Source organism: Erpetoichthys calabaricus, chromosome 3 (genome assembly GCF_900747795.2).
Source record: "Erpetoichthys calabaricus chromosome 3, fErpCal1.3, whole genome shotgun sequence".
NCBI classification, from domain to species: Eukaryota; Metazoa; Chordata; class Cladistia; order Polypteriformes; family Polypteridae; genus Erpetoichthys; species Erpetoichthys calabaricus.
The window spans coordinates 258,437,196-258,509,284 of NC_041396.2; the positions used below are offsets into that span (position 1 = coordinate 258,437,196).

Below are 72,089 nucleotides of genomic sequence, written 5' to 3' on the forward strand. Positions count from 1 at the left end.
GAAGACTGTGTTAAGTTAAAAGAACACACCGTATCTCACTTACATTTTACAAGCACAAAGTTCATCAATAAGTCATTATTATTAACTTTACATATTTCCTATAAAGGGTATGTAATACTCTTAAAAGCCTGTACAGCAGCTGTCCTTCTGTCTCACTTCCTTGTCTCGCGGGACTTCAAAGTGTCTACCCGAGATGATCACGTTTCGACCCCAAATTTTTTTATATAATATATATATATATAATATATATATTTATTTTGGTCATTTGTATACACAATATTAACTTGGAATCTAAACCACAGCAGATGACAGCCAGGCTCTGTTTGACAATTTTCCATGTTACCTTATTTTATACTCTACTCTCTTCCTGTAAATATTACCATTCTCATAAAAATGAATCAAAAGGCTGTCTTAAATTCTCTATTACATCAATGCAATGTTTTTCTGAGTGACTGCCCTTCTTACTACAGAAGGCTATGTTTACAGTGCATGCTCTAAAGGAAACAGTAATGTTTCCCATTTGGGGACAATCCACTCATTCTACCCTTCTGGGAAGATGTAATGATGTTTGGCAAGGATCTTCCACATGGTGGACTGACTCTTTATTGGACCTTGCTGAATGCTCAGTTAATCAACAAGGCCCAAAACCTCCCACTCCCAGTGCTTCTGTTAAGTGCAAATCAGAATGAGTGAGTAATGAGCACCAGAAGGGTTGGAGGCCAAATGAATGTTCACAGAATTTTATGATTCCTAAGACATCTCTTCCAGCATCTTGAACAGTGTTCACCAGGACTCTGCAATCTTAAATCTGCTTCCACTTCCTTTCTCTTCATCTCATGCAGATAGGATGCAGTATTTCTTAGGCCAGAAAAAAATGTTGACATCCTTAAGATAGTACTATGACACATTTTAATGGTCTTAGTTTGTCCTTTAATTGGTATGAAAGGTGTCTTCTAGTGCAATCACTTTGTGTTATCCAAATGTAGGCTCCCACTACTCTCTATTAAGGGTGAAATCTATCTGGGTCCAAAATCAGATGTCCAAGACTATAAAGAATCTTGGCATACCAATGTATCCCATCATGTCTACCCTGATCCCAGTTTGTCTCAATTCTTCCCATAGTATGATTGCCTGAATGGTACATACTAGACACAAACCTGTAGTAGTGATGGTAAAGGAAACGAATGGGTCCAAAAGCCCAGTGAGCTAGTGAATGGTCTTCAATTAAGGCATAGCAGGACACCCACATACCATCCACTAATAAGGTGCCATGCTCTGTGAGTGGGGCATACACCCCTACCACATGGTCCATTGAAACAGTTGTCACCTGGATAGGCTGAAGCTTTCCTTCTTGTATAGTTAGCACAAAGTGACCTGCCTGGACCTGGCTTGCAAATGAAGCCTGATACAGACTGGTATCTGTAGTCCAGTTGGGAGACATAAAAATGAGGTGTGAAGGTGTCAGTCTAATTTTAGCCTTCTTGGTTTCAAGTACAACATATTGGGCCTTTCTGCTGGTGTCCCGGTCCAAAAACAGCAAAACCTGGCTAGGCACAATCTTTCCTGAGTTGTCCACTGACAGCACTCGTTCTCCTGGTTGTAGAGATGAAAGACTAACCTGTCGACCGTCAGACAAGGAAATCTGAGCTGTGCCAGGGAAACAACCGCCCTTTCTCACAGTAACAGCATGATCTGTAAAAAAAATTGAGCACAAATTAGATTTTTAGAAATTAATGGAATCCCAGTAGCTATTTTGCTAGAAATGTTCTAAATACCAGATACATATATATTCTGAACCAGCTGTCACCTGACATGAAAACTAAAACACATAATTTTAATATTCTGACTGTAAAGAATGCAAACAGAAGTAGTCGTCTATCAACAGAACCTCTTGTACAACTGCACCTCAGGTTTGCATGAGCACTCAGGCCATTTAAATGCAATGGTATCCCTGCAGACATTTTACCAGTTAGTTGTAATCCTCCTATCTTAGCCATCATTGATCCATATTCTGTATTTAGTGTTGTCCATTGTGTAGATTTAAAAGAGGGTTATAAGTATGATGAGGTCTGATTGATAAACGTATTGCACATGTACCATTTTGTGTAGGAAAAATGTAATCGTGCAAAGTACATCAGTGGTCAAACTAACTTCTATTTAGTCCCTGACTTGTCACCCACAATAGATTAATCCCTGTTGTGCAGTGGAAAAAATTGAATTTTGAATAAAGCTTGGGAAAAGTGGTTGACATCTTTGAAAGGATGAATCAAACATAAGTGACATAGACAATGAGCACAGGCAACAGTATTCTGGTGGTGGGAGCATTTCATAAGGTTGCCATGGGGTTTGAGTATATATAGTGTAAAAAAAGCTTTGAGTGAGACATCTTGATATCTTACTGCTTCTAGAGGGTGTATATGAATGACTTCTGTTCTTGCCACTTTCTATTACATGTTCTCCCTGTAACTCTGTGGGATTTTCTCAGTGTACTGTAGTTTCCCTTCCACATCCCAATGGCATGTGTGGTTCATAGATTAACTGATGACTCTCAATTAGTGGATGTTTGTGTGTGGAGCCTTGTCTGAGAAGGTTCTGGCCTATGTTACGTACTGCTGGAATAGTTTCTGACTTAGACAAGCAAGTTTCAGTAAACATATGGATGGCTAAAAAAAATATCCAATAAATTTTAAGGTTTGGCTTTGATTATATCCAAGTAACAAAAAATCTGCAAAGTCTTTACTATAGTAGGTATTCTGTCACAATGATGGAATTCTGTGATCATATCTAGTCCTCTCCTTCAGTTATATAGCATTTGCAAAGTCTAATTTAGTACAGTGTTGGCAGTTTGCCCATGTTTCATTAAGTGCTATTAGCAGTAAATTTTTATTTAAGGAAGGTTTCAGCAGAATAATTTTGATTCATATAACTGAAATATTTCTGTCTAATTTGATAATCATTTAAAAGCACTTTTACAACACTCTCTTACAACGTGGAACACATCATTAATGCTGTTACTGGGATTTTAACAAAAAATGTTATAGTGCTAATGTGTACAATTGAATTTACATTAAAACACAGGCATAAATTCTTTTTTTCTTATCTGGTATCCCTTTTTTAATTTAACATTCCCTTTCTTCTGCACATTTTTTCCATTCATCTTTCTAATTTTCAGCAGAGCCTTTTATCATTAGGGACTCCAGCTGCAACACTTTCTTTAGCCACTCTTGATGGAAAGCCATTGACTCCCTTTCACTTTCTCAGTCCCCCTTCTCAATCTGCCTAGGGTTCTCCATGGTGAGAATCAGTGATATGTCTGGTTAACACATTAACAAGGGGTCACAAATAATACAGCTGGTCCCAGCTCAATTGCTTGTTGTTCATCGCAGCATCCTTAATCTTTAATTTAGAATCACTTCCATGTTTCTTCTGATTGGTCTCAAGGTACTTCTCTCTATTCAGTTGCTTTGGGCTTCACATTTAAACGTGACCTGTAAAGTGAATCTAGCAGGGCTGTTCCTAGGGTTGAATTGAGAAAGAGGTGGGGTGAAGGTGTTAATGGTATACTCTTAAAAATGAAGGTGCCAAGGTGATTCTTTACAACAATGCCATAAGGGAACCATTCACATAAAGGTTCCATCAAGAACCCTTTTTTACTTAGATCTTTTAACAGATTACTTAAGTAGCCACAAATAGATGATAACATATTTTTGAAATACCAATAGGTTCAGTATTTTAAAAGGACAATAACACAGGCTAATTTCAGGTTTTCTTGAACTGTTGCTAAGTAGCCTACTATACATTAAAGATTTATATTTTGTCCACATATTAGGAACCTTTTGAAAGCCCAAAGAGCAAGTTTCATATGCAAAAAACCCTTCCCAAAATGAAGTAGTTCTTTATCAAGCAATGGTTCTACGAGAAACCAAACAACCCAGTCATGTGCCATTGCAGAAACACTATTTTTAAGAGTGTGGGTTGGCATTTTTCCTACCTATATAAATACAATTGTGAGCTGTTTGTCTGCCTATCATGCAACAATTGCTGAACTGATGATGCTGCAATTGGTTCAACTTAAAATATAGTCTATATGGCATATCAGGGAGAGGGGTTTCAATGGGGGTGTTGAGAGGGCAACACAAAAACCAGTCCTGGGACTACAATTCCCATCAGACAGCAAGAAAGCACGGAGGCTAATGGGAGGACATTGCTTTCAGCATGCAGAAGGTTTTGTAGTGGCCAAAGTTGGATCCCATCTAAGACCACAGGTACAGTGTTTTCTTCTCAACTAGCCTGGATTACAATTTCACTGATGTGGTGGATTACAGCTTTTGTTTAAGAGTACATCTTTTTGTCTCCTCCTGGGGTTGTGTTTAGCCCTGTTGAATTTCCAAAGACAGTTTATTCCACATTTATTTATACCCGTCAAACACTAGGTATTGCAGCTACTTTATTATTATATGGATGGTTTCCTTGTCCAATTTTTTGTTTAATTGATAACTTTAATAAAGATTTGATCTAAAAAAAGATTTTCTACTTGTTTTAGTCTGTTTATGTAATTGTTCTCTTCTGTAGTAATTTGTCCCAGTCCACATATTTCTACTTTGTTTTTTAATTATGTGCCAAAATATAGGTATTACAATAAAACAGATATCACCAAGCAATCAGACACTAAGATTTAAGAGTTATGTGTTACATATGGCAAAATATATAATGCCACCAATAATATATATACTAAATCATAAATATTCTGTTTGTATAGAATTCCTGCCATAGAGCTACTATACGCCAATTCCCAGCTGAAACTGAAATTTATAAAGCAAAGTAGCTTGCTCTAGGCTGACATCTGTGGGTTCCCAGCTGTTCTGCTTTTGTTGCCAGTTTACACTGCACATTTCCGGCTCAGCACGCTTAGCATTTTACTGTTTTCACAAGGATGTGTGTCTGCACATTTGGGCTGGGTGTGGGCTACAGGTATGAGTGATACAATGACAGGAAGTTTGAAGTTTATTGTACACGTTGGCCAAGTTTAAAATGATTTTACTTAAAAAATTTGAGCTGATTCATTTTTTGTTGCTCCCTCATTACATAGATAAACACATCTGTCTTTGAAATGCATACATAGAATAAATGTTAAAAGACTGGTTCCCTGATTGCTTATTTGGAGATGGGGCTCATTTTATGCATTATTCTCTGAAAGACACCAGGAAAAGTTTTTAACTTGATGCTATAAGGTGGATGGTAAAAGAGGATATGCCTCTGAAATTGAGATGAGCAACTTCATCTGTTGATGTTGTGACTGTGTAAGATGTATATCTCTGTTGCTTGGATTGCACTGATAAGGTGTAGTGTTTTGGAGTGAAAACCTCACAAGAAAGCCAATATATTCAATTAAGATCAGTTATTTGATTCTGCCATGAACTCTTCCTGTTTCAAACACCATTAAAATTTAATTCAGTCATCTGAAAAATGTGTCCAGTGTGAGTCTTAGTGCTAAATGAAGAAGTGCTTTTGTCATGTCTTTGTTACCATTTAGTTTAATTAAATTTAAACTGCAGATGCACCTACTGATTTAAATGGTGTTAAGTCTCAAATGAAGATTCAACTCTTCTTTGCTGCTTTCAGAGGCTGGTATTTTCAATTGAACTCCAATTGGCATGGATTCTCATACCATGAAATAGACAGGTGTGGCTATTCAGTTGTTCAGAAGACAGAGTTTGGCATTAACCAGGCATTAAGTTCTCCCTTGACAGTATTTTTTTTAATCTAGGGTGCAGTGAAATCTAAATGAAAAAATAGTCAAAAACAGGTATTGGGTTTAAACCAGGAACTCAAAAATACCAGTCGTCTGAACTTTAAAAAGTCAACAGCAAAAACTGTATATGAAAAAAACAAAGCCAAAATCCTGTCTACTTAAAAATACTTCCTTAAATAACTATTCGTAAGAGTTTTGTTTAACCTCCTTAGCATTAGGACCAAGCGTTACTCGGTCTACAAAAACCATGCTAAAAGCATTAGTCCTGAGTGTCACTTGGGTAACTGTACAGATGAGTCTTGCGCAAGCATTAGAACTGAGAATCACTCGGGCTGTAAAAGTGCTGTCAGTGCTTCCGTTCTTTGGAGAAGTTACGTCTGAGTGTAGGTTTTCACTAATTCTCAAATATCTGCACTTTACCAACAATGAAGATGAGAATACCCATTAAGCACCCAAACTGGAGAAAATTTGTGAGATGTATCAGCCGATTGTAGTAAAATTACAGAGCATTTACATTCCGAACTGCGATGTAAGCATCAATGCAAGTCTCGTGGCTTATAAGGGCAGACTGTCATGAATACAGTACATCTCGTCAAAAAGAGCAAGATTTGGCATAAAGCTTATCAAACTTTGTGAATCTAAAACAGGATACATTTGGAATATTGTTCCATACACAGGGAAAGAGTTAATGTTTGATCAGAAATACAAGCAGTACGGCTTTGTTATGTCATTGGTGCCGACTTTGATATATGATCTGCTCGAGTGCTTGTGCTGAAATGGTAGGACAAGAAAGATGTTTGTCTTCTTAGCACTTTGCATAATGCAGCTACAGTCACTGTGCAGGCAAAAGGCAATGAGCAGGTTATGAAGCCTTGTGCTGTGGTCGAGTACATTAGCACGATGGCTGGCGCAGATCATGCAGATCAAAAATTGATTTTCTATCCCGTTATGCGGAGGCAACAAAGGAAATACTACAAAAAGATATTCCATCATCTGGTGGAACAGTGCATTTGGAATTCATTTGTGTTACACAAACAAAAAGCTGGCAAGACTGTATCTCATGCAGACTTTACATGCCAACTTGTAGAACAAATTGCTGCACATCCACCTTTAACACTACCACTAAAGAGATACGGTTGACCCAACACATCGCAGATCAGTGCTGAGCATCTTATTGGTAGACATTTTAATGATTATATATTTCCAACAGAGAAAAAAACAGAATCCAACTCGTACATGTGCAGTGTGCTGTTCAAAAACTGATAAATCTGAAAAGAAAATCCAAAAAGAAACACACTGTTGTTGTCCTAACTGTGACGTTGGATTGTGTCTTTCACTGTGCTTTAAGATTTACCACACGAAGGACTCATTCTGAGATTATATAATGTTTTGGCATCATTAATAGTATTATTATTACTGTAATTATTATTTTTGTTATTATTGTTCATTTAATATTACTATTTTTATTTATCATTACTATTTGTATGATTATTATATTTTAGAGATTTAATAAAAATGTAATTTTTCATGCCAAAAAAACCCAAAACGTTTTACATGGTTTTTTTTTTTGGATATTAATAAATATCCATAAACACTAAAGTCATCATGACAGCCTGTTAAAGAAGTTTGGCAACTGTGATGTAACACATATTGCTATCTAATCTTAATTTGATTATATTGGAAAATTCCTTTCATCCATCCATTCATTTTCCAACCCGCTGAATCCAAACACAGGGTCACGGGGGTCTGCTGGAGCCAATCCCAGCCAACACAGGGCACAAGGCAGGAACCAATCCTGGGCAGGGTGCCAACCCACCACAGAAAATTCCTTTCATTCATTTCCCAAATGCTCTTATTCCATCAGAGAATCAAAGTGAGTTAAAGACAGAATTAAAGCAGCAATTAGCTTAAGGTAGGAGCCAACCTGAAAAATACATCCTCTAAGTCACTGAGGGACAATTTAGAGCCACCAATCATCCTGATACACACATACAGTATTTAGGAAGGTATATTTATTTGTCATAAGATGGTGTCAGTTTACCATTTTGTATCTTGCTTTTCAAGTGTTCCTTGTTTTTGATTTGCTTTGTACGTTATGCCTAGTTTTCAATGACAGCAATATGCTGCTTAACACTCTTTGGTTGCGATGAACTAGCCTTGTTTAAAATGGCAGAGAAAACAGAATGTTGGTCTGTGTTTTTTTTATATATAGTGCTTCTTTATTTAGTATGTATCCTGAATATCTTCATATAACACACACGCCACAAATGTCAATGGAAGAGGGAGATGCACCATGTTCAGAAATTGAAGATAACTGATTTCTAAGAGCTTAATCTCAGCAACAATGCAAACAAATGGCAGGATCAAATTTTACTTGGTCAAAGAGTACAGTTTATGCCACTGGAGGTTTAATGGAATATATTGCCTTGACTGAATGTATGTTGCACTCTCTCTCCAAAGTCAATCATCTAACTGCAGCACATATCTGGCATTTATGACTTCTGTTGCTGTACCAGTGATGTGGCATTGACATCTGGTTTAAAAACTGTTAATTAATTTTGTCTGGTTCCTTGTGAATCTGTTCAGACTCCCCAGCAAGAAGAACTTCAAGAACCAAGCTTTTAAAGTTTCATAGGAGTCTGCACTGGATTTCACCTCATAGTAACCTGTATGCTGAATAAAGTACATTTCATTCATTACTGTTGAGTTGTTAATGTTGTACTGTAGTTATGAAATATGTTTACAACATAGTGTTTACTGTATGTGTTGCGCAGTTTGTGCATTGCATGTCTTATATGTCTTACGTATTTGGTTGCTTTACAGAGGGCAATTACTGTACAAATAAGAATTATATTGCCGTTGACATACAGTAAATAAATAGCTGACTGAGGATTTTTTATTTGTAGTGATATTGTCTAATATGTTTTAATTAAGACTGGAGCCTATCCCGAAAACTCCAGATGCAAGTCAGTAACCAACCCTGAACTTTGTACCATTCTACTGCAGGGCACACTCACCCATGCACCCACAGCAGGGTGAAACCTCCAGTGGCATTACACAACATTTTAATGTTGTGTAACAAATATCTTTTTGTGATGTGTGAGAAAATCATAGTGCTCAGAAAACCCACATATATGTGGTAAGAACATGCAAACTGCACTGATAATAACTAAGCTGGGAACTGAACTTAGAATTCTGGAGCTGTGAAGCAACAGTACTGTAATAAACAGTACGCTTTCTGATTAACTGAATGTTAGTCGTAAATGAATGATTAACTTTGATTATTACTTGTGTTGAATGGTTGTTAAACCCATAACCTGAAACCGGAGTTCAGTTTCCCCATGGCAGTGTAGGGTGAAATTCATGCAGAAAATGTAAGTGAAGGAAAAATCCTTATTCTGATAACTGTACTATTAGTCTGCTGTTGGAAAACAGGATTTGTAAATAGATACTCTGAAAAAGTACAGTCTGGTGACTATAAGGTTAAGGACAAATCACATTTTAAGCATTGTCTATGAAATAAAAAACTGTCAGCGACCTGTAACATATAATAAACATCATTTTAAAGGGTTTAGCAAAAAAAAAAAACAAAATCATTTTGCAGTTGAGAAATTACATTTCGGGCGGCACGGTGGCGCAGTGGTAGCACTGCTGCCTCGCAGTTAGGAGAGCTGGGTTCGCTTCCCGGGTCCTCCCTGCGTGGAGTTTGCATGTTCTCCCTGTGTCTGCGTGGGTTTCCTCCGGGCGCTCCGGTTTCCTCCCACAGTCCAAAGACATGCAGGTTAGGTGGATTGGCGATTCTAAATTGGCCCTAGTGTGTGCTTGGTGTGTGGGTGTGTTTGTGTGTGTCCTGCGGTGGGTTGGCACCCTGCCCGGGATTGGTTCCCTGCCTTGTGCCCTGTGTTGGCTGGGATTGGCTCCAGCAGACCCCCGTGACCCTGTGTTCGGATTCAGTGGGTTGGAAAATGGATGGATGGAAGTTACATTTCACAAAAATTTTGGTTTTGGCTTTGAATGCACTTTTATTTTTAGATTCACCTCTTATTTGCCTACTAACATCAAATTGTTTACATTTGACAAAAATTTACGCAACTCTTTCTTTTTTACGTCAGTACAAGAAGCATCCGGCTCTTTCTGTATTTTGCCTTCTATCAGGTTCAGTTTCCTTTCAGAAAGATCTTGTCTAATGGGTTCTTGTTTCATTTGAGCTGTTCTTGCAGCAGTACACTGCTCTTCATGCAGACTTTTATCTATTTATATTAGTTTAACTTACTGTGTGACCCTGAAAAAATAAACTATAAATAGCAATATACTTTTCTGAACTTTTAGGTTGCCTTAAATAAAGGCATGAAATAATAACAACAACAATAATAATAATAATGTTCTCCACTGACAAAAACTACCTATTACAGAAATCAATAATTTGAACCAGACTCCAGCTTCTTTACAACTTACGCCACACCAGAATTTTACCAAAAGGGGCTTATTTGAACCTTGTTTTCTCTGTCCTCTATGTATTGCCAAAGAAAATTTTTCATTTAAGTTGGCACCCTTGTGCTTCTAATGCTAAAATGATATCTTCAGTCAGTAATATCTCAATTCTGATATTAAAAATTTATTTTCAGGATAATTTAATAACAGCTTAATTTAAAATAATGTTTCAATAAATATCTGCTATATTGGGGAATATATTTATCAAAAAATATATGTAAGTACTAGTACAAATAGGAGACCTTTCATTTTATATAAATATTTTCCATTTACCCAAATCACCAATAAATTCCATCCATCCATCCTCCAACCCGCTATATCCTAACTACAGGGTCACGGGGGTCTGCTGGAGCCAATCCCAGCCAACACAGGGAGCAAACCCTGGGCAGGGCACCAGCCCACCGCAGGGCACACACACACCAAGCACAATTTAGGATCGCCAATGCACCTAACCTGCATGTCTTTGGACTGTGGGAGGAAACCCACGCAGACACAGAGAGACCATGCAAAAATGCAGGTTGGACCCGGGAAGTGAACCCAGATCTCCTTACTGCAAGGCAGCAGCGCTACCCACTGCGCCACCGTGCCGCCCCATCACCCATAAATTTAATTTTATATTTATACTATAATCCTGAATTTTAATATTATGGGATGGCTACTGACTCTTGCTTTCTCCTCTTTACTATACATGTTGTGGAATTTTCTATTGATATCCCTAATTCATCCTATATTTTTGTGTCCTGGATCTTTCTGCTCCCTCTCTCTCTCTCACTTAATGATGGCTTTTCTCCTTGTGCATCACTACAGCTAAGCTGGTATTGACGTCTAACTGGAAATTCACAGATTTCTCATTTTCTAATTTTTCTGAAGTCTTCCTTCTATAATACAGTGGTTGTGGAACTTTGTTTACTGGAGATTAATGGCTTATCCTATTGTAATATCTGGAAGTGTCTATCTACTGTACTACTGGTTAGGAACTGGGTTGCTATTGGTCAGCAGCATAGGGCTCTTTAATCTTTTCCCTTTTCCTCAAGCTTTTTCTTTCTGGTCCAGTGGTTGTGCTGGTGTCCTCTTTTGTTGTTTTCCTGACAGTTTCCTTTCTCCCCTTTTCTCTTGACTTATCTATTTATCTAATCAATTTTAAAAATTGGTTGTAATGTTCATTTCCTCTATTTTATTTCATGGAAAAGCTGAATTACCTGACTTGACAGAACAGTGGACATGTGATTTTGATTCATAATACACCCAGTCAAATCCTGCCTCTACTGCCAGTTGTGCCAGGGTCCCATATTTACTTGAATCACGATCTGATGTAGTGATGTCAACTGCCCGTCCCTCATAGTGCAATGAATCTGGTGCATGATTTCCATCTTCGTCCCAGCCTTCTGTCACCCGCAACTTCACTCCAGGCCACTGGTTCATGACTGCTATGGCGAGTGAATTCAGGCAGTCTTTACAGCGCTGTGCAAAAAGAAGTAAAATAAATTAAGAAGAAATAATAGAGTTATGGTGTTTAACCAGGTAATAAAAGAAAGTAACAAAGATTTAAAGAAATCTTTTAGGCATACTAATACAGTAGCAGGACCCAAATGCTACTGTGTCACAAAGGTTATATATACATTATAATATGATACAAGCCCGATAGCTTGTACACTGTTTCCTGGTGTTGATGAACCAGTAGCAAATGGCAAATGATGCAGACCTTAGACACTGGCATCTCTAGTATGTAACATTTAGCACCATGGAGCTTGCCTCTAAGTATTTAACTTGTGGTTACTATTAATGAATTCTCTTCTTAGTCCTATCTACATCAAGTCTCAAAGGTCAATGGTTTTTGGGAATATCATTTCTCTAAGGGCTCAGGGTGGATCACCAAAGCTGAGGTGCATGCCAAGGCTGGACAATGTGCTATTGCTGTTCCCTTTTGGGTAGTATTGAATCTATCCTGGCCATTAACTGCTAACTACATATCATATAAAGTCAGGGAAAAGCCAAGCAAAATGACACCTTTTATTGGCTAACTAGAAAGATTACAATATGCAAGCTTTCGAGGCAACTCAGGCCCCTTCTTCAGGCAAGATGTAAAGTCAGTAAATGGTGCCCTGCAATTCACAGTGGTAACTATAGGAGGTTAAATAAATATTTAACTTCCTATCTGTTGCAGTGTGTGGTAATGTTAAACCATTAAAGTGAAAAATTAAGGCAGATGAACAGTGCAGCAAATAGTGTAGAGTTATAGGGAAAAAAAGACATATACCCAAAAAAAAAAGACAAAACTAATGGTAGGTTTTCTAGCAGCATCTCCTATTTCTTCTTGTGCTTCACCAACTGTATTCACCTACTTTATTTGTGCAGGACCTACTAGATTGGTTGTTCCAGCTGCAGGTTCGTTACTGGTTTGGATGACACTCAGTATTAGACTGAGATTTGCTTTTGTACTGAAGAGATAAATAAAACATAATAGTTACAGATGACTACATGTGTATGCAATCATACTTACGCATTCCAGTGTTAGCTATTACTTGTCACTGTGTTGGTATATGTTAAACACGCTACATGGCAATCAACTGTCACTGAGATTCATTGCAAAAAATTATAACTCATTGTCTCATTTCTTTCTTCATATGTCCCGTTAACTGGTTTCCCTCACTCAGTTTAATGGAAGAGTTCACCCAAAATTCAGCCTTTTACCATTTTTTTTATTGTCTGTTGTCTATGACAGAAACAGATCCTTGCCTTTCAGTCTGCATTTTGTATTAATAATTTGTAAACAAGTGTGACCAGATGATGCATTCATTAGTGGTGCTGCCTCATAGTTACATAATCTTGGCTTAAAATTCTGCTTCAGGCAATGTTTGTGTGGGATTTGTACCTCCTCCCTGCATCCTCATAGGTTTACTTGGTGTTCTCCAAAAACATGCCATTTGGTAACTAGTAGTTCTAATTTGTTTTGGTATGAATTTTTATGAAATGACAACTAAGGATGGCTCCTGCCTTGCCCCATATGCTCCCTGTGACCACAATAAATGGCTGCCTTCAAATATCCATGAACTGAAGTAGTATTATAAGGAGAAGTTCAAAAAACTGATAAAAGAACAATGAGAAAATGGTTACTAACGTAACTGACGGTACACATAGAGTTGTTAAAGTCAGCAACAAACTACCAAGAAATGTATTTGAAGCAGAAACCTTGAAAACATTTAAGAAATGTCTGGATGAGATATTGGGATAGTTTAGTTCTTACCTAGACAAATGAGCCTGATGAATGGAATGGTCTCTCATTTGTCAAATTCTTATGTTCTTAAGTAAAGGTTAATCAATGGATGTAGTCAGCTTTTCATGCATGGCCTCTGTATTTTGTTTTATTTTTGATGGATAAATCATAATAAACTAAATCTTTAAAATATTGTTTGTCATTTCAGGTTAGATTTTTCCAGTTTTTTCGTGGACTGAGATCTACAGGATTGTAAGTTATGCCCTAATATGTAAAGCCATGGAGCTGAAAGGACTTGTACTTAATTTCATATGACTGTAAGCGGTTGTGAAATCCTTTGTTAAAGTATGATACAGAAAAGATTATTATAAATATAACTAGAGGGCTTTGCCCCCTGCTCACTTAGCCCTCCAACCCCTGGGCCGGCACTACTTGCTAGCCACTTTGCGGTTCTCTCGTTCACGTATGGGGATGCGAAAGTACAATTTAAACAGATTCTTATTTTCATGGGAATTGTTACATATGCATAATAGAACTAGCTATTTTACATTACAGCAAGTAATTAACCATATTAAAAAATAGTAAAACGTAATAATTTGAAAGAAAATTATGTTTCATGCTGCGTTCAAGTTATTTGTTGCGTTTTACGATTTCATTCTGTTTGGGTTTGAAATTAACACGCAAATATTTTTTAAACTTACACTTTTACTGTAACACTTAAGTAAAAACTATTTTTTTAATTAAATTTTAATCAATATCGCATTAAATTTTGATTCTGTGTTTAGACTTACATCGTGACAACGCAACGTATACTGTAACTGCCTGTGAGAAAATTTTGTTTCTTTCTCTGTAATAAATAAACCAACTTTTTCGAATGTTTGTCTCTGGGATTTGTTAATTATCTTTGCAAAATCTGTTCTAACAGGAAACGGTTAACGTTTTAAAACGAATGGCATATCAAGATCTCCTTTGTTGTCCATTGTTATCCAGGGAAGATGTACTATATTACCTTTCTTGGATACATCCTTCTTTCAACAGTAATTCGGGCAGTAGAAGACAGAACAGTGTTAACGGTTGTAGACATTCTTAGGGATATGGTAAGTTGATGTTTTCATCTTCCACCCAATCACCACCAACTGTTTCAGTATAGTCTATTGATACGCATTTAACCAATTTGCTGTGTAACCATTTGACAATTTTCGTGTTAATTTGTTTGACTTCATTGTTCCTCGGTGCTTGGATTGCCCGTGTATTCATTTCTTCTGTTGATATACCTTCATGATGAAATTCATCAACAAGATTTGGACATGATACATTCACTTTAATTGGGAACTTAAAGTGAGGAAAACGTAAAAATTTATAAGAGCTGAGAGAGCAGGAAATGTGTTTGTCAAAAGCATCCACATGAATGAGATGTAAATGTCTGTTTGTGTTTGAATAAGGTTGAGAGGAGGGCATGACTTGAAACAACCTCATGTCAAAAGTCTTGTCTCGAAAAAAGTCTTGTCTCATCGCAGGATTTTTTTTATATAACAGATAGACATTTGATGTTCTCCAACAGGTTGGAGTGGTGGCTCTCAGACTAAGGATCTGTGCTGGTATCTGGAAGGTTGCCAGTTCAAAGTCCATTACTGCTAGTAGGGATTCTACTTCGTTGGGCCTTTGCCAAGACCCTTAACCATAAAATTGCTCCGGGATGTTGTACAATGGCTGACCCTGCTCTCTATGAAATCCAATTGCAGTGGGTGGCAGACCCTGGAAAACTAAGAATGTGCATCAGTTTATCAAATCTTTATATGTATTCAGTGTAAAAATATTTGAAGACTGATGAATAGTTTTGAATAATAATAATAATAATTCTTTGCATTTATATAGCGCTTTTCTCACTACTCAAAGCGCTCAGCAATGCTGCTCAAATACTCTGTGACAATCTCCTGTCTGCATAAGTTTTGTCCTGGTTCTCCAGGTTTCTCCCAAATCTGCAAGAGGATTAACTTAGAAAAAGAGGTGATTAAGTAATTTGGCCAATTATGGACTAGTATCCCATCTAGGGTTGGTTCCCACGTTGTCCCTGATGCTGTGGAAATAGGCTGTTGTAACCCTATTCTGGAATATGCAGATGTGAAAAAAGAATAAATGACTTAATGAATATAAGCTCAAAATGCACCCCGTTCCAGCTCATGTCATTTTATGAAACTACAAAAGAGGCTGTGGATACAGGCAGTCAGCAAACTTAATTCAGTTAGTTAGAATTTCATAGGCTTGGTGGATTACATATTATCGTGTGTTTATAATATCTGAGGTAGTCTAGAGGACAATGGCAACCCAAAGCAATGTTGAAACCTTACAGATATTTGTGGGAGCCACCCTCACATACATTCATGCTATTTAAACATGCATTGGACTCTCCTCTCACCTTGTATGATCACCAACCTTTTGTGCAGGGCTAACCATGTATCAATGTCACATAAAGTGATTGATTATTTTGCCCCCAGCACAGGTGTCTCACATGATACACCTTATTAAACTCCAGAGCTTAACTGCATGTCCTTTTAAGAACCCTGTACTTCATGGCTCTTCACTTCCTGCATAGAAGCATCTTTAGGATCTTTCCAGAATAAAATCCATGAGTTTCACACACACAGCAAAACACATTAAAATAACAATGTTACAGTATAGCTTTAAAACCATGAGCGGTCACTGCAGAGTGGGCTGAGGCAGATTGTAGGACTGCATACAAAGGTAAGGGAATGTGCCAGAGAGAGAGAGAGAAAGAGGGAAAGAAAAGAAAAGAAAATTCATACATTTCTTGCACTTCAGTGAGAGTTGGGCCATTGTCAGGACAACAATAAGGGCATTTCCAATTAATGAATTACTTAAGCAAGCGAGAATTTGGGCATGCGACCCCGCAGAGTCACTCTCCAAAACAAAGACGTCTTTGAGATATAAAGGTGAACAGGGTCACAGGATGGAGCTGAGAACCAAGCTTCTTTATAACAGTCCAAACTGAAAAGTTAAAGGCCTTAATTTCTTCAATGTGATGATATTAATACATGAGTTCTATAAATCTATGTGTACAAGTAAATAGAATCTTCTAATGATGACAAGGGGTGGAATGAAAAAGAGGACATGGCTGAACAAAAAGAAGTCCTGAGTAAGTTTACTAAAAAGGTGTGCCCCAAACTTTCAAAATCAAAAAATCTGCTAAGAAGCATACAAAGTAAGCAAATATTAGAAAAATGCCTCTTTTGTCTTCAAAAGGAACCAGGCAAATAAAAGGGCTTGTGTAAAATTAATCACCCATGGATTAACTATAATACAGACAGATAAAGCCACTTGTTACTCAACTATCAAAAAAATTAGAAATCAAGAAATCTAAAAAGATAAGCAGAATTGAGCATCACGTCAAATTAATACATTGACACAAAATTATATTATGAAGATACAGTCACAAATATAAAAAAACAGAGAACTGAGACAATATGAGCAAAGGGAGGAAACTCACAACTGTCAAGCCTAGATCTCTGAAACGTACTGTACCATGACTCCAGCTACAACATCTATGTGCCACCTGATTGCCTGGAAAATGTCATTACCTAGTTATTGCCACATTAAAAAAATTACAGTATATACAGTGTATTCAGAAAGTATTCAGACACTTTTACTTTCTGCACACTTTACTGTGCTGTATATTTAATTTTACACAGATTTATTTGCTGTTTTTGCCATTAAAATTTAAAACTGAACTTTCTAATCCATATACATGTTCAGAGCCTTTGCTGTGGCACTCCAAATTTTGGTCAAGTATATCCTGTTTGCTTTTATTCTCTTTGAGGTATGTCTAGAACTTGATTTGGGTCCACTTATGGAAAATTAAATTGATTGGATGTTTTTTAGAAAGGCACACACCTGTATAAGTGAGGTTGTGCAATTCACACTGCATGTCAGGAAAAAAAATAAGTGATGAAGTCCAAGGAACTCTCTGTATACCTCTGTGATAAAACTGTGCAAATACAAGGATTTTAAACCATTTATAAAGCTTTGATAGTTCCCAGGAGAACAATGGCTTCAAAAATTGTGAAGTGAAAGAAGTTTGGAACTACTGGTACTCTTCCTAAAATTGTCTGTCCAGCCAAACTGACTAATCGGATAAAAAGTGCCTTGGTCAGGGAGGTGACCGAAAAGTCAATGGTCACTTTAACAGAACTTCTCAAGTCCTCTGCTTTGATGGGAGAACCTGTTGGAAGGATGACCATCTCAGCAGCTGACTCTCGCTTATAGTTTGTCAAACAGCATTTAAAGGACTCTGAGAGAATGAGGGCAAACATTCTGGTGAGATAAAAATTGAACTCTGTGGTCAGAACTCCAAGCTGTATCTCTGGAAAAGGCCCGGCACTACTCATCACCTGCCTAAAACTGTCCCTAACGTGAAGCATGGTGATGGCAGCATCATGCTATGGGAGTGCTTCTCAGCATATCAGCAGCATGGACAGAAACTAAGAGAAGAATAAATGCAGCCAAATACATAGGGTTCCTTGAAGAAAACTCCATACCTTAGACTGGGGCAACAGTTCAACAGACACTGGAGTGGCTTTGGAACAAGTCTCTGACTTTCTTTGAGTGGCTTAACCAAAGCCCAGACTTAAACCTTGTAGAATATTTGTGGAGTAACCCGATAATAACAGTTTACAGACACTTTCAATCCAATCTAACAGAGCTTGAAGGGATATGTGTGATGTCCAGGTTGCCTACAGCTGGCATTTTTTCATCTTGATCCCAGACATCAATAGTCATGAATCGAGATAGATTAGGACAACTGAGGACTCAGAGCAACAATAGTGGTGCAAAACAGTGCTTAGTTCTTTTTTTTTTACTTCAAAAAATAAAGTGTCAAACAAAGTGTAGTGCTTCATAAATAAATAATCCCATTAAGTAGGTCCATAAAATCCAGCGGTGTTTATGTGGGAGTTAAAATCTACAATAACTAATACACAGGCATATAAAAACAAAGATAAAACCATACAAACAAAATTGTGCATTGTTTTCACAGTTTAAAACTGACATGCGCACCAGCCACCTCAGCCGGTTACTGCTGGGATGCCCAAGCCTGGCTCCATCATCCCACCACCATCTCTCTCAAGCATTTAAACAATGATTTCCTGAAGCCCTTTGCTCACACCTGCTCTCTAGATGGTAAGCATTGTAATTTTCACTTGCCGCAGGGCCAACTCCTGACCACTAAGCCTCCCATCAATTGCACTAGCTAGCTCTCATCTGTCTCCTCTTTTCTCATGGTTTTACTTCCTTCCTTTTTTCCCATTTTTGATCTGCTCCCCCTTCTCTTCTGGTCAGACACCTTTATACAATTGTAGATGCAGTTGTCCTAATTATAACCGGCAGAGTGCTAAATAGGAAACCAGTTGAACTGATCACGTCTGCACACAAATGTGCAATCAGCCAGTCTCCTCATCAACGTGTGTTACCACGCGCATTCGCACCAATCAAACCTGAGCCACACTGTTTTTTATTTTAAAAACAAACACACACTGCCATGGACCCTTTACTCACGTCACCACAATCTGCCAAGAAAAATGGGATAAACTGCTCAAATCAACATGTGCAAAGCTTGAACAGACTCAAAAATGTAATTGCTGCCAGTGGAGCTTTTACAAAGTACTGAATTTGGTATCAAAATACTTAGGTGAATGAGAGATTTCAGTTTTTTATTTTTAATATATTTACAAACTTTTCACTTTATCCTTATGTGTTATTGAGTGTAGACTGAATTAAAACTAATCTACAATATAATAAATTGTGCAGAAAGTGAAGGGTTCTGAATACTTCCTGAATCCACTTTATGCACAGAACATGCTGCTGAGACACAGTTGAATTTAGCAGTGACAAGAAGACTGATTATACAAAGAAACATGGTGTCGAAACTCCTAATATGCTCCACTGCCTGACTGGAAATATGTACTTAATTTCAAAGACTATATAAATTAACCTGAAAGGACTTGATCAGTTCATCTACCTGCATATGGACAAATGGAAAGAGTTAAAAGGATGAAAAAATTAAAATAAGTAAACAAAGAGGCGTCACAGACAGAAAAGCATTTGCAAAATTATTGTGCACAGGTACAAATGAAAAATTTCTTAAATTTGTCAATAAATTAATGGTAAAAAAAGAGAGTCTAGCAAATTTGAAAAAGCGGATCTTACGCTCATGCAGGACTTCTATAGTGAAGAGGAATGGGAACCAAAATGAGACTGTTCTTAGTGCCCATACATTTATAAAGAAAGAAAGAAATTACAAAAGGCATGAAATGTGCTCTGCCATCAATGAAACCTGACTGTAATCAACTGTTGTTTGCAATCTGTGTTGTTTTTAAACTGTCTTCAGATGTTCATTAAATACTCGATTGTTAAGCTTAACAGCTTTAGGTTCTTGTTTCACATTTCTCATATTTTTGGCTGTTTTGACTTTGCTGTTTTTGATGTTGTGCATGTTTCACTAACACTTTTGTATTTAATTTGCCTAAGAAGGTTATGTACAGTAACATGGTTCATTTTTGCTGTTGTACCCTTTTCCTCTGATGCAATTCTTACATGAATAAATCCTCCTATTATGTCATCAGTTGATTTAGCCTTTCGACACTCGACTGAGATGTACTGTATGTGTTCACAATGTGAAATTAGCCATGAATGCCAAAAAGGGAGCTTAAGATCCACACCAATGCATGAGGCTTAGTTATAAAGAAGTAGGAAACCTAAACAACCTGCACAATATAAAGAGATCCTGTCAACATTATGGCAAAAAAGCAAATAGCTCAACAAATCAGAAGAGACATTTCTATCTATTATAAAAAGAAATCCTGTCCTGGAAAGCAAAAAGTAAGTCTACAATACGTGATCTTCTCGTAAGACATTTTAAAGACCCGCGAGACCAAAGACACGCCCTACTTACAATCTATCAAATAGGACAATAGGCAGCAAAACATTCAGTCTTGTGAAGGATTTGAGCACACACAGATCCAGGGCTCTCAGCGCATATAAAGCGTATAAGGACAGTACGTTATAAATTAAATGTTGACATCTAAACAAAGAAGAGAGCAGTGCGGAGAAAAGAGACTCAAATGCGTTGGACAGAAAAAAGAGCAAAAAAGAATAATCGAGGTGCAAATTCAGAAAATAAGGAAAGTAATTATCAGCCCGGAACAAGTGGAATTGAAAAAAAAAGCACGTCCAATCCGGCTCAGAATTAAATGACAGTAAGTAAAAGACAAAGTAGAACTTTATAAAGACGTTTACAAACGTTGACGCTAAACACATGCAGAGCAGGTTAGAGACTATGAAACCAGGGAAATTAGAAAGGCTCAAAAAAAAAACAGCGCCATACACATGTGGAGAAAGTTAAAGGATATGAAAGTAGGAAAATTAGAAAATATAAAAAAGAAAGTAAAGATCGCAGTAGTGCAAACAAACAAACTGCCTCATTTAACTATGCACCAGTCTAACTTTGGTTTTGCACAATAATTACTACACTATTGCACCTTAACACTTAATTCTACTTTATTCACATAATTGTACTTATTTATTATGTTCTACTATACCGTTACCTTTCAATCTATGACTTTTTGTTAATCTAACTGATATTCTTCTAACTTTGCACAGTTTTGGATAAGCGGATCAGGATGCATTTCACTGCGTGTTGTCCTGTATAACTATGCATGTGACAAATAAAGAATCTTGAGAATTTCAAAAACAGAGTTTACCGCACATGCATTTATTGGTTACTTTGTTCATGTATATATATATATTTATCTGTCTGCTTATTTAAAAAGCTACATTTACCCCAGGAGTCAAAAACGTTCTGTCTAGCCCTTGTACAAAAACCCAGACAAAAGCTGGGGTATCACCTTGGTAACCCCATGTACTTTTGGAACTGTGAGAGGAAAATAGCACGACTTTACAGACAGGAGTCCAATGCAGAACTCTAATTACTTTGTTACTTTGTAAAAAATAAATAAATAATTAACTGCTGATGATGTAGATCGTTTTGTCTGTGCTGAAATTCTAAACAGAGAAACCTATCCTGACCTCATTAAAAAGATTCAGCATATTGGGACTCGCAAGATTACAAATACTGTTTTTACAGAAGTTCTGAAATAAAAGTGAAACTAATGAAATAGCAACAATTTAAAGAAAAAAAAAATCTTAAAAGTGTGTATCCGGAAAACCAAACACGGGGGTTGGCGAGCGAAGCGAGCAGGGGGCGAATCCCCCTAGTTTAATATAAGGAGAAGAACAAAACCAATGGAAACTGAACACTAGAACAAACTTCTGACTTAAATGTTTACACTGATTACAAAGAAGCAAGGAACTTAAGCAGCATGGAAACAATAAGCAGCTACATTAAACATCACAACTAGAAAACTGGAAAGTAAAGTAACCTGTACATAAGAGCAGAACAAATAAGGAGCTGAAGACATTGTGTAAAAAAACACAAAGATGAGAAAACGACAGCTTTTTGTATAACATGTAGTTTATCAATATTTTCCAACAAAGTAAGCAATTAGAAGAATGTCAGCAAATGAAACTGTTTTGATAATTTCCATTTATTTGATAAGGAATCTTTGCCAATGGTTCATCCATCGTGCTTATCTTTAAACAGTGAACCATACAGCACATGCCAATGTATTTCTATACGCAGGGTTGCAAGCTGGAAATGTACCATGGCCCATTGTTGCCAGATGATCGGATTTTCTTCCAAATTAAGCTAGCTAAAAAACTGCTCGATTTTATCAAAACTGATACAGTAATCCCTCCTCCATCGCGGGGGTTGCGTTCCAGAGCCATCCGCGAAGTAGAAACCATATGTTTATATGGTTATTTTTATAGATAGATAGATAGATAGATACTTTATTAATCCCAATGGGAAATTCACATTCTTCAGCAGCAGCATACTGATACAATAAATAATATTAAATTAAAAAATGATAACAATGCAGGTGAAAAACAGAAAAACAGACAATAACTATGTATAATGTTGAATGTTAACGTTTACCCCTCTGGGTGGAATTAAAGAGTCGCATAGTTTGGGGGAGAAACGATCTCCTCAATCTGTCAGTGGAGTAGGACAGTGACAGCAGTCTGTCGCTGAAGCTGCTCTTCTGTCTGGAGATGATACTATTAAGTGGATGCAGTGGATTCTCCATAATTGATAGGAGCCTGCTGAGCGCCCTTCGCTCTGCCACAGATGTTAAACTGTCCAGCTCCATGCCAACAATAGAGCTTGCCTTCCTCACCAGTTTGTCCAGACGTGAGGCGTCTTTCCTCTTAATGCTGCCTCCCCAGCACACCACTGCGTAGAAGAGGGCGCTCGCCACAACTGTCTGATAGAACATCTGCAGCATCTTATTGCAGATGTTGAAGGACGCCAGCCTTCTAAGGAATATTGTCATGCTTGGGTCACAGATTTGCGCAGAAACACAGGAGGTTGTAGAGAGACAGGAACGTTATTCAAACACTGCAAACAAACATTTGTCTCTTTTTCAAAAGTTTAAACTGTGCTCCATGACAAGACAGAGATGACAGTTCTGTCTCACAATTAAAAGAATGCAAACATATCTTCCTCTTCAAAGGAGTGCGTGTCAGGAGCACAGAATGTCACATAGATAGAGAAAACAATCTCTAGCAAACAAATCAATAGGGCTGTTTGGCTTTTAAGTATGCGAAGCACCCGCGGCACAAAGCTATTGAAGGCGGCAGCTCACACCCCCTCCGTCAGGAGCAGGGGGAGAGAGAGAGATAGAGAGAGACAGAGTTTGTTTTTCAGTCAAAAATCAATACGTACCCTTCGAGCTTTTAAGTATGCGAAGCACCGTGCAGCATGTCATTTCAGGAAGCAGCTGCACAAAAGATAGCAACGTGAAGATAATCTTTCAGCATTTTTAGACGAGCGTTCGTATCGTCTAGGTGTGCGAACAGCCCCCCTGCTCAATCCCCCTACGTCAGGATCAGAGAAAGTCAGCGCAAGACAGAGAGAAAAGTAAGCAATCTAGCTTCTCAGCCACCTGCCAATAGCGTCCCTTGTATGAAATCAACTGGGCAAACCAACTGAGGAAGCATGTACCAGAAATTAAAAGACCCATTGTCCGCAGAAATCCGCGAAGCAGCGAAAAATCCGTGATATATATTTAAATATGCTTACATATAAAATCCGCGATGGAGTGAAGCCGCGAAAGGCGAAGCGCGATATAGCGAGGGATCACTGTAATATTGATTAGGTGGAGTTTTTGCACTTCTTAGAAAACATATCATAGCTTCAAAAAAACATGGAACCTTTAAACAAATGTAACATCAAATGACTTTAATGTCAAAGTCAACTGCTTTAACAATTCAGTTTGAAGTACAGATTGAAGGCAGTAGCAGAGATAGAACACTGGGATGGGTGTGATTTTGGGATCGCTCTATGTTTGTGTCTTTTCAAGTGTTTCGTGCTTGAGCAAATTAAAGAATAAAAATAGAACAGAGGTAGCAAGGCAAGTTGGTGCAGCTGATGAGAAACATTGCTGAAGAACTTTTTACAAAATATAATGTGTGTTTGAGCACATGTGTAAGAAAACTACACACTGTCTCAAGTTCAAACCAATTAAAAGGACATCTTCATGGTTCACAGCTGATATATACTGAGACAGTTAAGGCAGACAGCAACATTGCATGAAATCAATAAAACTTAAAACAGTTCTGTTGTGTTACTGATAAATATGAGAGCTGACCAATAGAAAAACGAAGCTGATAAGTAAGAAATAAGTGCTAGCAACTAGCTTTATCTTAGACTATTCAAAACTGAGATGTTTGACAAATACTGTGTGATATAATAATGTATGAGTACAGTGTGTAAGTTAACAAGAGGTTTTGTGTGATGGAAGGCCTCTCTTAGACAGTCCATCCCACCATGTAGTTTGAGTACCACACAGTAAAGTTGCCAGAGTTAAATGAATTGATTGTGTTAAAAAGGCAGAGACTCGTTGTTCAAAGAAGGGCAAATACTAAAAACTTAATTATTGTTCTTCTTATATATTATGAATTTATTATAACACAAAAGGGAGTTTGCATTCTATATCTAGGTGAATGAATTGCATTTCCTATTTAGACGTCACCTCTTAATGAGCATTCATTCAGCCAAATTTCCCCTGAATTTTCGAAGCCCAAATAATAATGTCATTAAAGTAAACTTGAACATCATGCTGTAAAATCTGAATTTATAAAAAAGATAAGGAATGTCTTTAAGAAGAGGATTAATTCCTCAAAATGCATCAGCATATTGGGTACTCCTCTTTGCCACCCTTGCCATCGTCCTCAGGTGGTTTGAGTCCTACCTCTTCAGCAGATTCTACCGTGTGTCCTAGCATGAAGAAATGTCAAGGGTAAACCAGATGAGCACAGGGGTTTCTTAAAGGTCAGTACTGTGCCTTCTCCTCTTTTTCCTTTGCACCTTTTCACTAGTCCCTATCATCCAGTCCCATTGTTTCTCTTAGTAGTACAGTGTTGATGAGGCACAGCTATATCTATTAGAATTTCTGCATGTCTCACTGATGTTACAACCTTGATTAAGGAACACCATCTCTAGCTCAACGTGACAAAGATGGACCTTCTTGTTATCTCAGCTTGTCCATCTCTGTTCAGCCTGGTTCATTATCACTAACACCTGCCAACTTGGTATACACCCTTGATGTAGTGATTGATGACTACATCGACTTGCAATGGTCTCTTGGTCTTGGAGATTCACTCTGTACAATATCCACAAAATCGGACCATATCTGACAAACTAAGTAGCATAGCTCCTGGTCCATGCATCAGTCTTGTCACATCTGGACTACTGCAACTTTCTGCTGGCAAAATCAAAAATGCAACGTCACATATGGTGTTTAACCTTGGGAAAGCAGATCATAACCTGGTTCTGCTTCAGCCTTACTACAAACCAAGAGTGAGGGCGCTACCTACAACCACACGCTCATTCAGGAAGTGGTCCCCTGAGGCAGAGCAGGCTCTGAGAGACTGCTTTGGAACTACGGACTGGGATATCCTGCAGGGATCATATAGTGAGAACATTGAGGAGGTTTTTGTCTGCACTAATGACTACATCAACTTCTGTATGGACATTGTAGTTCCAGTAAGAACTGTACGCTGCTATGCTAACATCAAGCCATGGATTACAAGTGACATCAAGGGCCTTTTGAACCAGAAGAAAAGGGCTTTTAAAGGCGATGATCAGCATGAGCTCAAGCGCGTGCAGAAGGAACTCCGAGTCCAGTTCAGGGCGGTGAAGGAGCAGTACAGAAGAAAGCTGGAGTAGAAGTTGCAGAATAACAGCATGAAGGAAGTGTGGGATGGGATGAAGATCATCACTGGCTGCAGCTTGAAGCGGGGTGCCACCATCGAGAGAGACGTGGAGAGAGAGAACCTGATGAACAACTTCTTTAACAGGTTTGACCACCCAACCCACTCTCACCTCAGAGTACTGCATCCTCCACCCATCCTTTCTTCTGATACCAGCATAGGAGAGAGTTTCCCCCCACCCACAATTAGAGCAGCCCAGGTAAGCAGGGAGCTGAGGAGACTTCGTGCCAGCAAAGCAGTGGGTCAAGATGGAGTATCGCCACAACTGCTGAAGGCCTGTGCGTTGCAGCTGGGGAGTCCTCTACAGCGCATCTTCAACCTGAGCCTGGAGCAGGGAGTCCCAAGGCTTTGGAAAACATCTTGCATCACCCCCGTCCCAAAGATATCACGTCCTGGTGAGCTGAATGACTTCCGGCCTGTCGCTCAGACGTCACATGTGATGAAGACCATGGAGCAGCTGCTGCTTCACCACCTGAGGCCAAAGGTCCGCCACGCCCTCGACCCTCTGCAGTTCGCATACTAGGAGAATGTGGAAGCAGAGTATGCCATCATCTATATGCTACACCAGTCCCTCTCCCACTTGGACAGAGGCAGTGGTGCTGTAAGAATTATGTTTCTGGACTTCTCTAGCGCCTTCAACACCATCCAACCTCGGTTCCTTAGTGACAAGCTGACAGAGATGGGAGTAGATTCATACCTGGTAGCATGGATCGTGGACTATCTTACAGACAGACCTCAGTATGTGCGTCTCAGGAACTGCAAGTCTGACATTGTGGTCAGCAGCACAGGAGCGCCACAGGGGACTGTGCTTTCTCCGGCCCTGTTCAGCCTATATACATCGGACTTCCAATACAACTCGGAGTCCTGCCATGTGCAAAAGTTCGCTAACGACACTGCTATCGTGGGCTGCATCAGGAGTGGGCAGGAGGAGGAGTATAGGAACCTCATCAAGGACTTTGTTAAATGGTGCGAGTCTTTTTAAAGTTACTAGGTACCATTCAGCACAAAAACCTCTGTAAAACAGTTTAGGAGACAAAGAGATCGCTCCCTCAATCCAAGCATGAAAATCCTGACAGAAGACTGCCCTTATTCCCACTTCATTCTGACTATGCACTGGCCATCCAATCTGCCTTGTGTTCATTTTTGTCAGGGTAAACTTTGCCCTTCTCCATCCATGGAGTGAAAAAAGGAGATAATATTCCAAGTTTTTACATCCAATAAATATGCTGAGAATTAACCCAGGCCCCTCAGACGTGGGGCAGCCATGCTAATGCTTGTGTCACCGTACTGCCCATTATATCAATTAAAAAACAGATGCACTCTGGGCGTTATTTCTAGGAATTGAACTAACAACCTTATAGCTCACAGACTAGTTTGAATAACTGGGGCATTGCAATGTCACAATATTGGACTAGTGCTGCTCACTCTGAGAAAACAGTGTTGTTGATTCTCAGTGTAGGTCAGACATGCAGCTAAGAATTCGTGTGTATTCTGTAGCTATAATACTACTATTACTACCAGTAAAATTCATCTGATTTTCATTGCAGAATTTTTCTGCCGTATGTTCCCAAAATTCATTTTGCAAACAAGTGATTTCTAGCATAATATAGCTAGTCTTTGTCCCCATTTCCATTTAGTTCAGGTTTTCATTTCTAGAATCACTCGTTCATATTGGCTGTTGAAATGCATCTCATGTGATCAGGCTAGCCCTTTCAGGACGTCGGAAAATTCTCAGAAAGAAAGGGAGCTCGGCCTCAGAGTGTCCCTGTCTCAGCTGCAGAGCAGCACAGGAAGTGTGAGATCTTTAAAAACACAAAGGCTATTCCTACTGCAGAGATAACAGAGGCGCCAAACACGACTTCCAATACCCTGCAGGTCAGTTGACTTACTCAAAGGAGTGAGGTTTTGTCACCCAGTGGCATGCCTCCAACAGGGCTTTCTAGCATCTCTTACTCAGCATCAGGTGTTGTTGCCATGCAAAACCATTCCCATGAGGTGCCTCTATCAAATGTCTTTACATTTCTTAATTTCACTCTGAGTAGCTGCAATATCAAGAGTTACAAAGAAGAAACGAAAGGCAGAAAAAAGGATTCATAATGTATCAATCTCCTTGACAGCTCCTTAATTAATAATCTATAAACCTGCTTGTTACAGTTTTGGGGTGCAAGTGGCATACTACATCCCAATATCGTTAAAATACAGAAATCGGCCCTGGACATCAATTGTAGCAAACACTCACACTCACTCATACTGGGGCTGATCTGAAGTAGCCAATCCACCTGAACTATTTACAGCATCATGGAAACCTAATGGCTAGATAAGCTGCCTGACAGCTCTGAGGAGCTGGGTTTGATTTCTGGCCACCTTCTATGTGAATTTTGTATTTTTATCTTGATGTCTGTGTGGGTTATTGCCTTTAGGATTATTGACATGAAACCAGAGCATTCAGTTAGTCCAATTTATTGTATTTTGGTGAATACTAAATTTACGATTCTCCAACCATGAATTAATTAATATAAATTTTAATTCAGCTATGAAAAATCCCGATCCAACAGCACCATCGAAACCTTTAGATTGGATGCATGTGAACAAATTTTAATTAACTCATTTAATTTAATTGAATTGTTTTCCAACATCTACTTATTTCAATAAATGGCAGACCACCCTCTATTCCAGGGGCATTGGGTGCAAGGATAGGTTCAACCCTGAATATGGTGTCAGCCCATAAGCACTCACATCTGAACAATCATGTTTCTGGTTAACTTAAAAACCGCATGTCTTTAAGAATACTGGAGGTAACCAAAGTACACAGACAAAGCCCAAAAGTACATAAGGAGATGTCCAAATTCCACGCAGGCCTCACTGGGATTTAACCCAGTATCCTGGCTTCTTTTTTTGTGATTCTAGTAAATGTGAATACATTTTTGCAGTGGAAATGGAAACTGTTCTACAGTATATACAGTAGCATGTTTCATAGACTATACCATTGCAGGATACATTACAAGATAAATAACACAATGGAGAGCAGAATAAATTAGATTTTCTTTTATAGATCACTGCCATTGTAAAGGGGAGTTTGTTGGAGAAGGTGTTTTTTGTGTAATTGGATACACGTTATCTTTCTTAATTCACCTTCTGTTATTTTCTCAAACCAAATAAGATATCTTGTTATAAGACAGAAGCTAGAGAAGAGTCCATTTCCAGCTCAGTGGATCATTGTGCTAATGTATGAAAAAATTAAGTTATTCTTGCAAGCCCAAAGCTTCATCCCCAATCTCACAGTGATTATTCATGTTGAGCACGTAGAGCTCTATACTAAGGTTCCATCAATTAAAGCATTTATATAGGATGAAGAACCAGATCTTTTTGCTAAATTTTTCAAAACTGTTTTCCATCACCAATTCTCTGAAATCCCCTTGATGTACTGTGATTGCTTCTATGGAGTTCTACATTTTCACAGATCATTAATATTTTTTATTCATGGCAGGTCTTTAGCAGGTTCAACTTTTGTCAACTGTAGATTCTAGTCACACTTTGTTTTAAGTTTATGAGTTAGTCAGTTTGATACTGTATTATAAGCTTAATTGCCTAATAATATTATAATCTATTGGATAAAGCATTAGAGTATTAATCATAAAGTTGCTTGGCTGATTCACTGTTTGACCCTGAACAAGTTGATTAACCTTCCAGCCATCCAAATATAGAAAAAATAATTAGATAAAAACGAAATGTGTACAATGTATGAAGCAGACAGGTGCACCCATAGCTAGTGGTCCAATTTGCATGAATATCACAATGCAGAGAGTGACATGTGAGTGAAAGAGCAATTGTTCTAGGATGAATTGTGCAGGGGAAGGTAGTTGTTATTATTACTATGTTTTATTATAAGTATTATTATTATTAGTAGTAGTAGTAGTGACCTAAGTGGCCATGTATCGCAAAATGGAGACTTAAAGTTGCTCTGTGTTACATCTATCTATCTATCTATCCAAGCAGGCACTATTCTAGTATTCCCCTGACATCTGTATAACTATGAATGAATAAATCACATAGTCTGTTTATGATGCAGAATTGGGCTATAAAGTGCCTTTTACAATGTGTTAGCAATGGAAAGAAGTTATTAAAAATATTGCTTTTTTTATTGTGTTGTCTTAAGCATTAGGTTTAACAGCCTCAATTCTGGGGCACACCTTGGTTTTTTATATATTTGTAATGAACTAAAAATGCAACTTATTATTATTATTAATACTGATTTTATAATTTGCCTTTGGAAAAGGTGTCTGAAAAATAAATAATTATGAGTTGCTCCTCCAAGGATGTAATGGTGTGTGTAGAGGACTCTAGATGGAATCCTTAAATGTCCCACATATGTTTTGTGAGAGACAGAAAAGAAATGACATCAGGCAGGCATTCTGGAGTGGTGGCAGCCATATGTAGTCAGCAATTTTACCATAAAATCAGCCACAAAAGGTTGTGTGCTGAATAACAGGATCGCTTTGATATACTGTGTTGTCAAATTGCTTTTAACAAGTAATATCAATTAGGGATTAAACCAATCACGTCCCACATCATGACACCTGCTATTGTAGCAGTGTCACCTCTCATCCTAGCTCAGTTTTGTAGATGACTTGATGCTCATCAATGGTTGTCCAGACTACTTGATTCCCAGCACCAGTCCAGACAAATTTGGTGATGATGAACGGTCAGTAACAAATGTGGTAATGGATATTGGAAAAATATTATTATCTCTGAAATATGTGGGTTCAAATCCTGAGGTAACACTTCATGGTGGACACCAAACTTCTCAAGATAGAAAAAAGTTATTGATAATTGTGAAGTTTTGATTTGATGCACAATCTACAAGTCCTGCTGTGTGTCCTCTTGGCCTCCCATTTTTTTCAGTGAGTGTGAGAGCTTCCTTGTAATTATTTTTATAAAAGTCCTCCCGCCGTCACTGTTGATAGCATCGAAATGTGCTACAATGCCTCATTACCAAAGATTTGAACCTTAATAAACTCAATCATATGTCCATACAATTGATTATGGGTTGCTAGGAGCGCCGTACTTCCTATGCATGTTTTGTATGTTCACGTTGATTTGACAAATATAATTTATTCCCTTTTCATAATGAGTTTAGTCTATGGACATGTAGTGGTAGTTCTGAGCCTAATGATCTTCCTTACCATATTGCATACAGGTTGGACAGTTAATGCTTGCTGCAATTACTTTTTGTCACACATTTTATTTATGTCATTTTATTAAGTCTGAGTGTTGGAATAGTCTTCATTTTAGCAGGGTACTACATAAAGTACACAACTGAGGTGGTTGTTATTGTTATATGCACTGTATTAAGCATTAATTTCCAGCACATTACATTAGAGAGAGAGTGTAAATGAAGTGTTTAACAAGCCTTATGAGTTGCATTAACAACTATGAAAAAGAAATGATAATAATATTGGCTGGCGCATCAATTAGTTCTACTGTCTCAAGGATCCTGTGTCCTCGGTTCAAATCTCATGCCTACTTTTTGTCTGTGGTGTGCTTCTATGATCTTTCTTTGTCTCACAGCTCCAGAGATAGAGGTTCATTGTTTTGTGTTTGCACCTTTGTTTCATGCTCACATTAATGTATACGTTGAGTTACGTTGTGCGACTGTATGCATGAGTATGGCAAGAAATGATCTGTCTCCTTATCCATGGCCTGGCTGCTTCCTTGTACCTTGTAAGTTTAGACTCCTATGGCTTCCAACCATATATTAACAAAGAAGGCCACTGGGTAGCCTTGAAAAACATTGTTTTTTTGTAATTAAATATATTTCTTTTCAAATTGATATTACCAGTTATTTGCACTCCTGTATGAAACGTTACAATTACAACTTGACCATCTTGCATGTTTTTTAGTGTATTTTAAGGCAAGTATTGTATAGTACTCTTTACTAGATTTTGCAATAATCACTGAATGGTATCTGGCATATTATCAGTTTGAAGCTGATCTTGTATTTTTGATTTGCAGATGTTCCTCCAATTACCGTATCACCTGAGACTAGTTATAACAAATAATCCAGTATCATACCACTCTGTGTATTCGTAAATATTCCTGTCTAACTGACATGCTGCCTAACTTATAGCTTATTAGTTTACTTAGGTCCCCCAAATATATATCCCTCCATCCATTTTTTTAAAGCTACTTTTCTACTGCTTGGCTTCCTTGGGCATAGCTATTCTGGTAGAACTGGGCGTAAGGCAGGCGCCAGAACTCACTCAGATCAAGGCAGTGTACATTTTCAGATTTACCAAACATGTACTCTTGTTGGATTCAATTAAAATGTTCAAACTCCATAGGCTGGCTGTAAGGAAGCGATGCTAACCACTGTATCACCAATGTACAGAAAATATATTTATTCTTGCTTGCAATATTCTTTTTTCTGTCAGATTTAGGAAATAGCTTGTACCTCTAAAAAATCGTTATTTATTCTATAATGTGACAACATAAATAATCATGCAGAAAGAGATACTATGAAGTACACAGCCCTGAAATTAAAAAACTGCTAAATGTCTGAATATGTATTAACTTCTGGAAAAGACACTCACCAGCTACTTTATACTATGAATGCAATAATAGGCAAGCAAAGAGAAGGCAAATTAAGCAAATAATCTTTTTAAAACATATATGTCAGATGAAGACTGAAAGTTTAACCTTGTAGCCATTGCAGCCCTTCTTTAGAAGATACCATCATGAAAAAGAACATATTGACCATTTTGATTTACAGTTGGTTGACTAATTACATTATTTTCTTTCAGAAGAAGATGGAAATGAGACTTGATGTGTAATGATTATAGATCTCCTTGTAGTCTGCCATTCAGGGTTTTTTCCCACCATACCTGGTGCCCATTTTACTCCTACCATAGACATGAGACCCCCCAGCTACCACAGATTGAGTAATTGAAGAAAATACATAAACGAGTATGTGGAGAGTGTCATCTAGCAGTTACTGTATCTTCAGTCTGTCCGTATAAACATAATCACTTCAACATTTGTTTTTTAAGCCCTGCAAGTCACTTGGTAAGCGAAGTGGTGGCTCTGAGGCTAGGGATCTTCACTGGCAATCAGGCGGTTGCCAGTTCGAATCCCGTAAAATGCCAAAAGGGACTCTGCTCTGTTGGGCCATTGAGCAAGGCCCTTAACCTGCAATTGCTAAGCACTTTGAGTAGTGAGAAAAGCGCTATATAAATGCAAAGAATTATTATTATTATTATTTGGACAGAAAAGATGGTGAGGAGTTTTAATTTCTGCCCCTTCAGAACAAGTTGTATGAAACTTTATTATATAAAAGCTTTCTCAGGCAGTTCTGTAGCAAAATGCATTATGTGAGCAGTGTAACAAATACTCGCAGAGGTGTGCAGTCATGCAGTTATGTGTCAAGCCACGTTAGTTGCCTTGTTTGCAGTCACTCAGTGAACTAGCACTTGAATTTTTAATATCTCAAACTTAAGGAATTCACCCAGGTTCCCAACCTAAGTAACTTAAGTGCAATACAAAATAACATTAATCCAACGACACATGGAGTATTTCACAGCTAAATAAACCAACAAAAACTTGGAAGTAATCAAAGATAAAAGGAAAAGTTAATTAATCAGAATCAAACAATTATTTTTTAAGATAGAAACACTTATCCAAGTTTGACTATCAGGGAAAATAAATCAGGCTTAAATAACAATTTGATTCTGGCATTTTTTACATTACTATGCAGGATATTCAGTAGATAAGCTATTTTGTATACCTTTCTTTTTAGCTCGGTGGTGCTTGAAAATGATTACTAAATTAGATGGCCAGTAACATAAAGGCACATCTTGATCATTGTACCGTAGAATGGTGACTTGTTAACTGTTGATTAGCACTTCAAGTGATTTCAATATGCTGTGTACACTTGCCAATAATGACACTATAACCCTATATAATAAGCTACCACGATTCAGTCAACAATAAAAAAATGTATTGTTGAAAATGAAACCATCATCATCTTTCATTCAGGCTTTTATCAAAGAGAGAGGTATTTTTCAAAGAGAAATTCCAGACTTGAGCTTGGGGAAGAAATATTTAGCAATGACTCCTGTTATAAGAATAAGTCTGTATATGAGAATTTAGGTTTTTTTTTTTTTTAATATATATATATATATATATATATATATATATATATATATATATATATATGGACATGCATATAATATTCTCTCTGGGTATATTGTTAATGAATATAATGGTTCTTCAAAGTAATGCCATAGTGGAACTGTTTCTGCTTCCCAAAAGAACCATCCGTGTGTTGGCTCCAGAAAGAACCTCTTGTTTATTTAGATCTGTGATGTGGCATTTAATTTAATGCCATTTTATGGCTCTTTACTGGGTTATGTGGTTCCTTGTAGAACTATTGCTTGACAAAGTACCATTTCATTCCGGGAAGGGTTCCCTGCTTATGAAGTTGGTTCTTTATGCCTTGAAAAACTTCCTATTATGTATAAAAAAAAACTAAATCTTTAATATTTGGCAGGCTACATAGCAATACAATAAAAGATTAAGAAAGCAATGACGTATCCTGTGTTCTTATATGCAGCAAGAGTCCTTTTAAAATCATGAGCCATTGGTATCTTACAGAGCTGTTTCCATCTGTATATTTGGTTATTTTATGTGGTTATTTACTGTTTGGAGCCTGTTACAGATCTAAATAAAAGAAGGTTCTTTCTGGAACCTTCATGCGGATGGGACCTTTGGGAACCAAAAATGTTTCCCCTATGACATCACTCTGAAGGACCACTCTGGCACCTTTGTTTTGAAGAGTGATAGGAACCTTTTTAAAGCTGAAAGAACCCTTCCCAGAATAAAAAGTTTCATTTCCAGGCAATGGTTATAAAAGAAACCACACAAACCAGTAAAGTGCCCTTACAGAACCAGTATGTTTAAGAGTGTGTATGGGTGTCTGAACTGACAGATGACATTATAATGACATTAATTAGTTAACAGAATTTACTAGAACTATTTGTTCTTATAGAGTGGCTGCAGGTTTTTGTTCTAACCTGGTTGCTTAATTAGAAAGCAATTCTTGCCAATAATTTAATTTCATGGCTTGTTAGTGCTTTAACTCTGCTATGTCAGGTTAATTCTTATAACCTGGATTTTCTTTCCCTTTCTAAGGATAAAATCCAAATGATTTGAAGGCTAAAATGGATGAGTAATTCTCAGTCCTTCACTTTTTCCTCTACAATTTCCTTCCAAGTATTTAATTTAACCCAATAGTGCATGATTACACACAGGTGTAAATGGTAACAAGCTAAATGGAGAAATGCTGGTCTCTTTTGTCATTTGCATGTTATTGCTAATTAGAAGCAATTAAAAGCCAAGAATATGGCTGTTTATGACTAAAATAAGCAATAAGGGTTCAAAATCTTAACGAGCCAGACAACTAAAGTGAAATAGAAGTGTTACTTGAGTAATAAGTGCTTCTTATTAAGCAATTGGGTTGGAGCAAAAACCTGCAGCCACTGTGGCCCTCCAGGACTGTGATTGAGGACCCCTGTTATAGAGGACTAAAATATATTATTTATAGTTTAAAAGGAATATGCAGCTTTATGCTATTCACTATCTCTAGTTAAGCTGAAGATGCTTTGTCCTAAGGGCCTCTCCATTACACCTTTCTCTGACTAGCCATCTGCTCATTTCCTGATCATACTTTTTTCCAGTGCTCTTAATATGTGCGTGTAAATTCTGATCATTAATCAGTGTCCATTTCATATATTATTCTACTGATTGTTTATTGATTAATTATTCATTTGTTAAGGAAAGTTGTGCCTGGTATTGTGCTCTCATTATTTGCCCGGGCATTATTCAATACTATATCACTGTGAACAATGCAACATAAAAGGCTGGTTTAGAAGACTGGTTAATTGGCTATGATATTAGTACTTATTCTGAGATGCAGACGTTTTCAACAAGTTTAGCACACGACCAACGGTCTGGCCAGCGGTACGCACTACCACAGGTGAGCCCTGTCATGATCGCTCCCGCTAATTCTTAAACTGCGACCATTATGGTGTCTAAGTTAATTTAACATGTACTTCTGTGGTGTGTAGTAACGGGATGAGAAAGCCCTGCTCGCCTATGGAGAAACGTGCCCACTCCAAAAGACTCTCTATATTTCAAGGAGAGCTTACCACAGCGATTTTTGTTTTTGATAAAAATGTTACATTCTATAAAATATAGATACCTCAAAGTTTAAAGTTCCAATGGTGTGAAGAGCATAGCTCTACAAATCTAAAGCGGAGTCCAGGAGAACAAGTGAAATTCGGGCTAATTGTCTTTGACAGCGGTGGCTTTTAAACTATTCGAAAAGATTATAAAAAGTGATTAACCATCAGCATCTACAAATGTCCAAAAAACATACCCACAATCTTATTTCTCACTTTAAATATCCACTACTTGAAACCCTGCGTACCCACCTGAGTCATGAGACGATCGGCAGCGGTGTTCTCCTCATCTTTGAAAATGATGCCCGGGTTATAGTTAGGAATGAGTTCCTTGAACCGCTCAGAATGCCTGGTTATCTTTCCCTCAGGTCTTCCGCTGGCGCCCAGGTTGTTCTCCGAAAAGTTGGGTACAGATTGTTTAAGAGGGACGGGGATTAGTTTCCTTGGTCGAGAGCGGCGACCACCGCCGGGACCGGGTCCACAACTCTGGACGAGCAGCCAGCAGCAAAGAGACAGCACGGCAAGTTGAGGGAGACCTTGCCAGAGCGGTGCCATCATCTTGATTATCGCAATTCGGCGCTATTTACCTGCCCACCGCAGCAGCGCCTGGGGCCGGTAGTCCTGGAGGCAACATTGCCGCAGCAGGTCTCTCGGAATGCCTATTTAAAATACACACAAGCATAAAAATGCACATTACTGTAGAATTAAATATAGACTTGAATACATCTGCTCAAGTTCTTACTGTACATTTCTTGCACCTTTAAAAGACGTCAATACAGACTTAACCATTTTAATATCCTGCAAACACGTTTTCAGAGTTTCTAAAGAATTATTTTCTTATTAAAAATATCAGTGCTAAAAACAAAATAAACGTTGTTGTGCTGACTAAGTTACCCAGTGTCAGCCGGACTTTATTCCTCTTTTTGCGTGTCCTAAAGGTGGCCCGTCACTGTGCTCATTTCAGTTGAGACACAGGTGCTTCACTCTCAAAATACCGTCTTGCGAATTATTCAGCGATTTATTCTTGAACGCACTCAATTTGTCGGTGTCTTCTGATCGTTTCTTAGTTTCCAAAGTGTATAAAGGCGAGTCGCTTTCTCGATCCAACGGGAAGTCAGCTTCAGTGCTTTCATCGATTCATCCAGTTTAGCAGCTGCAAATGTCCTGTCAAAGATAACGTGATTTCAAGTATGTCGTGTCGCCGCGTCTTGAAAGGGGCTACAACCATTGAGACTTAAGGATGACCATTGAGAGCGCTCCTCCCCGCGCGACCCCGCCGCTTATCACACGCCCCACACTCACTCCCGTCGTGAGCGCGCGTTCGCCTGCTTAGTCTTATTCACTGCATACACTCCTACACTTCCTTTATTAGTAGATTGTGGCATATTGACAAAGGTTACGAAAAGTACTTTGTTCGAACCGCTTCAGCAGACTGACATTAGCTGTAAAATAGGGAATGCCCCCATTTGGCACACAGACTAATTTTACTAAAGGAAATGCAAGACGTGGGGCGCAGATATTAAAAAGCTTTATTTAGCGCATGTTTATACTGAACGCTCGACCACTCGTTGCAAGCAAATAAAAAGTAACTTCTTAAGTGTCACTTAGTTTTTGGGCAGTTGTCGAATTGCTGTCACTTGGCTATTTCGTGTCAAAGCAGGTGTAATTTCATAAGAACATGCGCTTTGGCATTGTACTCATCTATTTGATACAGTATATAACACTGCACATTTACATTTCAAAGTCCATACAATCTCAACAACAGCATGCCAGTCATTCTCACACCCGCTTAGTCTTGCACTGGTTCGCGGGGGTCAGCTGGAGCCTATCCCAGCTATCATAGGGCGCAAGGAAGGAACAAACTCTGGAAAGAGCCGCCAGTACATCGCAGGGCGAACACACACACACCAACCACACACTTGAGCCAATTTAGGATCGCTAGTTCTCCTAACCTGCATGACTTTGGACTGTGGGAGGAACCAAAGCACCGGGAGGAAACCCACGTACATACGCAGAGAACATGCAAACTCCTCGCGGGGAACACCCGGGAACCCTGGTCTCGTTACTGGGCCAATAGTAAGTTCACTTTAAAATTAAAGTATATTTTTTAAAGAGTACTCACATTCTTTCAGATTACCTGTACTTATTCCAATATTTTAATGTGGTGTCCATTGACCATTAAGGTAATTTGACACTAATAAGTACCACAATATTATGTTTTATGGCTAGATTTTCACGACAGGATAAGCAGCTCAGTGGTCCAGCTCCAGTTATCGTCATGAAATCACAGAGTGCAGGGGTTGCAGGCAGTGCCGGATTTTCCTATAGGCTAACTAGGCTTCAGCCTAGGGCCTCAAGATCAAGAGGGGCCTACATTCAAATTGTTAGCAAAATTGTATTATCTCTCATGTAATTTACAAACTTAAAAATGGAAGGTGAAAGGGCCTCATAAGTGGAATAGCCTAGGGCCTCTTTTCATATAAATCCGGCCCTGGTTACAGGTTCTCCTTTCCTGCTTGTTTTCTCCTCCCGCATCCATTAGAAATGCAGATAAACTCGGAACTGGACAGGCAGGAGTGCGGATGCGGTGCCCCGTAACCAGGACTTGTTCTTAAGTTGCACTTGATGCTTTAGGGATAGGAGTATTCTCTCCGCGATTCTGTAATGGACTTAAACACGAATGAGAGATAGGTTGATGACAGACACGTTTATGTAAATTTGGCGGCAGCAGCGAAGAAAGGAACAATGACGGCACAGGACACTGGTCCACGGACTGTCGCTTTGGGTCTCAGAAGCATAAGATCCATCCATTGTCCAACCCGCTGAATCCAAACACAGGGTCACGGGGATCTGCAGGAGCCAATCCCAGCCAACACAGGGCACAAGGCAGAATTCAGTCCCGGGCAGGGTGCCAACCCACCGCAGGAAGCATCAGATGCATGTGCAAAATCCACACTGCATCCGAGATTTTCTTCATTCAAATTATGTACATTTTCAATCCAATCACAAGGTCGCAGGGACCACAACCTGTACCCAGAAGAACTGGCAGAAGAAAAATATATGCACTGAATGGATGTGACACATCAACACTGAGCACGAATTATTCGTTATATAAGGAATTTCTTAGCAGAGGTGTGTCAAGAAACGCTACTAGGGCTCCTTTACACCAACAGCAATTTGCCTTTATAATGGCACGCTGTGGCTGTGACCACTTTTTTTCATTTTAAGTCAGACGTTTTCTTCCTTTTTGGTAATTGTGGCGTGGATTTGTTATCATTATGTATGTATTGAACCTATGAAAAAAGCCGAATTTTCTCTTTGCGGCAAATAACCTCTATCTATCTATCTATCTATCTATCTATCTATCTATCTATCTATCTATCTATCTATCTATCTATCTATCTATCTATTTGAAATTGGAAGGAAACGTGTACAGGGAAAACACACACATAATTACACGGGCAAATATGTAAACTGCTCAAATAAACCGTTATCCGGGCTGAAATCACATCGTCAATTATATGCAAGTCATTTGTTTTCCTCGGGTTCACTTCATGTAATGTTTATAATGTAAAGGAGAACTTAAAATAACAACATTCATGTTAGGTTAATCGTCTAGTCGCCATTGGTCCCGTATGTCTATGTTTGTTCCTCTGCCATCGGCCACCATTGGTCCTGGCTTCCCACAACTCTAATTTGAAGGAGAAATGACAACTGATGCGGTGCAACCTCACAGAAATTCAGTGCATATATATAATAACAATGATAATAATAATTCATTACATTTATATAGCGCTTTTCTCACTACTCAAAGCGCCACCACACATAATATGACTGACTTGTGATTTGTTAGTACTAAACGAGTAAAGAAAAAAGTACTACAATTGTGGAGGTATACACTTTTTTACATGTTCCACCAAATAGGAGTTGCAGGGAGCCGGAATAAACTTGGCCTACACAGAAGATGATTGGTCTGGAAAAGCAGACAAATCCATTGGAGTCGAAATCGATCTAACGGAACAACCGAACAGCTGTCATTCATGACAAGCCAAGCTTGGGCCCTTTTTAAACTTCTGGACACAGTGCGAGAAGGCGTCAAAGTGCCGTGAGATGAAGTATATGGAATGAAAGAAGGTATTAAATCGATCAATCATTTTTTTAACCCGCTGATCCTGTTTGAGATCGCTGTTTGCAGTAATTAAGAAATACGTAAGAGTAGAAAGTAAAAATAACCTGAAATGTGACTGTGGTAATCAAAAGTAGTATCTCTATAACATACCATTTTAACCTTGGTAGTTTGAATGAAATTTCTTTTCACACTTCAGTACTTAGGCAGCAAACATAGACGTTCACCATGCATTCTTATTGTTGTATTTATCATTCCGGTATTATATACATTTTTATAGACATAAGGATTACTAATTTAAAACACCAAATTTTGAAGGACGCGCTAAAAGACCACGGTCTCCTTGTGAAACTGCGGAGAGAGTAGAAAGTCGTGGGTGAAACACTTTTTAGAGTTATAAATACTTGCGCGTGGATGTGAGGGGAAATCTGAAAAAAAAAAAGGCGGACGGTTACCTGTCTTGGGTCCGACACCAGACTCTTGGAGATGAGAGGCGAAAGCAAGAAAAAATGGGCGACCGTGTCACCCATTGCATCTTTACCGGTTGCCTTATTAATTCAGCGCAGAATTTTTCAAGCCGTTTTGTTGAGCTGAAACCTTTGGACACGAGAACACATGAACATTTAAACACATAAATTCACCGGGCCTGGATTCGAAACCAATCTCCTGGTACAGTGAAGCAGTAGCACCAATAAAGGCGCTTATCATCTTCTGCAATGATTGATATCAATAAAACGTAACGATTATAGTTTCATAGAAAATGAGACCGAGTCTCCGACTTGAAACGAGGGGCATTATTCAGTTATCAGTTCCTTATAAGAAAGAGTGAGACAAGGAGCCAGAATTTTGTGAACCTGTTGACCATCGATTAAAGTAACCTGAAAATAACCTTTTAACCTGTGTAGTTTAGCCTTTAAAATTATTATTATTATTATTATTATGTAATTGCCATAGTAATTATACCCATTCGTCGATCAACTTTTTATACTGTATATATTTTTATTTAGTTGACGGTCGCAGAATACATGGGCTATTTCAGCAGGCTCAGACGAAAAGGCAAAAATGCAACGTAAATAGTGCACACTCGCTGAGAGACCATATTTTTGGACAGTAGAAATAGAGGCACTGAAAGTGTAATGTTGTACTTGACACTCTGGAACAGATATACAGTGTTTTCATTTATTTTCATAAATACCTTGAATATCAAGGAGAGTGGAGATGCGTTACACGACGATTAAACATGCAAATATTGACTTCACCGAACTCTGTAAAACGTAACAGTTCGGTTTCTACTCCTCCTACTACTACTACGTTATTCATGCCAGTCCAATTTAGAGTTGTCTGCTAACCTAATGGAGATCCCTTGGAAAAACCAACGCAGAATGCGCAAACCCTGTTCATATGTGTGGATCTGAACTTTACCCCCTCACCTTTGAATTTAATTCAGAAATATTGTATTCTTTAAAACACGTAGTTGCGCTTTCTCGAAGGATAAGATGGTGGAGATGTTTTAGCACTGCAGCCTTTTAACTCTTGGTTAAATCCCACGTCTCCCGTGCTTGCTTGATCTGTTAGCATCAGCGTGTTCTATCTATCTATCTATCTATCTATCTATCTATCTATCTATCTATCTATCTATCTATCTATCTATCTATCTATCTATCTATTAAATGCCCTGCTACAAACCAAAAACCTCCTTTAACGTTTCAGACGTGTTTCCAGAAATTGACAGTCCGAGCCTGGTTTCTCTTTGGCCGTAAATTCCAACTTTCATGTAAAGAAAAAAAAAAAAGCACGTTCAGAAAATGGAAAGTCAGAGAATTGCCTGTTGACCAACAATTTCATCTTGTTCGGAATTCGTCATTGGCAATGACTTTATAATATTACGTTGCTGATTTTAGCCAGTAGGGGTCATCATATGGTTAGATACATTACCAATGAATTAAATGCTGTCTAATAATCTGTTTTGGTTATTAACCATTTAGGGACTAACTTGTTATATGTTCTTAAAATAGAAATATATTATTGTCACCAAAAATTAACTGTAAGTGATGAAATTATGTAGTATACAGTTATAAATTCATGTATACTCTCCCAACACACACTATATAGTAAAATTAGAATTAAAACAGAAAAAAAAATTTTATTTAGAGTGAATAGAATTAAATTAAAATCTATCAGTTGAAATAATGTGAATTTCTGACAGGGTTTTACTAGCACCGAATGTGTATTTCTAATAAACTAAATGGGTCCATCCATCCATTAGTTTTTAAGATTTAGTAAATATTACAGAGGCTATAGGGAAGCACATGGAAACGTTAATTTTAAGAATTTTTTCATTTCTTCTGAAAAATATTAAACCAACTATTTTGCTAAGCATATGTATTCCAGTGCCTTATGTCAGGCCAGAGTGGTCTGTGTATTTGTGACTACATTCTGGTCCAATAAAGTATTTTATCTATAGAGTACCATATACCGATGCTCTGAGTAACACTTCATGCCATTTATCGCAATATGTGATGCTGGAGGAACGGCAGATGCAGGTGAAACTTGTAATCCCATCATTTTATAAGTCAGTGGATACGGGATGTTTTCTTCTGTTTGAAATTCTCACTTAGAGGATCTATTCAAAACCTTTTAAAAATATGGCAAGATTTAAGAATATTAGAATAAGCAATTTTAGAATAAGCATTTATATCAGGGGAAAAGGACATTTTCCCTTCTTTGTTTTTTTTTCTATTTTTGTTCATGCTGTTGGCTCTCCTCTCTTTCCCTTGGGTGGAGGTTGAATTCTGTTTTGTTGCTTTCCTTTTTTTTTTTTTTTTAAATAAATTTCTGATTTTTTTTTTCTTTTCATTTTTGTTTTTCTAGCTTTGGTCTTCTTGTATTCAGATTCAGGTTCAGGTTGAGGAGCATGCACTGGTACAGCATGTTGCTGCACCCACCAAACGACAAGACACCTCGGGATCCTGGTTGGCAACCACCCAGGCAGACACGCGGTCCACTCCCACCCTCTGGTAATGACTGTATATCTGCATCAGCTGGGTGTACATGGGCATCCCCTTGGCCTGGTCCAGCTGCTCAGGTCTTCAACAATGAGAATCCTGCGAGCCAGATCACCCTCGGGGAATCACGCCACTGCTCCCTCACAATGCAGATAATGTGCCTCATTCAGGACACCGTGCGGAACCGCTCATTCAACACAAAGTCAAACCAGCGGTTTCCAAGGATTTTCTGGAGAGACACAGTACCAAAGGAGTCCAGTCTTCATCTCAGGTCACTGGATAGCATCCATGTTTCACAACCATATAGCAAGACAGGAAGCACCAGGACTCTAAAGACCTGGACCTTCATCCTTTTGCAAAGATATCAGCAGCACCACACACCCCTTTTGAACAACCTCATGACCCCCCATGCTCTTCTAATCCGTCTAAAAGTCACCAGAGACATGAATGTCACTGCCGAGGTAAGTAAACGTCTTGACAAGGTCGACACTCTCTCCACAAAGAGACACACTGCTGATGGCTGTGCCTTAGAGATCTGTGTTATTTCAGGACACTCGCAAGCCTGGACACTCAGACTCCTTGCTCAATCTCTCGAGAACCCCCTCAAAGCCTCCATTGACTCCACAAAGATCACAGCATTGTCAACAAAGTCAACATCAGTGAATTGTTCTTCGCCAACAGATGCCCCACAGCAGCTGGACCCCATGACATTGCCCAAAACCCAGCCCATACCAGCATTGATTAGAGTAAGAGCAAAAACACACCCCTGATGAATCCCAGAATCACCTGGGAAAAAATGCAGAGGTTCTGCCTCCACTCTGCACAGCACTCACAGTACCAGTGTACAGAATGGCCATGATATCCAGCAACTTTGAGGGGATCCTCTGAAGTCTCAGTATGTCCCACAGAGCAGCTCAATCAACAAAGTCAAACGCTTTACAAAAATCCACAAAGGCTGCAATGAAACTCTGCGCTCCATGAGAACCCTCAGTGCCAGGATGGTAGACTTGGGCGTAAAACGAAACTGCTCTGATTGCTAGTAGGTCTGCAAGTGATCATGGATCCTATTGAGGATGACCCCAGCAAGGATCTTACCCAGCACCGAGAGCAGTGTTATCCTCCTGTAGTTGCTGCAGTCCTGGCGATCACCCTTCCCTTTCCAGATAGGGATGCTAAGTCCCATTTTCCAGTCATTTGGGATGATGCCAGTCTCCCAAATGGAAGCAAAGATTGCTAGCAATGCAAGGAGGACAGCCTTACTACCAGCCTGGAGACATTCACCCCGGATACCACAGATACCTGCAGCCTTTCCTCCCCTCAGCTGGTTCACCACCTGTGCAATCTCAGTGAGACTGGGTGGTTCACAGCTAATTGGAGGATCATCCTCAAGAACCGTGGACCCAGAGATATCCAAAGTCCTAGCTGGAGAATCAGCTTTGAACAACTGCTCAAAGTAGCCAGCCCAACGGGTCACAACTGCAGTGCCATCCATAAGAACCATTCCATCAGCCGCCCTGACTGCGACTCTCCGAGGAAAAGATTCGGATGTGTGTCACTACACCTTAGATGGTGTTTTACTTGCTCACAGATTCCTCTAACAAACACCTCCTTATCAGCCCTCAGAGCCAACACAGCCACCCTTCTCAATTCCTGGTCCAGACTCCTCTTATTGATATCCAGAGTGCCCTGCAAGATGAAACACCTCCTTCTGGGAACACTGGTAACACAAACACATCCCTCAGCTACCTTCAAGGTCTTGTCATGGAAGGTCTTCCACATCACATTAGGATCAGCAGTTTCACCCAACTCCATAAGTTCCTCACACAAACTGCATGCAAACTCATTAGAAACAGCGTGGTCTTGGAGTCTGACCAGGTCCAGCCTCATTTTCCTAGTAGGTGGTAGCCTACTGGACCTAAGCAACAAGAAGTCTGTGGTCAGAATTCACAAACTGTATTCGTGTTTTCAATATGAAGTTATTTGTTGTATAAGTTCGATTTGATTGTATGCAATTTTATTTTCTTCAAATTAAAAAAAAATAATCCCATCATTCTGTTTTTTTTTAGATTTGATAGTTATTTAACCATTACTGAAAAAGAAGAAGTTGCTTACCACACGTCTGCCATTACCCTTCATTCCAAAGTAATCTGAAAAGTAAAAACACTTCAGGACAGTTGCAGCTCATTTAAGTCAAGATGTTTTAACACTTCACAGTCATGAGATACATGTGAAACTGAGTTTGAGATTCCAGATCTCTTATACATTACACTGTTCAGCATATTCTATTGTACTTAAGCATTTGTAAAATCCAAAACCACAGGTTCCATCAGGCCCTTTCCGGGCACAGAAACTCTTGAGAAGATTCCAAATCTCACCTGTGGTACAATTCTAAACTTAACTAACTTTATCATAGGAAACACAGTAAAAACAGTGTCTAACAAAAAAGGAACTGAATGATTTCTATTCATAACCATACACTTTCAAAACTGTGCCTTCAGTAGATTGTATCACCGAGTCCGTATTAATGAAGGATTTTTGTAACTCAGTTTGCCATACTGTTGTGCCTTGCTAAGGTGATGACAGTCAGAGATGCTATACATTATAGAGTATAACATCCATCCATCCATTTTCCAACCCGCTGAATCCGAACACAGGGTCACGGGGGTCTGCTGGAGCCAATCCCAGCCAACACAGGGCACAAGGCAGGGAACCAATCCTGGGCAGGGTGCCAACCCACCGCAGGACACACACAAACACACCAAGCACACACTAGGGCCAATTTCGAATCGCCAATCCACCTAATCTGCATGTCTTTGGACTGTGGGAGGAAACCAGAGCACCCGGAGGAAACCCACGCAGACAACATGCAAACTCCACGCAGGGAGGACCCGGGAAGCGAACCCGGGTCTCCTAACTGCGAGGCAGCAGCGCTACCACTGCGCCACCGTGCCGCCCTAGAGTATAACAATGATTGATTTACCTCAAGCCATTTTTACTTGGATTTTGTAGTGTATGTGAAGTGAAAAATGTTCTAATATTGCTAGAAAGCTTGAATTTGATTTCCCTGAATATTTCAAATTATAAAATGGAAATACACTCGTTATAAGAGTCGAAAGCCTAAAAGATAGCTCTGGGTTTAGGTACAGTAGCATGAAAATGAGACATTTGTTTCATTTATTCATTCATTCATTCATTCCTTTTTAAAACCTTCTTCTTCCAAACAAGGACTTAATGGATGAAGCCTGTCCTGGCATCAGTACATTCAATGTAAAAGTCAGGACAGAACATTGGCACATTGTAGAGACTTTTTTGATGTAGCTGACAAAAAAAAACATGACTAATGTATTGTCTAGGATTACAATCAGGAAATCTGAAATTAATATTAACGAGTTGTCTGTAAAACCAATCTAATGTACAATGTGGTGGCAGTTGAGAGGGGCGATTAAACTCTTCTTATCTTCAGTGCCGGCAGTGTGGAGGCCGGCCAGCCGATTGGCCATCTGATAAGAATGCATTAACACACAAAGAGACAAGGATGCGTCAGGCAGGGAATGGTAAACAGGACCTTCTCAGACTCAACACTGGCATTGCTGTGAAACATTCTTGCCGAGAGTTCATATCAACACCTTCACGGAGAGAGCGCAAGCAGGAAAAACAAGACAGGAAAACAAACCATTGAACTCTAAAGCAAGCCGACCCACACCCTGACAAATAAAAGTGTTTGGGGGGCCTTTCAAATCAGAACAGGATCCGCCTGGGCTTTTCTGAATGATTAATAAAACTCTGGTTGTGTTGCAAAGCTCTGAGCCAGATTTTCATGTCATTTAAAAATCACTTTTTCATCATAAAATGAGTCACATTTTGTTCATTGCAAACAAAGCATTGCATACCTCTTTAAGCAAAGTAATTTTTGTTCTTCTATATATTTTCGACTAGATTTTAGTGTGAGCATCATGAGGTCTTGCATGAAAAATTATTTTTTGTCAAAAGCATTCTACACTCACCAGCCATTTTATTAGGTACACCAGTTCAACTGCTTGTTAACACAAATGTCTGTTTATCCAATCATGTAGACATTGTCAAAACAACCTGCTGAAGTTCAAACTGAGCATCAGAGCCGGGGAGAATGGTGGTTTAAACGACTTTGAACGTGGTATGGTTGTTGGTGCCAGACAGGCTGGTCTGAGTATTTCTCAAACTGCTGATCTACTGCGGTTTTCACAGCACAACCATCTCTATGGTTTACATAGTATTGTCAGAAAAAAGGGAAAAATATCTAGTGAGCAGCAGATCTCCGGGACAATACAATACAATACAATACAATACAATACAATACAATACAATACAGTTTATTTTTGTATAGCCCAAAATTACACAGGAAGTGCCACAATGGGCTTTAACAGGCCCTGCCTCTTGACAGCCCCCCAGCCTTGACTCTCTAAGAAGACAAGGAGAAACTCCCAAAAAAACCTAGTTAGGAAAAATGGAAGAAACCTTGGGAAAGGCAGTTCAAAGAGAGACCCCTTATCCCTTGTTGTTGCCAGAGTTCAGAGGAGAATGGCCAGACTGATTCGAGGTGGTAGAAAGGCAACAGTAACTCATATAACCACTTGTTACAACTGAGGTATGCAGAAGAGCATCTCTGCCTGCACAACATGTCAAACCTTGAAGCAGATGGGCTACAGCAGCAGGAGACCCCACCAGCTGCCCCTCCTGTCCGATAACAACAGGCAACTGAGGCTACAATTCGCACAGGCTCACCAAAATTGGACAATAGAAGACTGGAAAACATTGCCTGGTTTTATTAGTCTCAGTTTCTCCTGCAACAATTGGATGGTAGGGTCTGAATTTGATGTCAACAACATGAAAGCATGGATCCATCGTGACTTGTATCAACAGTTCAGGCTGGTGGTGGTGGTGGTGGTGTAATTGTGTATGTAATATTTTCTTGGCACACTTTGGGCCCTTTAGTACTAACTAAGCATCATTTAAATTCCACAGTCGAACTGAGTATTGTTGCTGACCATGGCCATCCCTTTATGACCACAGTATACTCATCTTCTAATGGCTACTTCCAGCAGGATAACGCACCATTTCACAAAGCACAAATCATCTCAAACTGGTTTCTTGAACATGACTATGAGTTCACTGTACTCAAATGGCCACAACAGTCACCAGATCTCAATCCAGCAGAGCACCTCTTGGATGTGGTGTAACGGGAGAGTTGCATCATGGATTTGTAGCTGACAAATCTGCAGCAACTGCGAGACCAAAATCCCTGAAGAATGTTTCCAAGACTTTGTTGAAACTATGCCATGAAGAATTACGGCAGTTCTGAAGGCAAAATGGAGTCCAACCCGGTACTAGCAAGGATGTACCTAATAAAGTGGCCATTGAATGTAGTTCTCATCAGCACCATACCTTTGGTAGATCTTTGACTGGTAAAACTTAATCTAAAGTCAGTGGAGCAACATGAGTCGTGAAATTTAACAAGTGATGATATCTAAGGAAGTTACTTCTGTAAGCCTATAATGACATTTTATAGCCATTACGTTTAGTCTTGGAGTTTGACAATTCACCAGGATAAAGATGCAGCCCTTGCCTACATTGATAGCTTTATGTTCAGAGAAGGCCGAGAAGTGCCTCCCTGGACTAAAGTACATCATCTAGTCTGACAGGCTTTGGAATCTAAGTTTCTTCCATCTTCTGAGGAAGACACAAGGAATTAAAAGTGTTTTCATAGGCAACAACTATGTTGACCCAGAAGAATTTTTTTCTTTCAGTCAAAGAAAGTGAGGCAGTAAATATTTGGATTAAACTAACATATTAAGCTCTTAACACTTCCTCTCCTATAATTTACTCAGCCAAAAGATGAAATCTCACTACAGAGGCTGCATGAATGAGAATAAAGTTAACGTCAGTAGGGACAACTAACATCTATGCAAATTTGATCCTGAACTACAGCAATACTATACTATTTGCTCCTCACAGACGTTGCAGAACATAAGTGCACTTGCTTCCTCATAATTGATTGCATTGCTCTATACGAATTCAGATCTAGAAGGATTGCTAGTTCCAGAAAATGAAGCAGTAGCAATTGTTGGCAGGGGAGATTATTTTTTTGTAATTATTTTGTGCCACCAGTTGTATAACATTTTTATAAGATGTCCTCATTCAGTTTTTTTAAGTGGCTGGTCCCAGTGTTTTTTTTTAATTCAGCTCATATTTTAAAAAACAAAAGCCACATGTAATTAGTAAGTAGTAATTCTCAGTCTGAGTGGAAAGGTAGAGACAAAAAAATGATGGTCACTAAAAGACGTGTAATTAGCCCCAATTAGGCGTTTGGCGTTTGCAGTAGAAACTTGACGTCTGTGTAGGATGACCTCATCTGCTTCAGCACACCTATCACTCTTTATCTTTCATCAGTAAGTGTGCTTAAAGTATGTAACTGTCTCAATTAATGCAGCTCTTCCAGTGGCTAGTTTTGTATAGAAGGAGAAAGGCTGAAGTGTGTGCTAGCATAGTACAGCAGAGAGGTGTGGCGTTGGATTTAATGGATTGTCATCTTTTTTTAGACATTTTTACTATTGATGTTAAGAGCTCAGCCAGCAGTTTGTTCAACAAATATTTTACCTGCTTCTCTTTACAAAACTAAATATTACTTCAAAAGAATTTTGCATTAATGTCGTATTGTGCAGTGATTAGGCTAACTATCCTTGAACCCTTGGCGTTGACAGGGAATAGTCACATTTTGCAATCTTTTAACAGCTTAAAGTACTCCTTTATGTGGCAGCTTTGAAAAAATAGTGTGATTGAATGCAGCCATTTTCAATAAAAGCTTCAGAAATGACTGGACCAGTAATGTCACTGGTCTACGACTGAGTGGGTAAAAGAACTGAAATCCCAAGAATCAATGTGTTGGAGCTGCCATCGTCGCCAGGTTCATCTAACCCTAACTCTTCAATCTAATAGAAACTAGCAAATTTGTGATCATGAGTATGGAACTGACAGTGTTGTTCTGGGTTTTATGGTGTAAAACTGTGGCAGATGTGTCAGTGTGAAATGTGACTTTGAAACAGGATGAAGTGCTCATCTAGCTCCTTTGCCTTATTATCTCATAGCAGTTGAACAAACTAATTGAAATTAACCTGTGTTACACCAAGTCTTCCTCATAAATGTAAACTGCAGTATTTTTGGCTCCTCTTTCTTTCTCATTGATCTATAAGTTAAAAGTGGTGTAGAAACCTTCAGGATACGAAGTTTGAAATTTGAATTTCAAATGCTGCAGTCATTACAATGAATATTCTGGAAATTGCTCTCCTATATGGTTCATGCTTCTATCAAATGAGTCTTCTTCTCTCTCCAGCAATTCTAAAAAGGTAAATGTGTTGCTAAATCCAGTCATTTTTTTAGGAAATACACTTTAGCAATGTAATAAATGTCAGTTCTTGTTGCATTAATATCTGCTCTCTATATATAAAATAATAATAATAAATTTTATTTATATAAAAATCCTAAGCCTAAAAGTGCAATGATTTTGTGCAACAATTTTATGTCACGCTTTAAATCGGGCTTATTTTAAAACCTACATATATATATGTTTTGTATCATTCTTTTAGGAATTTATCGACCTTTAATGTGATGTTGTTAGATATTATTCTATACTAGGGGGCTTCGCCCCCTGCTCGCTTCGCTCACCAACCCACGTGTTTGGTTTTCCGGATACACACTTTTAAGATTTTTTTTTCTTTGAATTGTTGCTATTTCATTAGTTTCACTTTTATTTCAGAACTTCTGTAAAAACAATATTTGTAATCTTGCGAATCCCAATATGCTGAATCTTTTTAATGAGGTCAGGATAGGTTTCTCTGTTTGAAATTTCAGCACAGACAAAACGATCTACATCACCAGCAGTTAATAATTTTTTTTTACAAAGTAACAAAGTAGGTAGAGTTCTGCATTGGACTCCTGTCTGTAAAGTCGTGCTATTTTCCTCTCACAGTTCCAAAAGTACATGGGTTTACCAAGGTGATACCCCAGCTTTTGTCTGGGTTTTTGTACAAGGGCTAGACAGAACGTTTTTGACTCCTGGGGTAAATGTAGCTTTTTAAATAAGCAGACAGATAAATATATATACACTAACAAAGTAACCAATAAATGCATGTTCGGTAAACTCCATTTTTGAAATTCTCAAGATTCTTTATTTGTCACATGCATAGTTATACAGGACAACACGCAGTGAAATGCATCCTGATCCGCTTATCAAAAACTGTGCAAAGTTAGAAGAATATCAGTTAGATTAACAAAAAGTCATAGATTGAAAGGTAACAGTATAGTAGAACATAATAAATAAGTACAATTATGTGAATAAAGTAGAATTAAGTGTTTAGGTGCAATAGTGTAGTGATTATTGTGCAAAACCAAAGTTAGACTGGTGCATAGTTAAATGAGGTAGTTTGTTTGTTTGCGCTACTGCGATCTTTACTTTCTTTTTTTTATATTTTCTAATTTTCCTACTTTCGTATCCTTTAACTTTCTCCACATGTGTATAGCGCCATTTTTTTTTTTTGAGCCTTTCTATTTTCCCTGGTTTCATAGTCTCTAACCTGCTCTGCATGTGTTTAGCGCCAACGTTTGTAAACATCTTTATGAAGTTCTACTTTGTCTTTTACTTACTGTCTTTTAATTCTGAGCTGGATTGGATGTGCTTTTTTTTCAGTTCCACTTGTTCTGGGCTGATAATTACTTTCCTTATTTTCTGAATTTGCACCTCGATTATTCTTTTTTGCTCTTTTTTCTGTCCAATGCATTTGAGTCTCTTTTCTCTGCGCTGCTTTCTTCTTCGCTTATATGTTGACATTTAATTTATAACGTACTGTCCTTATATGCTTTATATGCGCTGAGAGCCCTGGATCTGTGTGTGCTCAAATCCTTTACAAGACTGAATGTTTTGCTGCCCTGTTGTCCTATTTGATAGATTGTAAGTAGGACGTGTCTTTGGTCTCGCGGGTCTTTAAAATGTCTTACGAGAAGATCACATATCGTAGACTTGCTTTTTGCTTTCCAGGACAGGATTTCTTTTTATAATAGATAGATATATATTATATATTATTCATATTCTTATTCCGTTTTTAAATTATAAACTAAAAAATATCAAAAACTCATGTCCTGCAAGACGAGACTTTGCGCCAAGAGATTTAACCACAACCGGGGCCGGAAATAAAAGACAAAGAGTAGATGACAAAGAGAGCTGCTGTACAGGCTTTTAAATGTTCGAAGCGCCGTGCAAGTTGCAGAACATGCGGTACGGCGGCAGCAGCAGCAGTCCAGCAGCTGATCGAGCAAAGAGGAGGTAAAAGAAAAAACTGTATTTGTTTCTCATTGTATCACCGTTTTAGAGGATCGACCGCATTCCTTGGGGTGCGTTCAGACCCCCTCTTCACAACACGAGCTGCAGAGACATGAAGTGGCTAGCATGTAGCGCAGGCAAGGGGGGTTGGCAAGCGAAACGAGCAGGGGATAAGCCCCCAGTACAGTTATAAAAATTCTAGCCATGTGGGGTCTTTGTGACAAAAAACAACCCAAAGACTCCCTAGTAGTTTTACTATATTCATGAACTTGGAGAGGCATCAGCTACAGTAAGTCTTAAGAATTGCCCAATGCAGAGGACATGGACCCACCTGTGCTTGGTACCCCACTGGCTTTCGTACGAAGACACTGGCGATACCATATCTTAGCCGTATCACTGGCATATGAGTCCTATAATCTTCGTCTTGAGAAAACGCCTCCAGATAGACAATATTTTTAGTGGAAGCTTCAAGCCTTGCCCTCCATTGCTGAGGTGCTTGACTTGCACATTGCTGAGCCACGGTGTTTACTTCGTTTTGACGCTGTGTCTCTTCATCTGTCATTAACATGATGTTGTTGTTGCACTGCGGCCTTTGCTGCACACAGGCCTTTCATAGTGAGAAGTGAGGTGCATGCAAGCACCAAAAAAATGTAAAAGTGCATGGATGTGCCATCAAGTGGCTGTGGATTAACGTGAGCAGAGCGGGCTGCTCCATACACACACACAGGTCTTTCATTTAAATATGTCTAATAGTTAACTGCTGATCTGATATTTTGTAAGGCAGACCTTGATGTTGTCTGACCTTGGCTCAGATGGGAAATAGTCTGCTTGTCTTGGGAGATGGAAATCAGGAACTCTGTATCAGTGGTTCAACTAGTGGAGTTCATGGCTTCAGTGTTGATCATCTTTGCCTCAGGGAGTTCATTGCATTTTATGAGGCAGTCCTCCAAGTTGATGTGAAGATTCTTCAGAGGCATCCCAGATAAGTCTGTTAAACAGTTGTTGAGTGACAACAACAAGCAACCCAAGTCTCACTGCCATACACAGTACTGACATAAAAAGCCCCCCAGACAGTTAGCTTAGTTTCCTTCTTACTGTATTGTTTTTGAAAACCCAATACAGTAGTTTCATGTAGCGGGTGCCTGAACAGGTGATGTGATGTTGAACTTCATTCTTGATAGTTGTCCTTTCCAAAAGTTAACTTCCAAGTTATGGAAAGTGGTTAACAGCTTAAAGTGTTTCTTCAGAAAATAATTGCCAAGGGCTCAGTCACCTGGTTAGAAACATCTTGGTAGAGGATCCTGGTTTTCTCAGTTTTGAGGAACAATCCACTTGTTGGCCCCAGCGAAAAGGTTAAGAATAGTCTTATGTTCTTTAGCAATGTGAGCAAATGTGACACAGTCATATGCATGATGGAGGTTGCTGATTATCTTTGTTTGACAGATCATCACATGGTTCATGCAATCATGAATTTTAGGCCTGTTTGTAAATATCAAAGGCATTGAATGCCTGATGATGATGATTTTGAACAGTCCATGAAAACATCCATGAAACGTGTACCAGGACTATTACCCACACTTCATATCAACACCAGCACTGGTAATTTAAAAATTACAGAAATTCCGGCCTGACGAGATTTCTGAAATATTCCAGAATATACATCCATCCATTTATTAATTTCAGTATCTTTGCATGCCCAATATGATTCGGTGCTGTGTGGAGTCTATTGTAGTGTCATTGGGCACAAATTAGGCAAAAGCCATTTACATGATGCCCGTCCATTGCAAGCACACTTACATTTACATGAAAACTCATTTATACAGATCAAGTTTAGAATCACTCTAATATCTATAATTAACTTTTTCCTCATGTATAGGAACATTTTTGATATAAATCATTCAGTTTTCAATCCTAGATAATGTAGGATAATGGTACATGATGTACAGTACTTTATAACTGCATTAAGTGGAGGCTTCTGAGAAAACCAAGAATGTAAGCGAGCCTAGAACTAAAGGGACTTGACCCATTTTCTACCTTTTTATTCTTTGTGAAGAGTATTACATTGTGAAAAGTAGGAGAGAAAATTAGGCAGTCTAATGCAATGTTTTTATATTTTCCAACATGTTCTTGAATTTATCTGGTAACACTTTACAAGTGTGGCTTTAAACCCTTGCTCCAGTGCATCTGTTAGTCACATATTGAAAGGTAAGACAAACCAAGCCTTTGTTAAGGTTTTGTTATATAATAGTGATTGACCAGTTTTTGCACTATAAGCAGCCTCTGTTTTAAGTGTTATTGACATTTAAATGTTCTGTCTTATTAAAAGAAAATTATAAGTTAGGGTTTGCTCTACACTAGGTAGCCCCTATTAAGTACAAACCGAATTTCTGCACATAGATCCTTGTGAGAGAAAAAGAACAAGGAGGAGAAAAGATCTTTAAAAATGTCTCAAATAAAGTGCTGAGATCTGGAACCAGAAAGCGAATGAAACTAGTAAATAAGTTTTAAGTGCAAGAGAGAATCATAGTCAACATAATCTAGCTGAGTTTAGGAATCTGCACTAACAGGAATCAAGCCCCAACCAAAGTTAACATGAAACCATGCAAAAACAGTTAACATATCACATTGCCATAAATAGCCATTTTGTATTGATATTATGAGATGCAGTGATGACTGTTACATGATTATAATCAATTGAGTGACTTGTAAGCAAAAGCAACTTGTACGGCAACTCTTATTTTTCTTCTTCTTCTGGGGTCGATGTCCCTGATCAACTTCTTTGTACAGCATGGTTCTGCACCTCCTTAACGGTCAAATTCTTTTCTGTCAAATCTCCGTTTAATTTATCCATTCACCTCTGCTTTGTCCTCCCTCACTTTCTCTTCTCTTGTACTTTTATTCCCATTACTCCTTTGCCCACATATTCATTGTCTCTTCTCATCAAATATCAATATCCCTTCAACCTACTTTATGTATTTTCTTAGATGTCTCTCCCACTTTGTTGTACCTCTGATTGTGTTGTTTCTTATTCTGTCCTTTTTTTCTAAACCATACACCCATGTTAACATTTTCATTTCTGCCACATTCAACGTCTTTTCCTGTGCTCACTTTACTGTCCATGTCTCAGCTCCATACATCTTTGCTGGTCTTACCACTGTATTAAAAACCTTTGCCTTAACTCATCAATCACACAATACCCCTGACACAGTATCTTTCTCTGATTGTTCCATCTGTACTCCACTCTGTGGGCTATCTCTGCATCGAATATTCCATCTTGGGCAACTGCTGATCCTAGATATTTAAATTGTATCTGCTCTTTTCAAAAGCTCTGGTTAACTTCTGAATTCTGATCATCATTAAACATAAGATATTCTGTCTCCTTTCTCTTTATCTTCAGTCCTCTCTATTCTCCCATCTTCCTCTGTAAAAAGCATGCATCAAGGAGATTTTCTTTTATCCCACAAGGTAAATCATCCATAACCAGATAAAAGAGGTGAGGACTTAAAGACGAGCCCTGGTGTAGACCTACTCTAACTGGGATCTTGTCTGTTACCCCAACACTGTTTTTAAATGGAGTGCTTACTCCCTCATACATGTCCTGGACAAACCTCCTATAAATCTCAGTCTTGCACCTGCACACCTCTTGACACTTCAGTCTATCACAAGCCTTCTCCAAATCAATAAACAACATATATAAACCGTTTTGTTTTTTCTTGATGCTTCTCTATGAGCTGTTTCAATGCAAGGACTGCATCAGTTGTTTCTCTCCCTAGCGTAAAACCAAACTGCACCTCTCCTATGCTGGTCTCTTCCCTAAACCTTTTCTCTATAACCATTACCCAAATTTTTATTGTGTGCTTTAACCTTCTATAGTTTACACAATCCTGAATTTCTCCCTTCTCTTTATAAACGGCACCATCACACTGTTTCTTCCACTTCTTTGGCATCCTCTCCTTTTCATAGATCTTCTGCATTAGCTCCCATGAAACATCTACTCTCTCTTCTGCTAAACTCTTCCACACTTCAACTGGTATTTCATCCTATCCTGTGGCTTTTCCATTCTTCATTCTTTTCAGTGCCTAATTTACTTCCTCCCTCCTTATTCTCGGTACTAGCCCTTCATTTTGGACTCCATCCCCAAATACTATGTTTTGATTTTCTTCATTCAACAGCTTTTTAAAAGTACCCCCTTCATCTATTCTTGATCCTATCAAGCTCATTCAATACCACACCTTGCTAATCTTTCATCTGCTTTATCTGACTAAAATCATTTCTGGCCTTGTTCCTAGCCACTGGTATTCTAAAAATCATTCTCTGTCCCTCTTTTGTGTCCACTTTTTCATACACCCCCTCCAAAGCCTGTGCCTTGGCATTTGACGCTTCCCTATTTGCCACCTTGTTTATCTACCTATACATTTCTCTATTTTCCTCCCTCCCTTCTTGATTGGTATCATGTCTTCTTTGCCCCCCTTTTCAGCCTTTCTCACATCCTGCACCTCTCTCTTCCATCACCACATCTCTTTGTCCCCAGGTTGTCTTGTTCCTGTCATCCTACCTAACACCTCTTCAACTACTCTCAACACAACTTTGCTATTCTTCTCCCACCATTCCTCCACACTCTCAAGTGACTGCACTTCATTTACAACTTTCTCTCTAAACCTGTTAATAGGCCCTTCCTCTTTTAATCTCCATACATATATCCTTGTTGCTGCTTGCTTTGAGTTTATTTTCTTGCTGACTCTGCTCTCTCAGTCCATCACCACCACTTTATGCTGCACTGTCACAATTTAGCCATTTATGACCTTCCAATTCTTTATCTCTTTCAAATGAGACCTTCTACACATTAAAAAGTGTTTTTGGCTTTCATTTCCTCCACTACTGTAAGACATAAGCTGATTTACTTTAACTATTAACGAATTTCTCCATTTCTTTACCCTACTCCCCATCCTCTATGTACCCCCTCACTATCATCTCTCTACTCTTTCCCACATACCATTTAGATCATCAACCAATAATTATCTTTTTTCATTCATGTACTGCCCTAAGCTCTTCATACATTTCTTCCCAAAAACATCCTTCTCTTCTTCCTCACAGCCCACTTGAAGAGAATATGCATAAGTGACATTAATTACAGTCTCACCAAGGCCCAACTTAACATTCATCACCCCATCACTCTTCCTATCCACAATGACAAGACTATCCTTAAATTCTTTGGATACTACTATACCTACACCATTTCTCCCTTGCTCATTTGCTTCTCTGCAGAACAACTTACAACCTCCCTCTAATCCTCTTGCCTTAGTCCCCTTCCATCTAGTTTCATTCACACAAAACACTCCCACTTTCCTCCTGTAAATAAAATCTGCTAACTCTTTTCCTTTCCCAGTCAGTGTCCTAACATTCGGTGCCCTCACTCTTACCTTTAAGTTATCCTTTTCTTTTCTCTACCTTGTCTTCTTCTTCTTCTGGACTAACTTCTTTAGCCATGCCCACTCTTGAACCTGTAGCCCTTGCTCACTTCACACAGGGGTCAGGCTAGGCCTCGGTTGCATCGGTTGTGGGGAAATATTTTCTTAAACTAATTAAATTAATTGTATCATAATTGTCATTCCATTATAGAATGCCCAGTGCGGACTGGGCGGTCTCGTGGCCTGGAACCCCTGCAGATTTTATTTTTTTCTCCAGCCGTCTGGAGTTTTTTTTTTGTTTTTTCTGTCCCCCCGGCCATCGGACCTTACTCTTTTTCTATGTTAACTAATGTTGTCTTATTTTAATTTCTTATTTTGTCTTTTATTTTTCTTTTCTTCATTATGTAAAACACTTTGAGCTACTTTTTTGTATGAAAATGTGCTATATAAATAAATGTTGTTGTTATACAGTGTAGTTCTGTATTTAGTGAGTGGTACAATCTATTTTTGTATCTATTGTTGCTACTATTGTATTGTATTTCTGAGGTGACAGAGATAGATTGGCCATGTGAAGAGGATTACTTGTGTTCTGTTTTTTGTATTGTGTTTATCCCCTTTTTTGACACAAATTGCATGCCCAAACTGCCTGGAAGGAGGTCTCTCTCTGAATTTCCTTTCCCAAAACTACTTCCATTTTTTTTCTAAGTTTTTTTTTGGGTGTCTTCCCTTGTTTTTTTATGGAGTCCAGGCAGGACAGCTGTCACAAAACAGGGCCTGTTAAAGCCCATTAAGGAATTCCTTGTTTAATTTTGGACTGTACAAGAAATAAATAAATTGTTGTTGTTTTTGTATCATTAAATGTTGTGGTGTAATAATTGCCCTTCCTGACACTAACTCTCTCTATTTGCCCTTGCTTGGGACTGGCACCAGATTGGATTGATTTATTCCCTTGCTGGCTGGATTCAACAGCAGCATGTATGGCAACACAGATTAAAATTGGGGCTGGAATGCCAACACTGTTATAATGTGAAATAAGTGAAAATAAATCAAAACAAGCAAATTAATTAAAATGATCAGGATTATAACAACTCCTATTTTGATGTGTTATCATTGTCTATGTAAGATCCGTGCATTTCCACCATAACTAATTGGAAAAACAATTGCATGTAGGTGGAATCCACTATGTATAAATTGTTTATCTTTATGTCAATAAGAGAAATAATCCTAGAAAAGGTATTAATTAGTTGTCATGTTAATGAGGAAAAGAAAATCTGTATGCAAATGTGACAAAGGGAAGTGTATTTATAATATATGAGGAAGGTAATCCACAGTATAATGTATTGTCCTTTTCTAATAAAACATTCATCTTTCTCCTTCTCTTGTATAAAAAGGTCCAACATTCATGTACTCCAGGCAAGAATGTTCAGGTGGCAACTGTGTGCATTTTTGCATTGTTTCTCAGTAATATTTGTTTATTTGTTTTTTTTATTTTTTATTTAGCTGGTAATCTTCCATTGTTTCCTGGGATCCCACAATGACACATTATTAATAAATGGACATGACTGTGGTACATGGCAATCATGGTCAAAAGAGACAGCGTAAGACATCTGGGTGGCCTCAGCACAAAATTGGGTAAGCTCTTCATTTCTTCTGATATTGACTGTTTTCTAATATGTAAGTAATGTATCTACTTTATTTGAACTGTTTGCTTATATGTTTTCGAAATGTGTTGTTTGAACCATTCTGAGGACTTCTTTGTAGACCATTTTTTTAGCTGTTACAATCAAATACCATGCAGAAAGGCCAAAACTATTACAACCCTCCCAAAACATACTCAACTGATAAATACTTAAGTAATATTTGTTAATAAATTATTAATTGCATGGTCCAAACAGACCATTAAGAACAAAGAAATGGTAACAAAGTTAACAACAAAATAAGCCAAGTAACACAGAACAAGAACAAAAAAATGTAGTCAAAAACAAAATCCTACAAACTAAACTTAAATAGACAGAACATAATCTGAAAAAATGGAAAAGATAATGAGAAAACAAGACAATGCAAGTTAAAACATTACAGCACAAATATGCTTGTGGTGGCTCAGTATCTTTTATAGACAAGAGATTCCAATTTAAGTGATGTAAAAATGGTAGTTGATGTACTATTGGTAGTTGTTGGTTGTCAAGGTCTGTGCCTAATTATAGTTTATATTTCTTAAGCGTAACATTTTTGAAAAAAATTACCCAATGTAGAGTTAATATCTCTGTTGACATCTCAAGGTAAATTGTTGGCAGCTTTGGACCACTGATGGAGAGCAGGTCTGGAGTGTTGCCAATCAGTTATAGTGTCAGAGAAATATTGAATTATTACAATTTGCCTGTAATGCAGCCATGCAGTTGTTTTTAGTGTAATTAATATTCTGAGTGCATATTGTTCTTTCTATGCTTTTAGAGTTACACTTACATAATTCCTTCTTTCTTAAATTAATTTCTTGATAAGTGACTTTTTTTACCTCAAGCAGCAAGAGGAGTGACATGGAGTACAAACAGCTTGCTTACGTGCATCTCACCAAGCATTTCAATAACTTGTATTAGGTATCTCTTATCAGTGCAATGCTTAGCTGTACCCAACATTCTCTCCAGAGGACCACATGTTATCAGCTGGAATCTCTGCATGTCTCACTGATATTGATATCTGGATGTAGAAGCGCCATTTCCAAATAAGCCTGGCAAAGATGGACCTTCTTATTATCCCAGCTTATCCATCTGTTCAGCACACCATCTCTGTTCAGCTGGCATCATTAGAGCTAATATCCACGAAGTCTGCAAGTCTTCACGTAACCTTGTAGTGTTGATCAAAGACCAATGGCCTCATGTATAACGGCGTGCGTAGAACTCACACTATAACTTGCCATAAGCACAAAAGCGGGAATGTGCGTACGCAAAGAAAAATCCAGATGCAGGAATCTGTATGTACGCAAAGTTCCATGATCTTCCGCTACATAAATCCCGATCAGCGTGAAAAGTAACGCACGTGCACGCGCCTTCTGTCCCGCCCCAAATCCTCCCAGAATTATGCCTCTTTGAATATGCAAATCAATATAAATAGCCTTCTGTGAAAAGACAATGGGAAAAGCATGGGGGAAAATATAAGAATTTCAGGGAATACCAAGTGGAGGCAAAGGAAAAACGTACTATTTGTTGGTTTAAACAGTGGTATAATCAACAAAAGGAAGTTGATTGAGTGACAGAGTGTCGGAGAAATTCAAAAGCTCAAGTTCACAAAGTCGCACAGTGCCCGAAATAAAAAAAGAAATCACATATCAAAGTCGCCGTGAAAAGGCGAGTCGTAGCCCACCTTCTGAGTGTCATATGAAAGCTTATTAGGGTACAGACAAAAAAAAAATAGGCACACAGTGGGAAAAAAGCACAAAATGTCAACTTTAATCTCGAAATTTCCACTTTAATCACATAGTTTATTTTGCCATTAAAGTAGAACATCATAAACTTCATCTTAAAATCGTTTAATTTACTAGTTTCTCAAATCCCATCATAACTAAAGTAGCACATTAAATGCTTTGTTTTGTATTTGATCTTCTATGTGCTCTATGTGTGTGAATAACTATGTGCTTCTTAAATGGCTTTCTCTTCCTCCAACAGCACACAGAATCCATTACATTCGTGATATTACAGCTCTCTGAATAATTAAAATACTGAGATGTATACTTGATATCATTTTTATGTTGATAGGAGTTAAAGCATGTTATTAAACATGGGAACACGGTGGCGCAGTGATTGTTCCTGCCTCACATAAGCTGCTTGTTGCGCTATGCGCGACTTTCAATGAAATAATTTATTACAGAAGTACTGTCTCTTTCAAACGTACTAACCTCCAATTCCTGTCCTTACTTTTCTTTCTCCAAATACCCAATCGCCACACAATCAGCTCTGTAATAGACGTGAAGCCATTTGTAAGCTTAGAACGCCGATTCTTCAAAACTTTTAAGGAACATTGAAATATCTTCGTAGTACACGTTTAATTATTCTATCCGTCTATCCTTCCAGTGTCGCGTCAGCACCAGCAATAATACAGCGCAATGCAGGAACAATCCCTGAACTAGCTAGTGCTGCGGCACCGTGTCCTCACATGTTTAATTATTAACAATACAGATTATTTAAATGAAGTTAAAGTTTTATCTGTATAATATAATTAACATATTTTGCTGCATTTCATCTTAAAAATGATATCGTCATCATATGTAAATACGCGCTTTATAAAGTGGCGCAGGTTGTGCAATATTATAACTGTAGTGCAAGTTTACAGTGAGGTAATTGTACTTATAAGTTCAAACAGTTCTACAAGGAGCACTTGATGGACTGATTGAGTGCGTTTATAGTTCTTGGGATGAAATTTTTTCTAAACCGCGAAGTCCGTACAGGAAAGTCTCTGAAACGTTTTGCCGTGGCTCAGGCAGCGTCTGCTTCATGCTGTAAATCTCTTTCCAATTAGCTGCTGCTGTGATTCACACTCAGATACAGTGATATAAATACTCTGAGTGGTGCAGTGAGAGTAATATGGAAAAAGATGATCTGCTGTGGCAACCCTTAACGGGAGCAGCTGAAAGAAGAAGAAAATACATTGAGAGTAACAACGCTAAAGCAGTTATGGTATTTGGAATACTATGGCTATTCCCTGGACCATTATATTGCTGCAGGTTAATTACAATCAGATGCATTACACTAATAAACAATATGCAGTTAGTTTCAGTGTATTTATAAAGCCGCGTCAGGAATATGGATCTAAGAAAGGAAGGGTGACCATACAGGAACAGTAGCACTGCTTTGACGCTGGGTGCCGCCAGTATGCAAAACCGAGCGGAGAAATTGCGTACGCCAGGGTATGAGGTACCGTGGAAATGTGCGTGGCTTTACACCAAGTTTAGGATTTATAGATCGCGATTTGAGCGTGGAAACGTTCATACGCAACATTTCTGTGCGTACGCACCGTTTATACATGAGGCCCCAGGTGTCCTTCACCAAATGTGTTGCAATGGTCTCTTGGTCTTGCAGATTCACTGTATATAACATCTGGAAGATCAGAGTATGCAGCAAATTTATGGATGAAGGCACTAGCCTTGTCTCATTTGGACACTTGCAAATCTCTGCTGACAGGATCACCGGCATGTGTCACCAAACCACTGTGGATGATTCAAACTGCAGTATGTTCAGTGTTCAACAAACTGAAGTGGGCACATGTCATTCCTTTTTTCAGATCAATACTGTGGAGTAAGGTGTATGATCACACAATTAACTAATTAATTATCATTTTTACAAAGGCAGTGTTGGTAATTAATTAAAATAATCAACAAGATGCCCCCTAGGGAACCCCAACCTAAATGTAGGTTTAGTGCAGAATTTTTGTTTCACTCTCTTCACTTTCTATCCAGGACACCAGAAATAAACAAAAAATATTTTGTTGAAAAAAACAAAATAATATAATTTATTTAAAAAACAATGATGATAGATAGATAGATAGATAGATAGATAGATAGATAGATAGATAGATAGATAGATAGATAGATAGATAGATAGATAGATAGATAGATAGATAGATAGATAGATAGATAGATAATAAACAGTACAAAATATAAAATTATGAAAACTTAGTTAACTAACTTACTTTTTCTCTGTCATAGACAAAAGTCACATAACTTATGAATTCTATCTCTTGCCTTAGTTAGACTTTTTTCTCTCTTATAGAAAAAGGCATGTAATTTATGAATTTTGGTCTTTCAATTCATGTGTTTAAAATGGATGAGTTCTTCAGCTTGTTATTTGCACTCCCATACCACACATCCAACACACAAACACTGTTTTGAGTGTGTGTGTGAGTTCATGAGTATGTGTGAGGTGTTGCTCTGCACATTCTTACTGGATTTAGGATGATAAATTCATAAAAGCCAGAATTTACCCTTCACAAGGACTACCTTTCAGTTTCAGTGACAACAATACATTAGATGGCTTTTTGTTTTGTCTATTAAACTGCAATCAATAGTTCTCTGAATCAAAATGTTTGATGGCTTCAGGTAAGCAATGCCTTGTTCCTTTACTGTTCAGCTTACTCCAGACACGTGGAGACAGGACTCTTCAGTATGCTTTCTTTCATTTGTTTTAGGAGCTTGTCTCCTTTTTCATCTTGGTCATACCTTCAGGTTACTGGTGGTACTGAAGCATCTCATCAAGGCTGTCACACACACAGTGTCCTTGGTTGCTAGTAAAGTTGCATCTGCTTGGATGGATGGTGATCAGTTAGCTTCTGTCATTCGCAAGGTGAACACATGGCCTAACATATGTGGTCTTCTTCTGGTCAGGCAAGGTTTGGACTACTGACGCCACTGTTCCAATTCCTGTAATAGACGAAATTCCTTTTTTTCCCAGGGCAGCCCCAGTTACCCTTTTGGAGCAGAAGGGATCATTCCAACTTAGTTGTAGCCACACCCTAAGCACTAGGCTCTCTACAATACAGCAGAAGTTGTAGCCAGGTCGAGAAGTGAGCTGACAGAGAAAGCTATGATTTAGGGTCTTAAATGGGTTTTTAAAGGAATAAATAAAGGTCTTGCCATTGGTTTCTAGGGTGCACATAAACCTATCTTCTTGGTTGAACAATGGTGTAAAGTTCTATTAATGTTACTCGTCCTTGATTTATGGTTGTTTGTTCTGAACTTGGGTGTCCAGCTCATGCCTTCGAAAGACGTGCCTGGATGTTGCATGACCTGGTATTAATCATCTTATCAGTGAAGCCGCAGAGGCTGCACACTGGCATTAAGAGTGCCTGTCCCTGGCTTTTAAACCAGGATCTGTTTTCTAGCCATTGCTAAACAAGGATAATGTCTGTCCTCCACTATATTGACTCCCTGAAGCAGCATGTGTTAAGTTCATATCTTTAAAGCTTGCCTATATAGTAGTCAGTGAGTCAGCACCTATATATATGGAAATATGTGTTCTACGCTCTTTCTCGATCACTCAGGTCTGCTGATGAATGCTGTCTGGTAATGTCACATCTGTGTGGCATCAAATCTCAATCTAGACTCTTTTCATGTGTAGCTCCTAGCTGGTGGAACAAACTGCATACCACCACTTGAAATTCAGCCTACATCACTGTGTTTAAGAAGCATTTTGAAGACTCTTTTGTTTGGTGAATTTCTCTTTACTGGTGATACTCAATGTTGTATCCTCCTCCTGTAACACTTGTTTCCAAACCGTTCCACAGGTTGATGGTTACTCGATAGCATTGCCCTTTTTTGTAAGCTGCTTTGGATTAAAGCATCTGCTAAGCAAACAAATGTAAATGCGAGTCCCATCATTAAGACAGTTACTTGAATGTGTGGTCATGGAGGCTGTAGAACATGACATCATCGATGTAATAAGTTAAAACTATTTATCATTTAAGTCTGCAGATAAATCTCTGCGTTACCATGCAAATCTTTTGGCGAATTGCTTCCTCTCTTTACTCTTGTTACTTTGAATTTTGGATAACATTTAAAATGTGATGGCAGATGGGCTTCATTTTTAGTTTTCACTTTTGACCTTTTTACATTTCATCTCCTGATCAAGTCAAGTCAAGTCAAGTTGGGGACCATGCACTGGTACAGTGCGTTGCCGCATCCACCACACAACAAATCAGCTCGGGATCCCAGTTGGCAACCCCCCCAGGCAGACACGCGGTCCAGTCCCACCCTTCTGAAATGACCCTCTTTCTGCCGCAGCCAGGTGTTACGTGGGTGACCCCTTGGCCTGGTCCAGCCACTCGGCTCCCCAACAATGAGGATCCTACAAACTGGATCACCTTTGGGGAATTGTGCCACATGGCCGTAGTGCCGTAACTGATGCTCCCTCACAATGCAGGTAATGTGCCTCATTCGGGACTCCATGAGCAACCGCTCATTCGACACAAAGTCAAACCAGTGGTACCAAAGGATTCTCCGGAGAGATACAGTACCAAAGGAGTCCAATCTTCGTCTCAGGTCACTGGATAGCGTCCATGTCTCGCAACCATATAGCAAGACAGGAAGCACCAGGACTCTAAAGACTTGGACCTTCGTCCTTTTGCATAGATATCGGGAGTCCCACACACACCTATCCAACAACCTCATTACCCCCCATGCTCTCCCAATCCGTCTACTGACTTCATAGGAAGAGTCACCAGAGACATGAATGTTACTGCCAAGGTAAGTAAACCTCTCAACAAACCTGATCATTATCATTAAAAACCGTTTCTGTCCTACTCTGGGTCAATATAGAGCCGAGTTGTTTCATGCAAACATACAGATGGACATTCCAACATGGCAACCACAGTAGGTGTTTTTCACATTATATACACTATATAATCAGTTTTAAATAACAAAACAGTGGACAATTTCAAATCCTTAAACCAAAAAAACCATATGTCTAAACTAGAATTAAATCAAAACTCTAAACTTGACCTGAACAGTAAATAAACTAATAAATAATTTCTTTAATCCAAAACAGCCAACCAGAATTAAATGCCGTAAATGAAAGGGTGAAACCAAGCCAAAATATATAAATCGAGAATTATTCTTAGAATTGTAAGAACTACTTTTGAAAGAGAAAGGTGGCCAAATACACAGTAGTTTAAAAAGTTGGCAAATGCACCAAGCATTTTATAAAGCTGTCTCAGGTAATTGCGGCCATAATAATTGCATTACCTGATAGTCCTAATCCAGGATTAGGCTCTGCCATGCAGACTCAGAACACAATTGAAGGTATGAAAATTGAGAACAATAAAAAAATACAGGATTAAGTGAAAACAGGACAATGATAAAGGATTGGGGGAAAAAGTAATACAAAATATAATGTAAACAGCATTGCAGCTCTGAGGCACTCCTATCTTATACCAAGAGACACAAGTTAATCCTTTTGTTTTCCTCAATAGTACTAGACTTGCACGTGGCATGAGAAAAACACTCCTGAGAAGAGTATGGTGTGAGTTATGCTTCCAAAATTTGAACATTAGCTCTTTAAGTTAACACTTTAATCATTGCCAACCCAAAGATACTCTAAGGAATGTGTACTTGGCCTTGAGTAAAGATGATTGATGTTTTCACACGGCTCTGTGAAACTGGTATGCTCCTTGAATCATTCATACAATTTTCAGTTCAGTTCATGACTGTTCATTCTACTGTGACATTTAAAAAGCTTCCCTTTGTTTTTACAATTTGTTTCAGGAACAAGACTAATGTATTTTTTGCCCTTTTGTGAAATTATGCTTCATTGTTACTAGCCCATGTTTACCTCTTCTTCTGGTTAGCTTTGCATTAAATTAGGAGCTGTTTATGACCACAGAGTACATGGCCAAGCAGGGGGGATTAAAACATTATTAAAGAGTGAATTAAAATTAATGTGACACTTAGGGGATGGAGATATGCTTGTTGGTAAATCAAAAAAGCAAAAATATGAAAGTGTAGTAAATTGTAGTGTAGTAGAATTCAAAATCCAAAGGAAAAAACAGTGGCAACTTCACGGAATGAAAATGTTGTTGATAATCTTAAGCAAAGTTCATGAATAAAACAAATTAAAAGCAAAAAAGTATAACCAAAAGAGACATGAATAATTCAAGAAAACAGCAGTGACTAAAGTTGCAGGAGCCTGTGCAAAGTTTTAAAAGGGAAGCATAACCAAAAGTAAAGAACATATGGAATGTGTGGCCAAAAGAGGGATAGGGTAAAAATTCCTTTATCAGTCGAAAAAACACACAAAGCACAGACTTCGAATTACATTTATATTACATTATATGTATTTTCTTATGTAACAAGAACGACCAAGAGACATTGGGAAGGTTTGGGGCAGCCACCCATATAATATTTCCTGGCTGCAAAATCTGTTCAAAAGCAGAGACATGTTCACATGATTGAGTCCAAAACAGAACTGACTATCCTCTTAAGATGGTGGCTTTTTAAACCCCTGCAAGGGAAGTGATGTCATCAGGACCGGAACTGGAAGTGACGTCGTTGGCTGCCCCAGAACAGGGCGGGATTTCCTGAGAATGGTGTGCAAGGAATTGAAAGAGAGAATTAGCGCACTTCGCCACTCCATGGTCCGGTGTGGAACTACATTTTTTCATGCCCTTTGGTTGTCCCCTAAACATGTGTGTGTGACACTTAGCATATGCTTTTATCCAAAGCAACTTACGAAAAAAGGTCAACATAATCAAGTAAACAGTAGTGTGGGGGACTGTTTGGGAACAAGTGTTGCAGGACAAGGTTACAAAAGAGAAGAGCTCAGAACAAAATACAAGCTAGTTAAAACCTAACAGCTAATGTCAGACAGAAATATTCCAAACAAGAGAGTCTCCAAATGCTTCTCAAATACATTGAGGAAGTCTGAAGTACTGTATGAAAGTGATGGGCAGCTCACTCCACCATCTGGGGGCTACACATGAAAAGAGTCTGGATTGAGATTTGATGCCACACAGAGGGTGCATCACCAGATGCCACTCATCAGCAGACCTGAGTGGTCGAGGAGGATCATAGAATATCACAAGTGTCTCCATATTTTGATAGGTTCTGACCCACTGACTATTCTCTGGCAAGCATCAAGGATTTGAACTTAATGTGTGTCACTGCAGAGTGCCAATGTGGTCATGTGAAAAGAGGACCCTGAGATGGTCAGGGATTAAAATGTTAATATCTGAGTGCACCAGAAAGTCTAGACCTCAAAGCTGTTAACATATTTTGTATAATTAGAAAATTTGAAATCCATTTTGTAGGTAACTTTGGGGATAATAGAGTAAATCTGAATTGAAGAATGATTAAAATCTCTTTCTCAGCAGCATATAAAGTAGGTAGACACTAACATGTCTTAAATATATTACCACAGTAGATATTAATTGGAGGAGACTTCAACTCATTCCTGCTCTAGATTAAACCATTTTTAACCTGAATGAGGTTTTTGATGAAGGTCTTTGCTACAATGTTGCTTTTTATTATTTTTTTCTCTGATCATTGAAATTAGCCAGTGCTTCCTTATATCTTCTCTCTATTATAAAAAAAAACCTTGGAAGGAGATGAGACGTGATTTTCTCGGAGAAACACGTATACGTCCTGCAAGAAAGAGATTTAACTACGCCCGGAGCAGGAAATAAAGGACAAAGAGTAGATGACAAAGTAGAACATCATAAAGAATTCAAAAATGTTGACGCGGTACACATACAGAGCAGGTTAGAGATAATGAAAATACGAAAATTCAAATGCCGCAAAAAAAAGGTAGCAAAGATCACATTAGTGCAAACAAATGGAAATTATTACTCGGTGAAATAACAGAACAGCGAAAAGAGATTGAATATATTGTTCGGATTTAAACTTTAAGTCGGGGACTGGTTGATCGTCTAATTCATGTTGCCAGCGAGAATTAAAAGATTCCAAAAACGTTGGCGTGGTATGAAGTCCCGTGAGACGGAGACTTTTAACATGAGATTCTTTCAAGTCACACCCTACTTACAACTATTTTCAAACAAGACCACAGTCATCTAACCTCAGTCGTGTGAATGTTTTTGTCAGACACAGTTCCTGTGCTCTCAGCTCTTATAAATTTGATCAGGACAATAATTTTATACATTCTAGATGACAAACCTTCGAAAAAGTCGTTTTATTTATTGGAGAGAAAGAAATAATATTTACTCACAGGCAGTTATACGTTGCATTGTCACGATGTAAGTCCAAACACGGGATCAAAATTCAATGCGATCTTGAAGAATAGTTAATTCCAAATATTGCTTTTACTAAAGTTTTAAAGTAAAAGTGAAATAATGCATATGTAACAATTCCCATGCAAATAACAATCTCTTTAATTTGTATATTCAGTAAACCAAACCTGGGAGTGAGCGAGCGAAGTGAGCTGGGGGCTGAGCCCCCTAGTATTCCAAATAGAACAGGGCTACAAAGTTTTTATTTCAGTAATTGGAATTGTGCAGAATGTGGTCTTCATGCTGTACTGCTAGACTTTAATTAACCTTTTTTTAAAACTTTTTGCCCCCATTGGTTCCCAAAAGCTGCCTGCCTCCTAAGTTGCTATAGTCCAATACTTGGAATTAATAGCACCCAACCAATGTGTGTAAGACCTCATTATCTTTTAACACAGGTATTTGATTTTTCTGTCAGTCTCCTGACTGTGTAGCAAAGGCCAAGCTTGAAACATTTGTAATATTCAGAGAGTCACCAAGATATTTTTGCTTGTGTGTTTTTTGTACCTCATTTTTGTATTTACTTTTAATTCTTTTTTTCAGTGACACACCCTGTATTCTGTAAAAAGTAGTTATCATAATAAGAGATAGCTTAGAAAGGAGGCCCATTGTTTAATGGCATGATCATGATGAAAGTCGTATCTCTGCTATGTGTCATGTCTTCTTCTGATAATACTGTATCTCTCATTCAGTGGTCATTTCGATTTTTGATCGTTTCGATCTGTACTATTATTACACACCTTTATTGCTTTATGAATGAATGTTAGTATTCACTGCGGTGGGGGTGGGTTGGCACCCTGCCCAGGATTGGTTCCTGCCTTGTGCCCTGTGTTGGCTGGGATTGGCTCCAGCAGACCCCCATGACCCTGTGTTCAGATTCAGCGGGTTAGAAGATGGATGGATGTTAGTACTCAGTAGTATCCATCCCTCTGTTATCCAACCTGTTTATCCAGTTTTGGGACCAGAACCTCTCCCAGTAGCATCAAGCGGAAAGCAATGGAGCAATGCTGAATGGGATACCAGCTTACTACTATTTTAATTATTACCTTGCATTGAACAAGTTGCCCTTATACCTGATGCTGCAGGGTTGGGCACCACTTTCCCACACGCTGAACAATGAAAGTACAAATTCTAAAAAGGATAGATTATTATAATTTCATAACCCTGGTAGCCATATGTGTAAGTATATATCCAAATCTAAATAGGAATATATTATTTTGCTAATTTATCAGCATTTGTGACATTGTTGATATCTTACCTAAGGTATTCATGGGAGCTTTGTGGACTCTCAGTTGACAAGACTTGTATAAAAATCCTAGGAGTTCATTTTTACCGGACAGAAAGTGGCAAAAGGATGACAAATTGGACTGGACTGCCAATACTGATGCTCTGTGCAAGAGAGGACAGAGCTGACTATACTTCCTTAGAAGACTGGCATCCTTCAACATCTGCAAAAAGATGCTGCAGATGTTCTATCAGACAGTTGTGGCAGGCGCCCTTTTCTACGCTGTGGTGTGCTAGGGAGACAGCATTAAGAAGAAGGACGCCTCATGCCTGGACAAACTGGTGAGGAAGGCAGGCTCTATTGTAGGCACGGAACTGGACAGTTTGACATCCGTGGCAGAGCGACGGGCACTCAGCAGGCTCCTGTCAATTATGGAGAATCCACTGCATCCACTGAACAGTATCATCTCCAGACAGAGGAGCAGCTTCAGAGACAGACTGCTGTCACTGTCCTGCTCCACTGACAGACTGAGGAGATCGTTCCTCCCCCAAACTATGCAACTCTTCAATTCCACTCGGGGGGGAGTAAACGTTAACATTATACACAGTTATTGTCTGTTTTTACCTGCATTTTTATTACTCTTTAATTTAATATTGTTTTTTTTATCAATATGCTGCTGCTGGAGTATGTGAATTTCCCCTTGGGATTAATAAAGTATCTATCTATCTATCTATCTATCTATCTATCTATCTATCTATCTATCTATCTATCTATCTATCTATCTATCTATCTATCTATCTATCTATCTATCTATCTATCTATCTATCTATCTATCTATCTATCTATCTATCTATCTAAAGAAACTGGGAAGACAAAATAAAAATGGTAGAACATAGACTGAATTTGTGGAAAGGAAGAAATTTGACCTTTATGGGTAAGGCCTTAGTGGTGAAAACGGAGATATTGTCCTCATGTATGTTTCTGGGGACATTTTTTTTACTTTGCCTTGTTGGGTGTTAAGGTTAAATCAATTTTTTTTTTTTTTTTGTATGGGGATGCAGGTTTGAGAGGAAGAAGATTTGATACGGAATGATGTGTGGACAATGGAGGTAGGGATGTCACAGA

General features: G+C 38.5%; 1 protein-coding gene across 1 annotated transcript; it reads right to left on the minus strand.

Moving 5' to 3' along the window:
• Window positions 1-365: 365 nt before the first annotated feature.
• On the minus strand, window positions 366-37,441 carry dhh (desert hedgehog signaling molecule). Its single transcript, XM_028798113.2, has 4 exons — window positions 36,989-37,441; window positions 36,347-36,753; window positions 11,443-11,704; window positions 366-1,692 (listed from the first exon to the last, which is right to left on the minus strand). Exons 2-4 carry the CDS (start codon window positions 36,650-36,652, stop codon window positions 1,004-1,006), a joined length of 1,257 nt encoding a protein of 418 aa, XP_028653946.1. The 5' UTR covers window positions 36,653-36,753; window positions 36,989-37,441; the 3' UTR covers window positions 366-1,003.
• Window positions 37,442-72,089: the final 34,648 nt, after the last annotated feature.

What these genes read in the sequence shown, in the direction of transcription:
- dhh (XM_028798113.2), bottom strand. Translation starts at nt 36,652, where the DNA reads ATGATGGCACCGCTCTGGCAAGGTCTCCCTCAACTTGCCGTGCTGTCT. An exon ending in CCGATCGTCTCATGACTCAG is followed by an intron (nt 11,705 to 36,346) that starts GTGGGTACGCAG and finishes CTTTTTGCACAG; the next exon opens with CGCTGTAAAGACTGCCTGAA. An exon ending in CCACTGTTCTGTCAAGTCAG is followed by an intron (nt 1,693 to 11,442) that starts GTAATTCAGCTT and finishes TTTTTTTTACAG; the next exon opens with ATCATGCTGTTACTGTGAGA.